General features: G+C 42.2%; 1 protein-coding gene and 1 pseudogene across 1 annotated transcript; one reads left to right on the forward strand and one right to left on the reverse strand.

The window, feature by feature from the left end:
- The first annotated feature begins 8,239 nt into the window (after positions 1 to 8,239).
- LOC134444914 (uncharacterized) lies at positions 8,240 to 10,077 on the forward strand (annotated as a pseudogene).
- A 5,201-nt stretch (positions 10,078 to 15,278) lies between these two features.
- LOC134444915 (verrucotoxin subunit beta-like) lies at positions 15,279 to 57,559 on the reverse strand. Its single transcript, XM_063194093.1, has 2 exons — positions 57,460 to 57,559; positions 15,279 to 18,817 (listed from the first exon to the last, which is right to left on the reverse strand). The coding sequence occupies exons 1-2, from the start codon at positions 57,557 to 57,559 to the stop codon at positions 15,279 to 15,281; spliced, it is 3,639 nt and encodes a 1,212-aa protein (XP_063050163.1).
- Between the last annotated feature and the right edge of the window lie 11,863 nt (positions 57,560 to 69,422).

A 69,422-nucleotide genomic window follows, 5' to 3' on the forward strand; every position in this document is an offset into this window, starting at 1 on the left:
TCACTGAATGATTCTAAATATTACAAAAACAGAAGTAGGCCTATAATGATTACATGTTTGTTGTTTGGGTAGGAAAACTCTCTGATGCACATGTTGGATTAGTTATTTTTAGTCCTCACATTTGCAGGAACTGTGTACAGTTGAGGCTAAAGCAATAGCATTAGCATCTTCCTCGGCAGCCAGTCTTGCATCTACATTTTGTCAGTTGCTGGCAACTCTCCGCAATTGTAGGAAGCTTTGACCAGAGAACTTTCCAGGCCTCACCATCTTTTTGCCACCCCCAGTTGGCAGGGCTTTCAATTTGCATTTTGCACACAGTAGCTCGGCCCCATATACAGGCAGTGGTGGCTCAATGACAATGACTGTAAAGAAACGACAAAACAAAAATAATAATGTAATAATTTATGTAGGCTTAAGTGTACAGTCACTATTTCTGGTGAATTTTAGGCCATCGTCATTCAGCATTTCATATATTTATATATTCATTAATAATGCATTTCTTAAATTAATCGAATCGATGAAGCCAGTGAAACGTTCAGTAGTTCAGTGTTGTTTCTAGTAAATTAGGGACATGACATTACTGCAAAAGCTAGACATTTTGCTTACTGCACAAAGCTACTTTGTCTGCATGTACTATACTGCAATTTCTGGTGATTGTGCCTTGCTAAGATCCTCATTGCCCATGAGATCCAAAGTCCATCTGTCACCATCAGTGAAGCAAGCCATCATAAGGTGGAAAAAAATCAAAACAAACCCATTTGAGAGATGGGGAAACACAAGTCAAGAGTTCAGAATGTTGGGAAAAATAAATACCAGAGCAAAACCAAATTACCTGGCAGACATGGAAGACAAATGCTGTGGATGACAGACAATATTCTGTATCTGGTGAACAAAAACCCATCTCCCAACAGTTGGCCAGATGTAGAACAGTGTCCAGGTGAACGGTGGAGACATGTCCAAGGCAACAATCAAGAAAAAGATCAAGAACATTGAGGAACACTTCACCATAGGAAATACAGAGGGTTCACCAAAAGATGTAAATTATTGATTTCATCAGAAATAGCAATACCAGGTTTGGCTTTGCCAAACAACGTCTTAAAAAGACTGTATAGGTCTTGAGCTACATCCTATGGACAGAGGAGACAAAAATCATCTTGTACAAGGGTAATGGGAAGAAATGAGTATAGAGAAGGGAAGGAACTGCTCATGATTCAAAGCATACCACCCAATCAGTGAATCATGGTGGTGGTAGTGTCATGGTAAGGGCATGCATATCTGTCAATACAATTATCCCCTTGTATTTATTGATGATGAGGACTACCGACAAAAGCCACAGGATGAATTCTGAAGATTTTCAGGCTATATTATCATGTCATATTAAACCTAATGGTTCTGAACTCATTGGACAATGCTTCGCAGTGCAGATGGACAATGACCCAAAGCTTCATCTGAAAGCCACTAAGCCATTTCTACCCCCAAAAAGAGGAATATTATTCAATGGCCCAGTCAGTCACCTCACCTGAGTATGGTTGAGCAAGCATTTCACTTGCTAGAGGCAAAAATGAAGGGAAAATACCCTAAGAATAAGCAGGAACTGAAGACTGTTGTAATAGAGAGCTCACTATAGCATCACCAGGGATAAAACCCAGTGTCTATTGATGTCTATGGATTGCAAATTACAGGCTGTAACTGACTGGAAAGTATTTGCAACCAAATAACTAAAAATTGAAAGTTTGATGTATAAATACTAGACTGTCCAATTACTTTTGGTCCCTTAAAAATGGGGTGGCACTGATAGAAAATGTCATAATTCCTTCACAGTTCACTCGATTTGGACGCAAACACTCCCATATTAAAGCTGAAAGTCTGCTGTTAATGTACACCTCGTTTGTTTCATTTCAAATCCATTGGGATGGTGTACAGCACCAAAAAGATGAAAATTGTGCAAATGTCCAAATATTTATGGCCCTAACTGTATGTGTGGTGCAGGACCTCCTCCTCCGTTCGGCACCGGGCGCGGTCCAAGCAACCGGCCGCACCATGGGCCTGGCCGTAGCGGGAGAGAGGGCCCTCTGGCTCAACCTCTCCGGCCTGGGCGACACACAAAGAGCTGACATCTTAGAAGCCCCGTACGACCCCACCAAAGGCCTGTTCGGGCGAGAAGGGTCCAGCTGCAGTAAAACAGTTCCACCCTTAATGCAAGCACGCCCATGGGCGTTCCCGGCATTTGCCGTATTGGCCAATCGTGAAGGGATACTGCATGATGTCATTTTCAAGGCCATTTCCGGATGAAGGCTCCATGTTTTCAAAGATATCCCGTGCAAATTGTTATCTTCCAGAGAAACGTTTCACTGAACATTCCACTGACATAATATTCTCAACAATTTATGTAAGAAAGTGAGATAAATCACACGTTTTCTTATCCCAATATGTATTTTGCTTTGTCTTCCCGTACCTCGGACATTGTAGCCTACTGTTTAGGACTCGTGTCGCTATGCACACATTTGTCATAACGTATCAGGTCGCCAAAATGCTTTGATTTCAACACGACAACGTTGACACATTGACAGTAAATACTGTATATATTGCCTAAATATATACTGTCAATGCGTTGGCATTACCTTACCTAGCTGTGTGTATCGAGGTCACTGTTAACACTGGGTAGGCTATATGATTAAACCACAGATTTATCCTTTCCAGGATATTAACACACCCCGACAAATAATAATTAAAAAACCCTTTTAGGCGAGGTTGTTCACTTGGTAAGACATGATATAGGCTACTTAGAAAAGTTGTACGATGTACATCAGCAACACATTCCCGACTTTTTGAAGTAGGCCTAATGAGTGTCACCTCACCACAGTTATGTGGCCAGCTTGAAAAGAGCAGATATTAATGAAAAAATATATGAAATAGTATTTGAAATAGCAATAGGCTATTTGTTTGTTTTATTGGAGAAAACAATTTCTTCATTACCATAGGCCTACCATACTCCATGTCTGTCTATGATTTAGGAGTGACCACACCATTGAAGCTTACCTCTTTATCCAGGAGAGGTTCCAGATTGGCCTGTCTTAATTCAAAGGCCATCAGAAAACAGAGAAAATTTTTCCTACCATCATAACCAGTGTTTGTGCATACATAATCAGGGCCGCTGACAGCTTTGGCTTTGCCCAGGACAAAGTCATCTGAAAGGGCCCCCCACTCAATACATAGACTACATACAATGTAATGAGGACCCATTCCTGGACCCCTCGTCTCACTGGGCCCAGGTCAACGGACCCCTTTGTCCCCCCTGTCAGCTTCCCTGTATGTAGGCCACATAGATTGCTGAAAGAAGTGAACGAGACAGGAATGAAATGTGAATTTATTTCTGTTTACTTTTACACTATGAAGTCAACAAGAGGGTTAACACAAAGTTTGAACTTGTGTTTGACCAGTCTCCAATGTGCATTTAACTAATAACTAAAAATAAGGCATTGGCATTAAATACAGGCTGATACATACTATAAATACAGACACCCAAACAGTGTGCAATAATAAGATTAACATACTGATGGACAATAAATACACAAACACAGTGGACACACACACACGGCAGGAGGAGTTCATACAGGTGGTGTGAAGATGCTGTATACAAGGTGCAATGAGTAAAGTGTAAGTGGCATGGTGAAAGAAGTGTTCATGGAATATTCTCCCGTGTCCTTGGTTATTCATGTGGTTTTCTTCAGTGCGTTGAGGAGTCTGATGGCTTGTGGAAAGAAGTCGTTTCCCAGTGTGCTTTTGCAGCACCGCATGCTGGGCTAGCGCTTCCCTGATGGTAGTAGGGAGAACAGGTAGGGGTGATCTTATGAGCTTTTCTGCTGTCCTCACCACTCTCTGTACTGCCTTCTAGTCTTCAGCTTGACGGCTGCCATGCCAGACAGAGAGGCTGCTGGTCAGGATGCTCTCAATGACACCCCTGTAGAAGGTGGTGAGTGCCGTTGTGGGGAGGTCGGCTCTTCTCTCATCCTTCGCAGGAAGTGGAGTAGTGTCTGTGCCTTTTTGAGATGGTGGAGCCATGTGGTGCAGTTGGCAGAGGAGGAGCGGCACAGTGGTTGGTGCTGGGTTGATCAGGTTCAGATCCGAAGTTGCTGGTGTCATCAGCCCTCCCTCTGAAAACTGGCTCTGTGCCTGTCAAAAAAAGGCATGTTAGTGTTATGAATGACAATTAAGACAAATACAACCACCCCCTATCTACCTCCAGAAGGACATGACATGAGCACGTGCATATGCTTGTGCACATGCCCCCCCACACACTGCTACTGTCTTAAAGTTTGGTGCACGTGCATGCATGCACGCCTATTCTCCCCCCTTTGCCTCAAGTCAAGTGTGCATTTTAGAGGTTGTCCTCACCTGCACATGTGTGAAGAGCAGGAAGATTGGAGGTTGAGGATGAAGAGGCAGGGCAGGAGGTTCTCCTTGTGAGCGGCCCTGGTCCTGATGCTGATTGCCCATCACCATGCTGTGGCTCATCAAACCCATTACCGGCATATCAATGCTGAACAGGAACGACTGCTTCCATCTGCACGCATGCACACACACACACACACACACACACACACACACACACACACACACACACACACACACACACACACACACACACACACACACACACACACACGAGAGGGATACATAGAATACACTACATAAAAATCACACCCATCATTTTAATGCAGAACACCAGGCTGAAGAGATACACAGCTTCTGGCCTGTGCAAGGATCACTACAGTGCCAGTGTTTTGTATTATCCTCTATCCACATTTTTTTTTTCAATAAATAAACACAGCACAGAAAGGAATTACTGTATGAAATACTTATTGGTCTAGTGCAGAACAAAACAGATTCAGTGTTTTACTCACCACTGTGTGCAAGTTTCTGTGTTCAGCTCAGGTGGAAGCCTCCATCACAACATGTTGGTACTGACATTAACCATCCTTCAGAAAACTGCCTCTGCCTGTCAGAAATAGCAAAATAATGTTAACACAACAAGGTAGTATCTTAAAAATATCCTTAACCAAAGACAGACAGACACACACTGCCACTGTCTTGGTTCTAGGACACACACACGCCCTTTAAGGGTCACATCACATGTAATGGCCGGGTTCTCACTCACTCACTCACTCACTCACTCCTTTTCTCCTACTTTTGCCTCAGACAATGCAGTGAGTTTTTAAAAATTGGCCTTACCTGCACATGTGTGAAGGACAGGAAGGGAGGTTGAGGATGGAGCTGCCAGTCAGGAGGTCCAGAGCTGTCCTGGTCCATCACCATCATGTGGATCATCAACCCCAACCCCAACTTCTTATATCTGCGTGAACACATTCACAAACACTCACACTCACACACACACACACACACACACACACACACACACACACACACACACACACACACACACACACACACACACAATAGGCGAGATACAGGTTATATGGCACATTAGGAGGCATGGGTATTGTTGCACTCTAGATGTTTAGAAATAAGTAGGTGCGTGGACCCAAAAAGTAGAGTTCAATGTGGGAGTACACTAAATAAGACACTGAGGTCAAGTCACTGCTCTCTGATGGCAGCAACCTGAAACATATGCTCTACTCTGCTCTGAGAAACATAAAACAAAAAACCTGCTTGTGCTTGACCTTAGTGTCTTATGTGTGTGAACCTGCTCCCACATTGAACTATATGGCACATTTAAAATCAGACCCAATGACAAGTCAAGTCAATGCAACGGACATGAACCGACCATTACATTAAAATAACAGACTAAACAGTCTTTGGATGATTGAAGAGGCAGGAGAGATGACGAGGGGCCTCGATCCAGTAGCATTTATTTACTTCCCAATCTGCTCGTTAGCACCTGTTAACTTCATAACGATCGCGGACATTAATGGCGCTAATGTACATACTTTGAGCGAAAATTACAACGAAAATATCAACACAAACGTAACAGAATATCTTCCCATCAAAGATCAATAAAATAACAGAGAAATTAAAGTACAGAAACATCATTAAATAGTTTGTGACACGGAGGAAAAAAAACACAGCTTACCCCTTGCCAATCTTCCCGAAGTGAGGAAGAGTTCCGGGTGCCACACCAATTAACGCCCCATCAGAAACAATAGGTAACGATAAACCCATCCCAAGTGGTATCTACATTATAGCCCATATATTTTGAGAAGTTCACTAAGAGAAAATATAAAGGTTTATTTTTAGCACTACTACATCAAGTCGGTTTTATTTACAATTTCTTTACATGCACTGGTCAAGAATTGAAATTACGTTTAACACCAGGTTGAACAAATATGACACCTCCGACTTTCTGTTCGCACTCCGACCAGTCAAGTCAACCGACAAGTCAACTCGTAAAGTAACCGTTATGTATATTCATGCATTTCATTCGAAATCTTACCGACAGTTGAGTGATCGCTGCAGCGAAATCCATCCAGCGAAATCCATCCAGTCGTTTTAATAAGTCCCGCGCGGCGCTTGTGTTGTCATTCGGCAGCATGTAACTGACTTCAGAAACTTGAACAGCCAAAGGGGCGTTACTGTGAGGGCGGTCTAGTAAGGAGGAATGGGCGTAGCGGTATTAGCTGGACAAGACGCAGCTGGACCATATTGGTTCGGGCCCGCACTGACCAGAATGCGGGAGACGTCCACGCTGAGGAAGCAGGAGGATGAGGCTTTTAACTTGTGCCTGCCGCGCAAGCCAGCCCCTCGCCCCCAGTCATCCCATCAAGCCTTCGCCCCCCAAGCAAGAGGCAGACAGCCCGTGGGACCAACGTCAGAGGTCCAAGGAGCCCAGCCCAGCTCAGTGGCCTAAGCCATCTTTCGCCGCGGCGGCAGCAAAGACCAGGCATCAGCCCCAGCAGGGGGGCAAGAATACCCCCCGGCCCTGACACACCAAGCCCAAGGTCTCCTTCCTCTCCACCAGCACAGAAGAGGAGAAGGATAGGGGAAAGGTTCGAAACCTCTGCTGTTCCCCAGAGAGAAAATATGTGTCGCCAAGCACTTTCTGTTCTAAGCAAATTAAAAGGTCCACAGTCGCATCCAGGCCTAGGGCCGAGGGGGACTGTACCACAAAAAAATGTGTTCCCCCAAAAAAACACGAAAATTGGGTGTATTCCCCCCATAGCCCCACTAGGGGGCAGAACACTCTTTACAATAGGGAGCGCACGCTCAGAGAGACGCGTGACGTCATCTCTACGCGCCTCTAGGCGCTAGCCACGTCATCAAAGAGCGACATGTTAGGCTCATTCAGCGCTCAGAGGGGCCAGTGGCTCACAGTAACAGCCCACCCGTGGGTCTTAAATACTGTTACGAAGGGATACAGACTACAATTCGCCAAGAAACCTCCGAGATTCGGAGGGGTATTAATGTCAGTAGTCTACGGAGAGTCTGCTCGAGTGTTGAACGAAGAGATCTCGTCTCTTCTACACAAGGGAGCGATCAAAATAATACCGGAAGTAGAACGAGACCAGGGTTTCTACTCCAGATATTTTCTCATTCCAAAGAAGGGGAGCGCTTCACTTCGTCCAATACTGGACCTACGCGTGCTAAACAGGTACCTTCGCAAATACACATTCCGTATGTTGACACACAAGGTACTTTGTCAGTGGATTCGCCCCAACGATTGGTTTGTCACGATAGATGCGGCAGACAGGCTACTACCTTGCATAAATGATACTTCCAAAATACGGGATAATTGTCATCCAAACTTCACATAAATGTGAGTAAACAAAAGACAAAATGTATTTGGCCTGCTAAATACATAAAAATAGGGAAGGAGAGAATTGTCCTCATTTTCAACCAGAAGAGAGGAGAGTGCTTCGATACCGCACAATTGCGAATGGTCTGATGACCGAGGTAAACGCAATGATGAATAACGGCTTCTCTAGATGTCTAGGAGACAACAGATTGCACTTCACCATTTTCCCTCAATGTCTGTCATGAGACTGTTATTATAAGATTTAACTGTTTGTGAATGCTTAGGAGAGATAACTGACGTTTTTGTGATCGAAAATCGCGCATGGCCACAAATAGGCGCATTTATGGTTTCATGTTTAAGGACCTCATGGCGGGCCAGAAATTTGCTGCCCGCGGGCCGCAGTTGGCCCGCGGGCCGTTGTTTGGAGACCAGTGCTCTACGCCTTTGCACCCGTCGCCACCTAAACCGCAGAGTCAAAGTGACCAGCGCATGCGAGGTGGCCCTCCGATACTGGAGGGACCCAGCAGTACTGACCACAGGTGTACCCCTGGGGGGGGTGTCGTCGAGAATGACACTGACAACAGATGCCTCCCTACAGGGCTGGGGGCCACATTGGGGGGCAGGACAGTCAACGGCTTGTGGCCTCAACAGTTGAAGACAGAACACATAAACTATCTAGAACTTCTAGCAGTGTTCTGGGCTGTGAAACAATCACGTGTTAATAAAGACAGACAACACAACAGTGGTAGCTTATATCAATCGCCAGGGCGGCACGCGATCACTGAAGCTACACAGGCTAGCGAGACGACTGTTGCTCTGGTGCGGAGCACAGTTCCTGTCAGTTCGCGCAACTCATATACCAGGGGTACTGAACAGGGGCGCCGATCTCTTATCGAGAGGGAACCCCTTATACAGAGATTGGACTCTCCACCCTCAAGTAATAGCCCAGGTGTGGGAGAGGTTTGGACAGGCCACCGTAGATCTCTTCGCCTCGCGAGAAAACGCTCAGTGCCCTCTTTATTTTTCTCTAACAGACGGAAATGCACCGCTGGGTGTGGATGCGCTGGCTCACCAGTGGCCAAACGGCCTGCTATACGCATTCCCTCCCATCAGTCTAATATGCCCCACACTGGCCAGAAACAGGGAACAGGGCCATCCAAACAGTGGGTAGCGGAGATTGTGCAGATGTTGGAGGGCCCTCCGTGGCCCCTACCTCTTCGGAGAGACCTGGTCTCTCAGGCGAGAGGAGAAATTTATCACCCACATCCAGACAGACTGGCACTATGGGCTTGGCCCGTGAGAGGTGGAACTTAGACGCTGTAGGCCTACCCCCAGCTGTTATAGAAACAATACAGGGAGCTAGAGCTTCCTCTACCCAGAATCTATATGGCTGTAAATGGCGAGTGTTTGAGGCATGGTGTGCACAGAAGGACATCTTAGCTTTTCAGTGCTCAGTGGTAGAGCTTCTTAGTTTTCTACAAGACCTGTTGGAGAAGGGTAAGGCCTTCTCCACCATAAAGGTGTACCTAGCAGCTATCTCTGCTTGCCATGTAGGCTTTGGAGAGAAGTCAGCGGGACAGCACCCCTTAGTGTGTCGCTTCATGAGAGGCGCAAGACGCAAACGCCCGGTATCCAGACCGTTGGTCCCGCTGTGGGACTTAGCCTTAGTTCTGGACGCCCTATGCGCCCACCCCTTCGAACCTCTGGAGGAGGTGAGCTTTAAGTTTCTCTCTATCAAGACGGCCCTATTGGTAGCCTTGACCACGGCGAAACGAGTGAGTGAATTGCAGGCCTTCTCAGTGAAGCCCTCATGCTTACAATTTGCCAATGACTTTAAGAAGGTACGCCTTAGACCCAACCCGGGGTTTGTGCCTAAAGTGGTAGACTATGCTTATAAGTGTCAGACAGTGGAGTTGGAGACTTCAGAGGAAGGTCAAGAGCTCAACTGCTTGTGCCCGGTTAGAGCTCTAAGAATTTATATTCGGAGAACAGCTGAATTTAGGAGACACGATCAGCTGTTTATATCTTGGGCAACTCAGCACAGAGGCTTGCCTCTGTCAAAGCAGAGACTGACACATTGGATGGTGGAGTCTATAGCAACAGCCTATCAGAGTAAGGGCTCCTTAACCCCAGATGGCCTGAGAGCTCATTCAACCAGAGGCATGGCCACCTCTTGGGCACTATTCAGAGGTGTGTCAATAGGGGACCTATGTGATGCAGCGAACTGGGCCTCAGGGAACACGTTCGCCTGCTTCTATAGACTGGACGTCTTGGGGCCGTCCCTAGCTCACGCAGTCCTGGGAGTAGACTCAGCTGCGGTGATTTAAGCACCACGCCACGTCAGCGAGGGTATAGTAGACTCTACACTGGTGCGTGCAATACGGGAGTGGGCTATATCTCCCACAGTGAAACACCGAGCGAAGTTAGAAAAAGAACGTTAGGTTATGGCTATAACCCTCGGTTCTTTGATAACAGAGTGAGGTGTTTCACCTGTCTTTCCCTCCTTGCACGAGGTGTGAGGTGGGGAAGAAACCGTGAATGATGGAATTCCGGAGGGTCGACTGGGTATACCCTAGGGGGCGGAGCCCGAACGAGTCGACCTGTCTGTCTCCGACAGACGTAATGTCATAGAGCTTCCGTAAGTTGGTCACGCCCTAAGCGATTCCCATAGTGAAACACCTCACTCTGTTATCAAAGAACCGGGGGTTACGGTCGTAACCTTACGTTTTATACAGACTGGACGACACACTTGTGAAGTGGCGTAGGCGAAGGTTTGCGCTCTACCGAGTGCCCATTCTAGTTTGCGAATGTGTTGGTCGGGGTGTACGGGGTTGATAAGCAGCTCCCTGTAATGGGTTTTTGGAAATGGGGATGTCTGGGAGACGCTATCTTAACGCTGTCTTAACGAATCTCATGGAAAGGATGTCGAGTCGACTTGGGTCTTTTAGCGTTGCCCTCCGCGGGAACAAGTTTCAAATCTTCGCACTTTAAATCCCTTAGCGATCGGCCACACATTGATTCTTATCAAAACTACAGTAGCCGTGCGTAAGTGGAGAGGACAGTGCACACTCAAGGATGTTTAAAACGACAGCATCAGAGGAAGATTGGCGCGACGGTACCACTATTATCATGACTGCACAAACACACACGTCTTCGTTGGACAAAATTAACACCTCAGCACAACACAGCCTCAACGTCAACTGAACAGGACTCTACTGATTGAGCCGTGCCTGCGCCAGGCGCTGCCTGAAGAGACAAACAGGGCAGCAACGCATAGGCCTAATCTTCTATTAAGTTCAAGAAACACTTATTAACAAATACAAATTCATTTCAAACAACAATATTTTTAATGTCCATTTGTCCATGGCTTGTAAATTTCAGCGCAGCTTTCGGCTCTTAGCCTACATTGATTTGGTGCATTAATGTTTCCTCAAGTCGTGTTGCCGTCTTTCGCACGGACAACTTTGTCACAAATAAAGCATCTGGCTCTATTTGCATCCACACGAGCAAAGTTTAACCACACTTTAGATCTCAGCATGTCTATCAGGGCTGCAACTAGCTACAACTGCAACTTCATCTAACTGCAACTAGCTACAACCAAGTTAGACTACAACGTAGCCTCACCAACTGTCAGCTGTTCGAGTAAACGCTAGTACTTTTTGAATGATTGAAATGTCTTGTGCTCGTCCCGCCCACCCAGGCCCATCGGAGCCAATCACAAATGACAACTTCACCTGACCACATGGCTATTGGTTCACAGATTTACTATTGACACAGGGACTGTTGAAACGCACAACAGGTATCGAAATATGGCACCGATTTTTTTGTTTTGTTTTGATATTCGATACTATGTGGCTTTTCGGTCGGTGCCAGGACCAGACCGAAATTCAGTACGCAGCCCTAGACAGGGGGGAACTGAAAACAGATTATACAGACATCAACAACTTATTTGTCACATTTTATCAAAATCTTTATATCAGATAAACCTGCTCCTCAAGATATTAACACATTTCTTTCTACAGTGAAATGTCCAACATTATCACAGGATGAACAAGAACAAATTGGAAATTAAAGGGGCTATTCAGAAACTACAGAGCGGGAAATCTCCAGGGGAAGATAGACTTCCAGCAGAATTTTACAAGGCCTTTTCAGACCTCCTGGCCCCAAGACTACTGAACGTTTACAATAATGCCTTGTCTAGAGGATGTCTCCCAGATAGTATACAGACAGCTATAATAACTCTAATTCATAAAAAGGATAGGAATCCACAACTTTCTGGCAACTATCGCCCAGTGTCATTAATAAATGTTGATGCTAAGCTACTTGCAAAAATCTTAGCTACCAGATTAGAGGGATTATTGCCAAAATGTATCCACCCTGATCAAGTAGGTTTTATTAAGAATAGGACATCATCTGACAATCTTCGCAGGCTTCTTCATTTGATGTGGCAAGCTGGTAGGGAACCAGATGTAACTGTAGCTCTCTCATTAGATGCAGAGAAAGCATTCGACAGGGTGGAGTTTCCATACCTGTTTCAGACGCTGGAGAAATTTGGACTGGGAAATTCCTTCATTAACTGGATTAGGTTACTATATCACAATCCCAAGGCATCTGTTGTGACAAATGGCAGACAGTCTACTGCATTCCAGCTTCATAGAGGGACACGGCAGGGATGTCCCCTATCCCCACTGTTATTTGCCCTGGCCCTGGAACCACTGGCTATTGCCATTAGGCAAAATAACAATATAGTTGGTGTTACGAATGGGAGTGAAGAGCACAAATTGCTTTTGTATGCAGATGATATTTTGCTTCTGTGCAGGCGCCCGTCAACCACAGTATCTCATACTCTCACCTTGATCAACTCTTTTTCATTGATGTCTGGATACAAAATCAACTGGTCGAAGTCTGAGACTATGCCCCTATCTAAAGTTTGCCCCCCAACTGTCAGAAAGGGTTGGCAGTTTTCATGGCAGCCCTCTGGGCTTACATATCTGGGCATACAAATCACCCCACAACTAAATGACATCATGGATGTCAACCTCCTTCCCCTGATTCAGAAAATAGAACTCATACTCCAAAACTGGACTAAATTAGGCTTATCACTTCTGGGTAAGATAAATATTTTGAAGATGATAATAGTTCCTAAAGTTAATTATATAAGTAATATGCTACCATTAAACCTCCCACGTACTACTCTAACAAAATACAATAAAGCGGTGTATGGGTTTCTGTGGGCAGGTAAAAAAAAACATATGTAAACCAAACAAAACTGTATGCGGCCCCAGAAGATGGTGGCCTTGGTCTGCCTCATATAGCCTGGTATCACTATGCATTCTGTCTGAAGCAGTTATCTAAGATGTACATCCCTGCAGATATGGCTCCATCTTGGGTGTCTATTGAAGGGGCCCTTAACTATCCATACCCGGCACAGGCCGTTTTCACACAAACAAGTGGTAAGATTCCTCATGATAATCCATTACTGGCCTTTTCTCAGGAGAATTGGCAAGCTTCTCATGAACTCCTTAGCTTACACCCAAACTTTACTCTTCAAACGTCCATATGGCACAATAAATACCTCAAGATAGGTAAAAGGACATTCTCCTGGCCTGACTGGGTCAAGCTAGGAATTGTCTACATTGGAGATTTATTTGAGGGAGACACTTTCTTTTCCTTTGAACAACTAAGAGCAAAGTATGGTCTTCCAAATAAGGATTTTTGGAAATACCTACAGTTAAGAAGCTGTATTTTGTCACACTTTTGTCACCACTTGCACCTGCTACTGAATTACAAGCCAGAGTGGAACAAGAAAATGCTTTCTCAATTAAATCATCAGGCTTTTACAGGATGTTACGGAAATCCCAACCTCCAGGTTATGGGGGCCTAAAAAAATGCTGGACTTGGGAGAAATGATACCAGATGAAACATGAGGGAAAATAATCAAGTCATGGTACAACGTTTCAAGAGAAATGTAGACATGGTTGATGCGTTATAAAATTATCAATAGGATTTATTGGACCCCATCAAAAATGGCAAGGTTGGGGCTTAGAGACTCAGATGTGTGTTGGAGATGCAACACTGAGTCATGTCCCATGATAGATCCATTATGGTCTGAGATAGTGTCTTTTATCAACAACTTGCTGACCACTGCTCTGGTACGCCATCCTCTACTCTGTCTCTTAGGTGTGGTACCACAGGGGAACGGGTTAAATTCCCACCAATCCTCATGGTGTCGAATAGCTCTAATAACTGGTTGTAGGATAATATTACGCCATTGGAAAACACAAGTAGTTGTATCCATGGTGGAATGGTTTAACGAAATGTCCAAGATTGCCTCTTACGAGAAGCTGTGCTACAGAATGATAAACAAGGAGGATGTCTATGTGAAAATTTGGGGGCCTTATTTAGACATTCTACAGTAAGCCATAGGCCATACTTTTTCAGTTGTTTTTTCCCCTTCTTTCTCTGTCTTTCTTTTTTTTTGGGATATGTTAACATTCAGTGGTATACACAAGTATACAGTTACACTCATTTTCATACAGATATGCTGTACAGTGTTTAGCTTTGTTAGTCTGTGTCTGTCTGTAGTCCTCCCTGTTCACCTGTGGTTGTTCAGTGTGTGTCTTGTTCCATGTATTTGTGGAAAAAATAAAATGTAAATTACAAAAAAAGATAAATAAACAAATTAATGATTTGAATAGTTCAAAATGTGAGCAATGCATCTAGAAGTCATAAAATTTAAACATTATTGATGGAACTATGGAAAAAAAACAAGCTTTTCATGATATTCTAATTACGTATATGGCCAGGACATGTAAATACATGTCTTGAGTGTCAACACTGTAGAGAGATGTGTTCTAAACTCATTTTGGGTATGCATTGTATTGATCAATAAATTATCATTTCTATCACTTTATTAAGTATTGTTCAACAAACGATACACAGTGTTTAGTGTTTCATAATACAGTACATCTGGGTCTTTACCAATTTAGTAACAAGCATATTGTAGCGCCAAGCGGTAGCCACTTCAAAAGGATGACGGGAGGTAGCAGATACAATTTACCGGTTTCTTTATTACCTGCCCTTTCACAGTCTAAACCTGGGCAAAAGGAGGTGTCCACCCAAAAACAATAAACACTACACTTCAGTAATCTCAAAACACTCCCACCCACACTAGCACACGTATATCCTCAATTTAGTTTTCCTCAGCTCTGATTAACAGTTCAAACGTTATCGATCCCTTATCAATAACCCCGCCCCTTATCAATACCCGTCCTATCTAATTCCTTAATTATTCCCGCCCGGACACCTCCCCAAAATCAAAACCCACCCCAAAACTGATTGGCACACACAAAATTCTAGAAGACACATGAGGGAGTGGGGAACAACATTCACGCGCACAGACATTCACTCACCTTCACCATTCCCACATACAGATAGACAGAGAGGGAATCCTATAGGGAAACACACACACACAGTCCACTCCAGGAGGCTCGACGCTACAATATAATGAGAAGCTCTACGTAAAAAGTTACAAGTAATCAATTATCTTGAATGGACATGTTGGCATTACTTCTGTAGTGATTTTCTCTACCACTTGCTGCACGAGAATAGCATCCTCTCTTACATCGTGTAACTCTTGGATGCGCTGGTGAAATCCAGGTTTGGCCTCCTGTTTCTGTGACTCTATTAGCAAGTCAATGTAGTCTGGAGTAGACAAAGGATCTGGCCGGAGTGCAATCTCCTTCAGATCCTGCAAACATTCCGTTATATTTTCCATCACTTCTACCACCTTCCTCTGCACTTGGCGATGTTCCTCTTCCAAATCGGACACAATTTTTTCTGTGTTTTTCATCTCTCTCATTGCTTCTTCATATTTATCTTTCAAGTCCTGGTGTATCCTTTTCTCTTCCTCAAGTGTAATTTCCCATCTGTAATCATTGTTGAAATGAACACTCCACACACATTTCCCTGGACAAACTGTACATTTTCCATTTGCCATCACAGAACAGTTACCTTTGTCTGTATCATGTGATGTGGAGCAGGGGTAGTGGCAAGTAAAGTTGCATGTATGGCAGTTGGTGACGAATTTTCCCGTTTCAGTGGGAACATGTTGAGATTTCTTAATCTCTAGTACAGATTCAAAGTCCTCGTTTTGCTTCATTTGTTTCTTGTGGTTGTCCAGTTCAGTTTGCCTGGCATTCATTTCCTCCATGATTGATGACTCCTTTCCGATGAGTTGCTGTACTTCCTTAAGAACTTCCTCCAAATGGTTACGTTTTTGGAGAACTTGCTTTGTCAGCGTCAGACTCTGGGTTTCCATTGTGCCTAGCTGAGTGAAGAACCTATGCATACTGTCCTGCCCTATTTGCCAGTACATGTAATCAAAGTCTACCTCACCATTGCTGCATCCTGTGTTGTTTGCAAAGAGAACAGAGTTGTTAAACTTGAAATGGACAGGGATCCCATCTGCTTGTGTGGCACATGGAATGTTGGCCTCTTTGATGGCTTCCAGTACAGGCGGATGTTGATTGTCAGCAAAAGTGACCAGAGTGATGATGTTGTTGACAATGTTCTTCCCAAAAACGGAGAGGATGGAGTTGAAGATATATCTCTGTGTTGATGTTAGACGGGCTAAAGCAGCTTGCACTACAAAACACACTGCATCAATTGAATCAATGCTATTACTATGCAAGAAAAACTGTCTTATTCTTTCTTTGATCTCCTCGTCTTGTTTGATTCCTCTGGTGTTCCCAATCCCTGGGGTATCAATGATTGTGATTGAATAAGGAATTTGGAAATCATCTTCATGATGAATCTGATAGGCTGTCACCTCTGAAGTCTGACTGTGTGCTTGTGATTTATGGTTCTCTTCATCTATCAGTTTATATCTCCAGTTGTCTTTCCAGTCAACACCCAGTATGTAGTTGGCCATGGCATTGATGAGGGTCGTTTTGCCAGATCCAGTGACACCAACAAGCATGATGGTTTTGTTTGAAGGGTTGTTGACCTGACCTGGTCCTGTTTTCATCTTTAACAGATATACTGGTGGGGTACCTGGGAGGACAGTAAGCTTATCTTTATGTGGTGTTTGTTTCATCGTTTTAATCTTTATTTCTTGACTAGGTTTGCTCATTACTTCATCAGCATCTGTACACATCCTAATGCAGTATGTGGTATTCGATTTCAGGTTCTTCAAAGTAAATATGTTCACATTCTCTCTGGTGTGATCTTTGTGCCAATCACTGTTTTCCTCCTTATACTCAATGATGTACTGTTTAAGATCTTCATACTGTTCTGGAGATGACCAGGTCAATGTGATGGAGTTTGCCTTCACTTGTGTTACTTTAACGTTGATTGGTGGGCTAAGGGCTTTGGTTACAGCAGTAACAACATCACTGCTGACAGCATAGCCGCGTTTACCGACAGCTGTGACTCTGATCTCATGCTCAGTCTCTGGCTTCAGTCCTGACAAAAGCACTGTTCCATGAATCTCCTGTACAGGGTAAGATGTCCATTCAGTCTCCTGTTTCTTTCTGAACTCGACTCGATACTCTACTGTGGCAGAATCTGGGCCTGATACCCCAACTGATAATCTGTCACATGAACTATCACAAGTAGTTGGAGAGGCAGGTTTGGATGGAGGGGTGAATGGGACAGGCTTGTCACTCCCATCTTCATATAAGAATATGCAGGCTCCAGGATAACGCTCATTGTGTTTGGATGCAACTATGAATTTGGTGTCATCACTGTTGGCCAGCTTCATCAACTTTCCAAACAGTTGTAACTGTTTCTTCATGTTTTGTCTTGTATCAGCATAGAGCCAGTCTGTATTTCTGATTTGTGGAGTATCAGAATCTGGGCTTTGACTCATCATCCCTGCTGGTGAAAGGAAATGTGATTGTTTCATGAGGCTTCTATCAGGCTGTTCTATAGAGGTAAATGTGAAGCTGACAATATTTGTGATGTCTAAATCAGACAAAAGGTCATCCAAGTTGTCCTCAATTTTTGCTCCTAGCTTCTGAAGCTGCTTAAGGAGGGAATTCACTGTGTCTGATTCATTTTCCTTCTGGGTTAGCCACTGATCCAGATCTTTGCTGTTGAAAGGCGATTTCTCATGAGCCTTAAGGATGTCTTCAAGGGCACTCTCCTCTTTCCCACCCCCTCGGATAGAGGGGAGCACTGACCCGAGCTTCTGCACAAACTCCAGCTTGTACTGATGGCAGTTTTGCATAAAAGTCTCAATTTTCTCCTCCATGGCATTGAATGTTGCTGCTGTGTCCTTCAGTAGGTCATTGCATTTCATCTCTGTCTCGTTTAAATGCTCTATTACTTCTGATGAGCGTTCGATGAGACTGGTGCTGATGTCTCTTTGTAGTTTTGCAGCTTTTGAGTCCAGCTTCACCAGAGGGTACAGCCACACCTTGACTGGAACAGCATCCTCTCCATTTTTTCCAATAAGTGTTGGTAGATCTTTGTAATAATCCACAGCCTCCCTTAATGATGATGGGTTACTGGGTAGCTGTACGTCACCATGGAAAGTACAACAAAAATTTTCCACAGCAGATTTCTCTCTTTTGTCCATGTCAAAAGATGCATCTGCATTTATTTTGAGAAATTTCAACTTATCCATCAACAGTTTGGCCTCCCCCTCTACTTGTTTCTTGTCTTCGTTGTTGGAAGATTCTCTGTCAAACATGAAGTAAGCACTGGCCCCGTACAAGATGGCTGTGACAACATGTGTGGCTGTATCATCTTCAAAAACGTTGGGATGGGAGACCTGCCCACGGCCAACATGAGACATTGACAAAGCTTCAAACTTTGTTGTTGTTTTGTACTGGAGAGTGAGCCGCTGTTGTTTATGAGATTTCTTTGTGTCTTGGAAGTATTTAGCTGATCCTGCCACGTCCACCAGCCCTCCAAGGAGACTTAGTTTCAGAGATCCAGATACATTCAATGAATTTGACTTCTCATCAATTGAGTCTGATGCCGTGATATTGAATTCTGTATTTTGTTGTTGGTGTTCCTCAGTATTGTTCTTCAGCTCCTCACGTTTCCACAGTGTTACACCTGTAGATTAATCAATAGTTGGTAATGCTACAACAATTGAACAAATCTCCACACACTTGCATGTCAAAATATTCTGCAAATATTTCTAGGTGTTCCTTAGACATCCAAGAGAAAGCTTTTACCCCTTCGCACAAAGCCTATGTTAAAACCTTAATGTCCCTAAAATTGTAATGACCAAGTACTAACCTGTCAGCAATATCATAGCAATTGTGTTATAATGTATTTGAATATTTTCAGCAATGAGTGAATCGGCCCATCGGTGCAGAGGCTACATGAGGTGGTACCCCTCCGAGTTACAGACAATTTTATCAAGGGAGGGGGTGTCAATTTTGTTAAGCCACCGTTTTTCTGCTAATTTCTCAAGGCCATAGCGTGACAAATATAGAAGGCTTACATGTTGCATACTGTTATACAAATGTTCATGTTTGCACTAGATATTCCCACACCTACACAGAAGTGCCTTTAAGTGTAACTTGCAGGTTAAACACCACTAAATCTCATTTTAAGAACCTCAATACAATAATTTGAATGTGAGATGTTAAAAAAAAATTGAGGAAACATTGTAAAAAATAACTGCAGCTTCTTTTAAACACAATTAGAACCTGACGCTGATAGAGGGAGTCCCTGCGCTCTAGAGACAAGTGAAGATCTAAGCACTGCAGAGAATAGGTCAGATTCTAATAATACCTTTCTAGACCTACAATTTCAACAAGTTAAATGGCCTTATACAGTGACAGTATCCACCAGATATCCCCTTGTCCGTTTTATCATTAAAAAAGCGCTTAAGTGCCTGTGAACATTTCGTCCATGTCAATACGCCGCAGCACCACCAGAGGGTGTGCCAGACGATTTTGGGTGGCACTTCATTTGGCTATAGAATAACATTGTTAACCTAATAGAATGTCTGATTGATATAAACTCTAAATATTATTTGTGCATATAGCATATTTAATATTATATTTTCGTTTTTCCCCCCTCATTGTGGAGATTATCGGTCGCAGCCAGACTTGTGGTTTGGGTAGGAGGTGTAACCAAAAAAAAATCACCCTCCCCATCACAGAGCCTATAGGCTATTCATCACACTGTCAACAAGCCTTTTTATTGCCCCAAATCCCTCACATTTCGTTTGCACAGTATGTCAAGATTGTCATTGATCCACGTCGTGTCAATTAGGCTATTAGCCTACTGTACTTCTTCTGGAGTTTATTCCCCTGCACACTGCTGTGCTGTAGCCCAGAAGCTTTGGACTTTATGTTGCTTCACTTTTGCTTCACTTTTGTTGAATTATATATACATATGGTGCATTCCCCAGGGTTGGGAGATGGGATGTTTCTGACCTCCTACTTGCTGAAATGCATTGGAACGCCTGTTGAAGCGGAATGTTCAAGTCGCGAGCTGGGGCAAAAGCGAAGCAAACCGACTTCGTCCCATTGACAACGTGATGTCATCACAGCAATGGCAGCGCACGGGAATAGTTTATGTTGCACATTACTCAGCAATCATCATTCTATGGACAAATAGAGTTTATTTGGACAGGTTGCAAAACCACCCGTTAACTTTTCTAAGGTATAGTTATATTGGCATTGCCTCTTTCAAAGATGAAATGCTGCTAAATGAAAAAAACGCATGGTGCTGTTTACACCTCATTGTTTACATTGCTGACGTCTTTGAGAAGTGGATATGTATTTTTGTCCCTCCATGTTTGTAGTTTGGTTAGCTTGCTGGTTGGCTCCTTGTTGCCTATTGGGAAGGTCCTACCTCTGGGGAATGCACCATTAAACCGTACCTGTGCCTATAGGCCAGGGGTCCCTAAACTAAGGCCAGGGGGCCGGATGCGGCCCGCCAAACCCCTTTCACTGGCCATACACCTCTCTGCACTTCACCATGTGAACTGTTCCAAAGAAGCAATTCAAATATATTTTTTAAACATTTTATTCTATTTATCAACAGCCCTTCCAACAGTTCAATTTTCACTAACCTAGTGTGAATTACCAGAAGTTTCTCATCTCACTGTAATATCAACAGGCCTACCATTTCTATTGTATCAGTCATAAACTGTCAATCAACATATTTTTCTAATCTTTCCTTGCTATTTTACATGGTTAATAGAAATTAAAAGGAATACCTGTGGTATTTCAAATTGAAAAACATGTTAAGTACTGTAAGAACCCAAAACGTAATAACTGCCCATAACGTAATAACTGCACGTAATAATTTGGGCCAATTTGAAACGTAATAAAACCCATAATGTAATAACTTGCCCATAACGTAATAACACTTCCCTTCCCATAATGTAATAACGTTCTGCCCATAACGTAATAAGTTATTACGTTATGGGCAGGTTATTACATTATGGGCCTTACTCTAAAAAAAAGCGTTGATAATGTAATAACGGTGCCCATAACGTAATAACTGCCAGTAATGTAATCATTTGGGCCCATTTGAAACATAAAAAAGCCAATAACGTTAAATAGCAACAATGTTAAATGTGTAGCCAAGTGTTTTAAATTAACATTAGCTAAGGTTGGTTGACAGGTATTGCTAACCATGCTAATAATACTAAATTGTTAACTATCTAAATTTTATTCAGTAAATAAAATGTAACTAGAAGCACTCAGAGAGCGCAGACTTTCGCCAAGGATGCTGCTTGATCCATTTGACAATGTTACAACCTAAGTCTTTCTGCCTTGTTTTTGTGGAGTCCCCGCAATTTCTGGTCACTACGGGGCGTCAAGATAGTGACGAATCTTTTGAAAAGTCCTGCTTCCAGTTTGCGATCCGGTCCAGAATTGAATCACTTGTTCCTTGGGTCATTACTAACAACTCCACAAGGTTTCGTCAAATTAGTTTATTCGTTTTTGAGCTATCCTGCAGACAGAATCTTTAAAGAAGTCCTGGTTCCGGTTTGTGATCCGGATCACCCCCAGAATTTAATCACTTGTTCCTTGGGTCATTATCAACAAACCCACAAAGTTTTGTCCAAAAATGTTTAGTTTTTGAGTTATGCTGCTGACAAACAGACAGACAAACCAACGCGACCGAAAACATTACCTCCTTGGTGGAGGTAAATAGCTAATGTTGTTTTTATGCCCTGATGGAAAAGAGATATAGGGACTGTGACAATGTAGTTTAATGATGATATTAAACTACCAATTATGGTAATATTGCTTATTATGTTATGTTAATGTGATATAATTAAATATATATGTCTAAACTGAAGCAGGTTAGCTGATATGATTACTATACAAACTATCTTAAAAATGCTAATTATGGTACAAAATGAACTGATTAAGTACAAATTTAGTCTTACTCAACAAAAGTAGGTTAACAAACATACTAATAAGGTTAATTATTTTAAGATGTTTTATTGGACTGTCTGTTAGGCTATTTCACTGTTTTCCATGTTATATGCAGTAGCTCAGAGTAGATGGTTTATGCTAAATATGCTAGCACTCAGCACACACAGCATTTTTATCATTTTCTGTGGGAATGCAGTCTAGTTATAACTTGGGAAATTCCATGCTGCCTTGTCCAATCTTTCCAATGTGAAAGACCTCATGGAAACACTATACTTGTGTGCAGTTTGTACCATTTTACCAAATTAAATTAACTCATGACAACATCTGAACATCAAATATTATCTTATTGCGATGCATTGTCAAATACATTTCCTGTAGATTTATTTGAAATAGGCCTATATTTTACATTTGAGATTGAAGTTGATTAAGAGAATAGATTCATTAGAATCGAGGGGGCTGTTTTCCAGCAGGGGCCATTTTACTATTTTGCTTGAAAATAAAAATAGAACACACTGAAAAGAGTCCTCACAGGAAGCACAAGAGTCCTCATAGGAAGCACAAGTCCCTTTTCAGTTTTTGTGGGTATATCAAACACATACCTGCCAACCTTTAAAAAAAAAAATTGAGTAGCAACTTATGGCAATTCACGGCGCAACAACTTGGCATGGCAAAGCAACGGGGTCGCCGGCGGGCCCATCTGAGAGGCTACTTTGTTTTGCATAGTCTGCCCTACACCTAGGGTTGCCAAATGTCAACAGGGAAGATATGAGACACTTCATTCAGGCAGGGGGGTCCTCCCCCAGAAAAAAATGCTTTTCTTAGATGCAATTTCCTGCATTTTAATGCATTTTAGCATAACATCCCGTGTATCTGGTAAATAGTTTATCTTGCTCTTCACAGTACTTTGAACTACCATAATGTATTAAACTTTCATGAAAGATTTTTTTTTTTTCACACCATACCACCAATAAAATGCTATGATATAGTGTGCTGGAGGCCTCTAAATTAACTTTACTGATCACCAGCCAATATGGCTGTTAATCTTACTAGTCAAACATACCACCAGTCTGGCTAGTAGGCCTAAGTGGCTATTAAGTTATCCTATGTACCAGCCAAACAGAGCATTTGGTCACTTGGGGGGTGTTGGAGCTGGAATTGAGTATGAAATTGAAGCATTTGCTGATTATTTTTTTGGCTAGGTACATGTAGGAAAATTTATAATTTGATTATAAAATACAGAGGCATTTCAGTGATTTTTATGAACAAAAAGTTGAATTTAATGATTCTTACATCATCTCCCCCAATATTAATAAATGGTGATGTTGTCACCTACTGTGAAGAAGCATCAGCAGTAGAGAAAAAGATAAAGACAAGTGTTATCTAAGCTAGGATAATATCAGGTTAATATTATTACGTTGGGGGCTAACATCAAAATCAAACTTTCTGCATTCATTCAGTACAAAATGCGTCATGTAGTGGCTCTACTGAGGGACGGGGGCTAATGGCCAATGCTCTTGGAACTACGTGATTACGGATAGTAGTCGTGGAGTGATGCATATTTGGTATGACGCACGACCTGTGTTACACCTGTTCACAGAATGGGCCATGACTCAGGGGGGAACAGTATCCCTATACGGTGTCATGGTAGGTTACGGATGTAGACCTACTCCGAGCACAACCGTTAGAACTATCGCTTTATGCTCCCGAGTAAAATGATCCGGCGCAAAGGGAAACCGAATTTAGTTTGCTGCTAATCTGCTAATTTATAGCGCGGTCATCGACACATTTTCTCATTCGGAAGTAATCTCGTGTCGGTCCAATATCAAAACAAGCAACAACATATTGCCGTCAAATACGGCGAAACATTGGGTGAATCATTACGACAGACCTCGGCCTTTATTTATTTTCATAAGTTTAGGGATTTAGCAACTGGACGCAATTCACTATTCCCCTACAGGCTACCTTTCTCAAAGTCCATTTACCTTTGAAGCGGTGATTTTGACGGTGCTCACTTGTAAAACTACAGCGACAGTACCAAGATGGATAATACATGACGACAGGAGGAGGACACTTGTTTCAGAGATTATAGGAGTACATTAACCAGTCTCTCTGCTTGTGTGATTAGATTTCGAAGCAAACTTTCTGTCGGCAGCTGATGCCTCGACTCGAGAGGAGCGCAGCATAACAAATGAAGACATCCAAAACTAGTTCTAGCGCTCTGATTGGTCAATATTCCCCCCACACGTTGCTGGCCAATGGAAAGGCCAGCGCGAGACAATTGCAAGCAGAGCCATGTCTACGGCTCTGTCTGGTTGCAAGTCTACAGAGCAATTTATAAGGGCCCATGAACACACTTTGCTATTGGTTTTTCGCGTATTTTGAAGTGACAGCGCCGTAGTTTGATGTCAAAATCCGTATCTGCTACACAAAATGCGTAATGGTCGGCAGGTATGCAAACAGTTCGGTCCGGTCCGACGTATTCAGACCTAAAGGTCTTGTCCGGGGTTCCTGTCACTGTGATTGTTATTATTATTACCTTCGCCAGAAGGTTATGTTTTGACCGCTGTGTATTTATTACCTTCGCCAGAAGGTTATGTTTTGCCCGCCGTGTATTTATTTGTGAATATGTCTGTTTGTCTGTTTGTTTGTACTTCGTCTAACTCAGTCAAAACTGAGCCGATTTTTATGAAATTTTGTGGGATGATTGGTCATGACCCAAGGAAGAAACGATTAGTTTTTGGGGCTGATCGGGTCAAAGGTCAAGGTCAAAATGTTTGTTTGTACTTTGTATAACTCAGACAGAACTGAGCCGATTTTTATGAAATTTAGTGGGATGATTGGTCATGACCCAAGGAACAATTGATTACTTTTTGGGACTGATTGGGTCAAAGGTCAAAGGTCAAGGTCATGAAAAGGTCAAAAACGTGCATTGAGCCGATTTTTATGAAATTTAGTGGGATGATTGGTCATGACCCAAGGAACAATCGATTACTTTTTGGGAGTGATTGGGTCAAAGGTCAAAGGTCCAGGTCAAGGTCAAGAAAAGGTCAAAAACGTAAATTGAGCCGATTTTTATGAAATTTAGTGGGATGATTGGTCATGACCCAAGGAACAATCGATTACTTTTTGGGAGTGATTGGGTCAAAGGTCAAAGGTCCAGGTCAAGGTCACGAAAAGGTCAAAAACGTAAATTGAGCCGATTTTTATGAAATTTAGTGGGATGATTGGTCATGACCCAAGGAACAATCGATTACTTTTTGGGAGTGGTTGGGTCAAAGGTCATGGTCAGGTCATGGTCACGAAAAGGTCAAAAACGTAAATTGAGCCGATTTTTATGAAATTTAGTGGGATGATTGGTCATGACCCAAGGAACAATCAATTACTTTTTGGGAGTGATTGGGTCAAAGGTCAAGGTCACGAAAAGGTCAAAACGTAAATTGAGCCGATTTTTATGACATTTAGTGGGATGATTGGTCATGACCCAAGGAACAACCGATTACTTTTTGGGAGTGATTGGGTCAAAGGTCAAAGGTCACAAAAAGGTCAAAAACGTTTTTCTTTGCCAAGCACTATATGCCAGAAGAACGTGTGCATGCTGAATTGAATAAGAGGTCAAGACTGGGCCAAAAATGTAATATTACGATATTCTGGTCCGATTTCAATGAAACTAACACCAAAATTTGGAGAATGTTATGCCCCACACTTTGAAGATGGCCAGAACAAAATAAGTGGCGTAGGCGAAGGTTTGCGCTCTACCGAGTGCCCATTCTAGTTTGTGAATATGTTTGTCTGTTTGTTTGTTTGTTTGTACTTCGTATAACTCACGATTGTCCTGGTGGGACTGCCATTGTGAATGCTGCCAGCAAGGGGACAGACATTAACACCTCTGGATCACCCTACACACCTACCACTGACTTCACTCCCAGCACAGCACCCCCTCCTCCATCACACTTTGACCCTGCCATGAGCTCTCCTCACCCCCACACAACCTCTGAATGCTCAACAGCAACGACCCCACCCCCTGTGAACTCGCCTCCCCCCTTGATGAATCATCAGCCGGAAGAACTCTCACCATTCTACCCTCCCCCAAATCTCACCTCTGAACCAGCCCCCACCAGCACAGTATCACCTGGAGAAGACAGAACACACTCAATACACACACCCCCACCCCTGCAAAACCAGCAACCCCCCAATGTCACAGCTGAACAGGTCACAATCACACTTAAGAGGCTCAAAGTTAAGGCATCTGGCCCTGATGGTGTCTGTGCCAAATTACTGAAAACCTGTGCTGAGGAGCTAGGCCGGCCACTACAGTTCATTTTCAACAGAAGCCTAGAGGAGGGAAAAGTCCCTACACAGTGGAAGACATCCTGTCTCATCCCAGTTCCCAAAAAGCCACATCCCAAAGAGCTGAACGATTTCAGACCAGTTGCCCTCACCTCACACATAATGAAGACTTTTGAACGTGTGCTGTTGACCAACTTACTGAAGCCCCAGGTCCAACATGCTCTTGATCCCCTGCAGTTTGCCTATCAGGAGAGTGTGGGAGTTGAGGATGCTATCCTGTATCTGCTACACAGGGTGCATTCTCACCTGGACAAGAGAGACATGGCTGTGAGAATCATGTTCTTTGATTTCTCAAGTGCCTTTAACACCATCCAGCCACTCATGCTGAAGGACAAACTGCTGCGAATGGGAGTGGAAACAGGACTGGTGACATGGATAACTGACTACCTCACTGGGAGGCCCCAGTTCGTCAGGCTCGGCGACCATACATCCCAGACTGTAGTCAGTAACACGGGCGCGCCACAAGGGACGGTGCTCTCTCCCCTGTTTTGTTCACCCTGTACACCTCCGACTTCAGCTACAACACAGAGACCTGTCACATGCAGAAGTTCTCTGATGACACTGCTATTGTGGAGTGCATCAAGGATGGACAGGAAGGAGAGTACAGGGAACTGGTGGAGAACTTTGTCAGATGGTGCCAGGATAATCAGCTACAGCTGAATGCCACCAAAACAAAGGAGATGGTGGTCGACTTCAGAAGGACCTCCCCGCCACTGGTGCCTGTCTCTATTGAGGGAGAGACAGTGGAGACAGTTGACACCTACAAGTACCTAGGTGTACACCTGGACAACAAACTGGACTGGGCTGCCAATTCAGATGCTCTGTACAAGAAAGGACAGAGCAGGCTTTACTTCCTAAGGAAGCTCAGATCCTTCAACGTCTGCAACAGGCTCCTGCTGATGTTTTACCAGTCTGTCATGGCAAGTGTCCTTACCTATGCTATCGCCTGTTGGGGAGGTAGTATTAGGAAGAGGGACGCGGGGCGCCTTGACAGGCTGGTGAGGAAAGCTAGGTCTGTGGTGGGCATGGAATTGGAGGACCTCACTACAACAGCCGAAAACAGGACACTGAGCAGACTGGACTCCATACTGGAAAATGACAGACACCCCCTGCACCCGCTTCTGGCCAACCAGAGGAGCGTGTTCAGCTACAGACTCCGGGCCTTCCCCTGCCGTACAGACAGACTACGGAAGTCATTTGTTCCTAGGGCCATCCAGCTCTTCAACACCACACAGAAAGACACAATGAAAGAGATTGTCATTGGTGACTGGACTGCCTAAACCACCCCCACCCCCTCCCGATTTTTTATCTCTACTGAACAGCTACACTTCACCCAACAACCCCACCCCACCCCCATGGAGCAAGCGCCTGCACTACCTTGGACACTTTAAGGGACTGCTCAACACAGGACAATAAACTCACCACACCCCACCTCAGCTACCTCACCTATCCCCTGGGATAGCATCTGTGAACTTTTTAATTCTGCAATTTTATTCTTACTGGACTATCTCAACCACTGGAAAAGCTACTGTGAACTGCCTTATTTTCATTTTTTATTATTTTTATTTTTTAACTGAGGGACTTCTACAATGCACAATCATTAGAACTACTTTGGCTCTTTTATGTGTACTGAACACTTTTATCTTGACTTTTTGTGTATATGTATGCAACATGATGCCCTACAAGGACCTTGTGTGTGTGTGTGTGTGTGTGTGTGTGTGTGTGTGTGTGTGTGTGTGTGTGTGTGTGTGTGTGTGTGTGTGTGTGTGACAATGTGTGTGTGTTGGGGGGGGGAGAGGATGTGTGTGTGTGAGAGAGGGGGGGAGAGGGAAGGAGGGAGGGAGGGAGAGAGAGAGAGTGTGTGTGGCGATATACTTTTACTGTAATGTGCATTTATGTGTATATGTTCTTTGTGTATGTTTGGATTTGTGTATTTATGTAAGCTGACAGACACCTTAATTTCCTTCGGGATCAATAAAAGTACTCTACTCTACTCTACTCTACTCTAACTCAGACAGAACTGAGACGATTTTTATGAAATTTAGTGGGATGATTGGTCATGACCCAAGGAAGAATCGATTAGTTTTTGGGAGTGATTGGGTCAAAGGTCAAAGGTCAAGGTCAAAATGTTTGTTTGTACTTCGTATAACTCAGACAAAACTGAGCCGATTTTTATTAAATTTAGTGGGATGATTGGTCATGACTCAAGGAACAGTCGATTAGTTTTTGGGAGTGATTGGGTGAAAGGTCAAGGGCACGAAAAGGTCAAAAACGGAAATTGAGCCGATTTTTTATGAAATTTAGTGGGATGATTGGTCATGACCCAAGGAACAATTGATTACTTTTTGGGAGTGATTGGGTCAAAGGTCAAGGTCACGAAAAGGTCAAAAACGTAAATTGAGCCGATTTTTATGAAATTTACTGGGATGATTGGTCATGACCCAAGGAACAACCGATTACTTTTTGGGAGTGATTGGGTCAAAGGTCAAGGTCACGAAAAGGTCAAAAAACTTTTTTCTTTGCCAAACACTATATGCCAGAAGAACGTGTGCATGCTGAATTGAATAAGAGGTCAAGACTGGGCCAAAAATGTAATATTACGATATTCCGGTCCGATTTCAATGAAACTAACACCAAAATTTGGAGAATGTTATGCCCCACACTTTGAAGATGGCCAGAAAAAAATAAGTGGCATAGGCGAAGGTTTGCGCTCTACCGAGTGCCCATTCTAGTTTGTGAATATGTTTGTTTGTTTGTTTGTACTTTGCATAACTCAGTCAGAACTGAGCCGATTTGGATTAAATTTAGTGGGATGATTGGTCATGACCCAAGGAACAATCGATTAGTTTTTGGGAGTGATTGGGTCATAGGTCAAAGGTCAAGGTCAAAATGTTTGTTTGTACTTCGTATAACTCAGACAGAACTGAGCCGATTTTTATGAAATTTAGTGGGATGATTGGTCATGATCCAAGGAACAATAGATTCGTTTTTGGAAGTGATTGGGTCAAAGGTCAAAGTCAAGGTCACGAAAAGGTCAAAAACGTAAATTGAGCCGATTTTTATGAAATTTAGTGGGATGATTGGTCATGACCCAAGGAACAATCGATTACTTTTTGGGAGTGATTGGGTCAAAGGTCAAGGTCATGAAAAGGTCAAAAACGTAAATTGAGCCGATTTTTATGAAATTTACTGGGATGATTGGTCATGACCCAAGGAACAATCGATTACTTTTTGAGAGTGATTGGGTCAAAGGTCAAGGTCAAGGTCACAAAAAGGTCAAAAACATTTTTCTTTGCCAAGCACTATATGCCAGAACAACGTGTGCATATTGAATTGAATAGGAGGTCAAGACTGGGCCAAAAATGTAATATTACGATATTCCGGTCCGATTTAAATGAAACTAACACCAACATTTGGAGAATGTTTTTTCTGAAGATGGCCAGACAAAAATAAGTGGCATAGGCGAAGGTTTGTGCTNTACCGAGTGCCCATTCNAGTTCTCATTGTTTTTGAAATGAGTGTTTCCTATTTTACCATTTGTCCAAGCTGATGGATAAAGAATGTTGATGCAGGTATTTTTTATGTACTGTATTACTGCTTTATCATTGCGTCATTGCGTCTGGATATAGTGGCTGATCTATCTGTTCATCCATTACATATGAATTGGAAGGGGCACATCTCTCTGAGTTTATTGAGAAGACCTGGGAGGGATACCTACTGAGAATGGCACAAAACGGCACATATGGGGATCACTTAACTCTCCAGAGAGAATCCCAATTGTTTAATGTTAAATTTGTTATAGTGTTGAGTCTTGGTTTAGATGCCACCTCTGTAATATCACCGTCTGGTATTTCTGTGAAGACTTTCCCAGTTTAACTCTTGGACATTTTGCTGAGGGGCAGAGTGATCATTATGTCAGTTTAGATGGTAGTATTCACCCTTATTCAGTCCTTCAGGACACAGAAATGCAGACTGTATGGTCAGCTGCCTTAAGGGCCGTACACACACGTCGCTACTAGTTACTCGCTCAGCGAATGAAGTCAATAGAATGTGTTCCAGCGAGACTCGCTCGATGTGGGCGGAAAAAATATTTGATCTTCGAGCGAGGCGAGTAAGCGAGTAACCAATTGGAATGCAAAGTTCGGTACTTCTCGTCTGTTCATTGGCAGTTAAAGCGCGGTGACCCTGCCTCTGCCCCTGATTGTGACCCTGCGCCTGACCCGGATGTTGATCCTGCCTCTGTTCCTGATGGTGACCCTGCCTCTGTCCCTGATGGTGACCCTGTCTCTGTCTCTGATGTTGATGATGCCTCTGCCCCTGGTGCTGAAAAACCCATGTGCCATGGCGCTCCTATTAAAGGGACAGTTTGGTCAATTTCAACATGCAGTTGTATTGCTCACGCTACCCTTGACTTGTCAGTACCTGGTGATGCCACATTTTTCGGCTCAGCCCTTTCCGAGATATGAGCAATTCTAATGGGGGCAGCGTTTGTTTACATTTTAAAAAAATGAAACATAGGCCAACTCCAAATATTTTCCCAAAAGGTACTGCTGTTTGCTAGTTGTCTGCTGATGTTTTATAACCTTTTGGATATTTTTGGGAATAAATAAAAATGTTTTTTTGAAATGTAAACAAAGAGCTGCCCCCATTACAATGACCAGGATCTCGGAAACGGCTGAAGAAGAAGAAAAAAAAATCTCAGGCACTGACAAGTCCAGGGTAGTGTGAGCATTACAACTGCATGTTGAAATTGACCAAACTGTCCCTTTAACCTTCAGAGGTTTTACAGAAAAGTATTGGTTTTGTCCTTGAACAAGATATGGCCATGCTTGGGGCATTTAAAGTGGTAGTTCGCTATTTTAGACATTAAGCCCTGTTTGTGTGACTTCTGGGGTGAAGTAGAGATGTTCTCATCACAATTTTGACATTTGGTGCTGAACGGAGCATTTGGGTATTCAAGACTGCAGCCCCCCCACCTTTACATTGACTCCAATGAAGCACTCAAGCAATCGATCATAAAATGGCATTAAACTCACGGAGTGGTCAGAGGTGGGCAGTAATACGTTGGCTCGAAAATCACTGTGAAATATGCTTCCAGAGAAGACATATTATCATTATTGTCTGTCTTCATTGATTGTATTGGTTTGACTAGTATTACTCCGCGCGATCGGAAATGGCGGTGTGTTTGTTTACGTTACTATCTATGGTTTGTATGCAAGCTGTAGTTTTTGTAGCCAGTCCCGCTCAAAGATATCCGTTCTACCTCGTTCCTTGATGTCTACATAAACAACACACTATCGCTACCTACTGGCTGGATGTCTACTGCTATTCAACGGCGTCTGGGGAAAAATAGGTCCGCCAAATGCTAAACAACAGTTAGAAGGCATATTTCGCTGCAATTTTCGGGTCAATTTATCGCTGTCTACCACTGACCACACGGTGAGTTCCATGTCTTCTAAAACAAAAGTTGAATGCCATTTTATAATCGATTGCTTGAGTGCTCTATTGGAGTCAATGTAAATGTGGGGGGGCTGCAGTCTTGGATACCCAAATGCTCCGTTCAGCACCAAATGTCAAAATTGTGATGAGAACATCTCTACTTCACCCCAGAAGTCACACAAACAGGGCTTAATGTCTAAAATAGCGAACTACCACTTTAAAGCGATGGTTCGGAGTAGTTTTCTGCCATGGTGCTGAAGCTGCCTCCTTGTCTGATGGTGATTCAGTCTATGTCCCTGATGTTCATCCTGCATCTGCCCCTGATGGCGAAGCTTTAGCAGGACACAGAATCTATTCAGCTTGAGTTGATAATAATAAACTCCTGCACTATTTCCAAACTTCCAAATGTTCAGTTTGGTGAATAGACACCATTTCTGAGGTAAGTTTGGAGATCTACAAACCCCAACTCCGATGAAGTTGGGACGTTTGGTAAAATCAAAATGCTATCATTTTCAAAACATTCAATCTATTCATTAGATGGAGAACAGTGAAAAGACAACATATTAAGTGTTAAAACCGAGAAAAAATATTGTTTTGGGGGACATATGTACTCATTTCTATTTGATAAATGCAACACGTCTCAAAAGAGTTGGGACGGCGACAATAAAAGGCAGCAAATGTCGAGGAAGACTGAAAACAAAACAAAAGACAACCCTTTAAAGTTAATTACATTAACCAATGAGATTATTTTATATAAAAAACAGTGTTAATTCCTATCTTGGCCATGATTTCACCATCTTAAATGGTGGGTGTATTCCTCATCATGCTTTGCAATGTTTTCCTTTCAGTAGTGCTTACAGTGTGACAGTTCTTGACCAAAAGCCCACCATTTTATCGCCTGCTGGTCCTTATGATGGAGCCAAACTGTTAAAACATAGTAGAGAATGCAATTTGACCTTACTATGTGGCAGTAATCGAAGATCTCCCTTCAAAATATAATGCATGAGTGGCTTTTCATGCTGTTTCAAACCCATTTATACCATTCAGCACTGTATTTAACTCTACAGATGAGTGAGAACATCTTAACCAATGCACTACTGCACCCGCATGCCATCATGGAGGCTGACTTTTGAAGTTAGCACTAACACAAGTTGGATGGTCCATTTTCACTGTAGCACAGGATGTGCAATGCTCTATTATTGTCAAAAAGAATGGACTTCTACAACTTCTGCTGACTTCTGTAAGCAAAGGACAGTTTCCCGTGTCTTCTGGGTCTATTTCAAGTGAGCTCAGGTGCTTAGGAGAATGTTACACCCCTGTATCATTTGCACGCATTAAGCATTCTTAATATGGTCAATTTTCATGTATGTAATAACTATGGTAATTATTCCAGGGTTTCCGCCACATTCATTTCACCGCGGCGGGCCGCCACGCCTTCGCTATGCCACGCCACCCCTCGGAAAAATTCGGAGTCCTGTCAGGGTTCTAACAAGCGCAAACTTGCGTTGGGCTACGGCCCGTTACACTATGATTTAGAACCGCTTACAGAGTAACGGCGTCCTGTCTGTATTTATTTGTACAAGAAAGCCAGATCGATGTCAGTCAATGTCAATGTCAATGTCAGCGCTATACAGGGTCGGAAATTGCACCTTGGGTGGCACGCGATGGCATGAGATATGTCCAAAAGTAGCCTATAATTTGTGTTTGCTAAAAGCCATCACGGTAAAACTAGTTCACAATTAAAAGCAAAGAACTGCTTGATTTCCTCCATATACTTAAGACCTGATGTAAAGCAGGAGGAATGTTCTACCAAAGACAGGAAATATGCCGCTTTTTAGCCATTGAGGTACTAAGTAAAGTTCTGTGATCTTCCATCATGTTACGTGCGCTAAGAAACGTCATCCAAGTCTGACCGAGAGAACTGTTAACCATTCGTGCCCACTTCGGATAGTTGTTTCAAATGTCGAAATTGTTATAAGCCTAAGCTCTCTGCGTGGCTAAGCATTATTAGTTATTAAAAGGGGAGAACCGCAACAAACGGCACATTGCGTTCAAAGTTTAAAGAAAGAAAAATCAGCGTGCTGCCACAGCGTTTAGGCTACGTTAAATGTTAAATGATGTCCATATGCTACATCGTCTTTGAAAATAACCGTTCAGTAAAAGGTGTTCACTCGTTCCGACTGTCCTGCTTAATTCTGTTATAGCTTCTGCAGTGCAGATCATCCAAAAATCCTATTATTCCCCCTTGTGTCCGTGCACAAAGCAAAACGCTGTGTCTCTCATGTGTCTGTTCATTTAACATAAAATAACGGTATCCTTGCACGTCCTTCCATCGGTCTAGTAAAGTTTTTGACTTTCGGCGTCCCTCTCGCTGTTATCCACATGCGTTTTAAATTAACCCTTGAAGCGCCGCGGCAACAGGGACTGTAGGCTTCAGTAGCTATTGAATTGGGCTTTTGGGCTGAACATCTACCATTGAAAACACTGAAATATGAGAGTTGTAATACATTTTCATAGTCAACATGCAACATTTAAATGTAGGCCTGAAATAACTGGCTATGGTGTGTTTTTGATTAGGCTAGCCTATGTTAAATATCCAAATAGCCTATCCATTCATATTTTTCATTCATCTTATTTTGTGCCTTTTTGTTTCATTAAACATCATTTGTAGGCCTCCTTAAAACTGTTGTAGGCCTACTGCAATATAAAGAAACCTGCTGTTTCAGTGCAGTAGCATATGCCTACATTATAGGCCAGTAGGCTATTAGTGTGTTTTTGTAGGTGTGAATGCAGTTATTTACAGGAAACTGTGATACGGTTACACTCCTGGGGGAAAATGTTTTTGCAGAAGACAGTCTTTGCATCTCTGGTTAAGAGAGTTTGGGTCCTTGGCAGCAGCCAGATCAACTGTAAGACTATTATAACACATTGGTGTGATACATCATTGGTTTCCAGCCTGGGGGCCGGGCCCCCAGGGGGTCTCCTTGGTTGGCGGGGTCCTGCCACCGCACCTTCAAGAAAATCCTGGGGGAAACCCTGTATTCCCTTTGCATCTTTAATTCTGAGCGACTCAGCCTCTCTGTGTTGATCTTATACCTGGACACCTATATTGTCCATCAGTACAATTCATGTTGAAATGTTCTTCTTTGTTGTTTTATCTTATTTGGATGTTTACTAAATTACACTGATTCCCGTCCCAACTTATTTGAGACGTGTTGGATTTATCAAATTAGAAATGAGTACATATGTCCCCCCCCAAAAAAAAAATTCTCGGTTTTAACACTTAATATGTTGTCTTTTCACTATTCTCCATCTAATGAATAGATTGAATGTTTTGAAAATGATCGCATTTTGATTTTATTCACTGTTTACCAAACGTCCCAACTTCACCGGAGTTGGGGTTTGTATGTGAATGCCCAATAGCACTTAGACCAGGGATGTCAAACTCAAATTGACTGAGGGCCAAAATCAAAATCTGGAACAAAGTCGCGGGCCGAACTCAACAATTATTTTTACAAATGGACTAAAATTGTGCATGCATGCACTTCATACTCGTAGTTAAATTGTGCATACAGTCTTTCCCATCATATTTGTTAGTTAAAATGTATCTTCACATCCTGTGACACAGCAAATTCCATGTTCAAGTGCTGTTACGCTATACATTAATGGTGTATGTGGGCCAATTGTAATACACATTTGAAATGATCTGGCGGGCCAAATAAAATGGTTCCGCGGGCCAAATTTGGCCCCCGGGCCTGAGTTTGACATCCCTGACTTAAGCCAAACTATTCGGAATAGCCATACAATAACTCGGTAACTCTGCTAATTAGAGATGATATAAAACCCGGAGGATCCGGTTGGAGAGCCGGATAAAGACCTCATCCGAACAGACCGGATGGCTGTCGTGCATTGATCCGCCAAAGGCGGGTCAGACGGCATTTCATTAATATGTCAACAAAATGGCAGTTGCAGCGCGAGAAATTGTGAAACCGGAATACATCCTCTTTAGTTGACTACAACAGCCATTCTCTAATCTCCCTAGTATGCTGTTCAGTCACGAACACTCACTGAGTAAAACTGAACCAACTCCCGCCTCGTCATTCATCCAGCCTGTTAGATCCGTCCAGCCTGTTGTGGCCAATTGAGTCGCGGATCCCCGTGTGTGTGCTTCTGACTCTGTTGAGGTCTACATTCCTAAATGTTAACAGTGCTCTGCCAACTCTTTAACATCCCAGTCTGTAGGCTACTCTTAGGGAAATTATAGTCTACAGACGTGACTCTACTATCACTCACTGCGTTACAGCATACAGTCTTTAAAGCCACTGCTGTCACTCCCCTCGTCCGAGTCACTCAGCAGCGGCGCCCTCGGCGACTCGGTGAGACGAATCCTGACTGAGTTGTTGGTAGCAGCGAATCCCCTACGGATCGGGTCAACGCTTAAGTTTCGTTTTTGCCACGAGTGTGCGAGTCGCAAGGCAACTCGGCAGCGGAAGCGAGTGGTCATCTGCTGCTCGCCTCCTGACTGTCCCTGCTTAACTAGACTTCTGCTCCCAAATATTTTACTTTTAGTCTTCTTAAATACAAACACACACATTATTTACTGCAAAATCAGGAACATGCCGTTTCACTGCTGCCAAAGGCTGTTCGAGTTGTGGTTGCATGTTTAGTGAGGAGACCCAGGTGGGTCGGCTCGCAGCATGAGTTTAGGAACTGTGACATTCATAAAGTGAGTTTTGTTGATCAAACTGTCTTACTCTTTGATTTATCCACATGAATTGATAAATGGAACAACAAAGGCGAGGCGCATAGCTACTTAACGGCAGAAACGTTTTAAAAAATACATTATTATTATTTATTTTTATTTATTTTAAATAAGTGATCCGAATGATCCGAGTGATCCGTCTAATCCGGGTACCCTCCTTGGAATGATCCAATCAATCCGGACGCCTCAAAGATTCGAGTTAAGCACCTCTACTGCTAATGTTTGCTCAAGCCAGAAAACACTTTGGGTGGACTACTAGATGGATGTCACGGTTCAAATGGCATTAGGGTGAATCTATTCCGAACAATCACTTTAATAGAGTGTCACACCTGATCCGTCCGTTTAATCAAAAAATATATATGAGATGCTCTTGTGGAGAGCCTTGAAGGCGACAGTGGAGGTGACATATCAATAAGCATCATGAAGCTGTACAAGGCTGCTGGACGCAGCAGCGGTCTCAGCACACGACTGAAAGGCTTATTATGTGAGAACAGCCAATGGATGAAAGCGTGGATACAGTATATCACGAAAGTGAATACACCCCTCACAGTTTTGCAGATTTTTGAGTATATCTTTTCATAGGAAAGCATTACAGAAATGTAACTTTGACACAATGATTATTGACCTTTTAACAACATATTTAACCGCTTAAATTTCTTGTTCACTCAGAAAAAAACAAAATACAGCCATTAATGTTTGAACATGTACTCACAAAAGTGAGTACACCCCAGATTAAAATCCTGTAGAGAAGGGGCTGTGTTGGCTCGAATGGTCTCGAAATGAAACGAAATGAAAAGGGATGACAAGGGAGGTCATCAGTGTGTGTTTCAACTTTTCTTTGCATTGAATTTTTACATTTTGAGTCTGCATCTGGCTTAAATAGATTGGTGTGAGATTTGAATGCAATCCTATGGAGAATAGCATGATCTGCTTCAGTAGTCACAGTGCATGTTGACATGCATGTTTCTTTTAGGTGTATTTCAGATTGCCAATGTTGACAGCATTCATGCATCCCCAAACCATGTCAGTCCCACTACCATGCTTGGCTTATGAGAGGATACAACTTTTTTGTAAAACTCACTTGTTTACCACCACACATGCTTGACACCATCTAAAGCAAATTTGTTTATCTTGGTCTCTTCAGATCACACGACATGGTTCCAGTGATCCATATCCTTGGTCTGTTCATCTCTCTTGAGACCAAGTTAAACAAATTTGCTTTAGATGGTGTCAAGCATGTGTGGTGGTAAACAAGTGAGTTTTACAAAAAAGTTGTATCCTCTCATAAGCCAAGCATGGTAGTGGGACTGACATGGTTTGGGGATGCATGAATGCTGTCAACATTGGCAATCTGAAATACACCTAAAAGAAACATACATGTCAACATGCACTGTGACTCCTGAAGCAGATCATGATATTCTCCATAGGATTGCATTCAAATCTCACACCAATCTATTTAAGCAAGATGCAGACTCAAAATGTAAAAGTTCAATGCAAAGAAAGGTTGAAACGCACACTGATGACCTCCCTTGTCATCCCTTTTCATTTCGTTTCATTTCGAGACGATTCCAGCCAACATAGCCCCTTCTCTACCGGATTTTAATCTGGGGTGTACTCACTTTTGCGAGTACATGTTCAAACATTAATGGCTGTATTTTGTTTTTTTCTGAGTGAACAAGAAATTTAAGCGGTTAAATATGTTGTTAAAAGGTCACTAATCATTGTGTCAAAGTGAAATTTCTGTAATGCTTTCCTATGAAAAGATATACTCAAAAATCTGCAAAACTGTGAGGGGTGTATTCACTTTCGTGATATACTGTACTTCTTAGTCATGTAGGCTACGGAATTTACAAGATCAAGGACATTTACTGGAAAAAGTAACGTCAGTATTACAGTATGTGGATGTTATTCTACCTTATGTTTATGTTGAGTATGCATATTTTGTTTGTTTACATTTTTTACATTTAAAAGTTTGAGTCATAACAAAGCAAGATAAGCAAGATCACAGCACACTCCAACACCACAGCCATGATATTTATAGGAAATAATGCCAATTTTATGTTGAACTCATTTTACCTAATGTTTATGTTGAGGATGCGGATGCTACAGTATGTGTGTGTGTTTTACATTTCAATATGATGAAAAGTATTCTGGTAAAATAGAATTTTATACAGAATAGCAGTCTGTCATTTTAATTAATATTATTTTTTGTATAACAAACAAAAGACATTTCATTTCACTATTCGTGTAGTTCATGTATGAAATTTGCAGTTCAAATGTTTGCATTAAAGGAATTGAAATTGTGAATACTGTAGGCTATGTGTTTGTCATTATTATAATAACTAAAAACTTCGTAGTCAGACAATTTGATTGAACATGTAGGAAATGCAGAGGATAACAGATTAAAATATCCAGTCACTTTTATTTGCTGCAACAATAGAGGTCAGACGAAATATGAACAGTACAATAGTAAAGTGCATTGCAAATACTGAAGTCATCTGTGCGTTACTGGCAGTTATTACGTTATGGGCATCGTTATTACATTATCAAAGCTTTTTTTTAGTGTAAGGCCCATAGCGTAATAACATGCCCATAACGTAATAAGTTATTACGTTATGGGCAGGGAATTTTTATTACGTTATGGGCAAGTTATTACGTTATAGGTTTTATTAAATTTCAAATGGCCTAAATTATTACGTTATGGGCAGTTATTACGTTATGGGCAGTTATTACGTTTTGGGTTCTTACAAGTACTCACTTCTTTTACAAATCACTTGTAACGATTAACTATTTTGTACTAGAAATTATGGCTATAACTTGCAGTGGCCTACTATACAGCCCACATGATTGATCCCGGCCTGTGATCACAGTCAGGAACGATGTGTCCCCCAGAGAAAAAAATTTGGGGACCCCTGCTATAGGCCAACGCATTGACTAAGCAGTGATATCTTTCTCGTTGATGTGCTCTCCCAGCGTTGCAAGCTTCGTCGCCACTCCCTCAAAACCCTGCCCGCTTTGATTCAAAACAAATCTCTGCGCTGTGATTGGTTTGCCAGATTCAGGGCAATGCGTTCAAAATGTTTGACCGATCCGAGGCCAGACCCACTCGCAGCAGGCATAAAAAATTGCCGTCCAGCGGGTGGCGCTGGTTTACTAGGCGAGCATGCTGATGCAAACACGACAGTGAAACAAGACGCATACAAATAAGAAGAACGGCCACCCGAGTACTTTGCTCGTAAATGTGCGTTACGCCCCTTTATAGGGGAAATCAAACCGAATATCTCATTAATTTACATGCTACTCAGGCAAGCCTAAATTAACACAGTCCATGCTTCAGCCACGGTGGTTTGGCTATATTATTTGAACAGCCGGAAACACAACACGTTTTCGGCATGTTGCGCGTGAACAACGCTAGTCTAGAGGTCCGTATCTGTCGTTTATTAAACCCCAACATCACCAATTGACTTGCATTGGCTGTTTTCCCCCACAAATGGGCGTAACGCACATGGAAAACGTCACGCCGTTCATGAGTATTGATCTACAGGGGTTGGACAAAATAATGGAAACACCTGTCATTTTAGTGTGGGATTCTTCATGGCTCAAGTGGACCAGCCTGTTGGCCAATCTTCATTTATTGCACATTGCACCAGTAAGGTGAAGTGTGAAGGTTCAATTAGCAAGGTAAAAACAGTTCTGCTCAACATTTTGCAATGTACACAACATAATGGGTGACATGTCAGAGTTGAAAAAGGAGAAATTCTTGGTGCACTGTAAGTGTGGCATCTTTGACGTTCTGATGTATCAAGAGCAACAGTATCAAAGGTATTGGCTGCATAGCACCAAGAAGGATGAACCACATCCAATAGGATTAACTGTGGCTGCAAGAGGAACCTGTCTGAAAGGGATGTTTGGGTGACCGGCCGTGTATAGTGACCCTGTGGAGCTCTCGGTGGACCGGTCTGGTGGGAAAGGGAGAGTTGAGTTGAAGTGCACATTTAATTCTACCGTGATTAGGACAGCTGTGGTTTTATGTTTTTTAAAAAAAAATAAAGTCCGGGTTAGCACCCAACCATCCCTTTCAGAGAGTTCAGACAGATTCCTCTTGCATCCACAGTTAATCCTGTTGGATGTGGTTCATCCTTCTTGCTGGTATGCAGACATTACCTTGGACACAATCGCTCTTGACACATCACAAAGACTTGCTGTCTCGGTCAAAGATGCAACAGTTACACGCGCACCAACAATTCCTCCTTTTTCAACTCCCATAATGTTGTGTGCATTACAAATTTTGAGCAGAACTGTGATCTAACCCTGCCAATTAAACTTTAACACTCCACCTTACTGGTGCAATGTGCAATTAGTGAAGATTGGCCAACAGGCTGGTCCACTTGAGCCATGAAACTTCCCATTCTAAAATGACAGGTGTTTCCATTATTTTGTCCGACCCCTGTAGTTCTGCTTCCTCAAGCATACTTCCGCTAAAGACATCTCCCAACCTCAACGATGAAGTGCTGCTAGTGCACATTACGCCTAGCCGCCATGACGTAGGAAACCAATCCCCCTGCTCTCTGCAGCAATCTCCGCGACCAGTTGCAACTTTGGTTGTGTGCACGCAAGTGTGTCTGTGTTTGTTTGCTCCATACAGCTTATCAAAGAAGTGCCAACTTTGGTCAAGCCATTAAAATACGTGAGTTAGACTATCTTCTCACAGTGGGCTATCTGCTTGTGTTTTAGGACTTAGCTCATGCAGCCGAAATTGTTGGCAGAGAGAATTGAGAGTATGCTGTTGTGCACAGCTGTTATATAGTAATAGAAAGATCTTTCTATAATATACAGCTGCTTTAGGGAGAGAAATAAATTTTAATTTGACATAGACTACCACGGCAAGTTTTGGGTCGCAGGTGGACGTTTATTCAGTGGAATTATGTGTGACTATCAGCTAGATCCATCAATGCAGCACAATTCAGTTACTTTCACGTGAGGTTCAAACTAACATACTCGACAAAATTGCAATTCTGAGTGCCAACATCTGAAGAACAACATATACACTGCGGATAGGAGGGTATTACCACCCAGATTTTGTTCTTATAGTCTATGCAACCCGAAGGACAAAATCAAATACTGCATTTCTGCGGAGTCCGGTATCCGGTCCGTGTATCTCGTCGCCATTCGATTTCCTTTTCCAAATCGGGAAATGGAAAACAAAAAATAACTCGTTATACGATTTTTGTTTTGGAAATCGGGAAATGCAAATCGGAAAACGAACCAATTTTCAATATCTGTTTCATTCTCTTAAATGCGGGCAGGCTTGTAATTCAAAATTAAATTATGGCTTCGTTTTCCCATCTCCTATTTTTTAATTACTTGAACCGGAAGACGTTGGTTGAGCGCCTGTCCGTCAGCTGTCAAAGATGCGGTGTGAGCACAGACCTAGGTCTGTGGGTGCGAGTGACATTCCCAACATCTGGCCAACATTCCTTTGAATTGTTATGCAGTCTTACCATGGCCAAGTCGGTTTGGGTTATTGTTAGGTCTACAATGGTATAAATACCCCTGCACGTTTAATTAAGTTTGCAGAGTATGACGAAAGTTTTTGACTGCCCTCTTCGTAACTCTAGCACTCAAGTAGGCTAGCTGGCATGATGCCACCCACAGCCCAAACTAGTATCTAGCTGTCCAAGTAGCAACAACCTATTCCCTCTCGAGCTGATAGCAGACATCCAAGTTCCAAAAACTTATTTCAGGGAGAAGCTTATCGACCCTCGACACCCCCAACAATCAAAACGACATTAGTGTTAAAACACATGTATATTCATGTCCTTTATATCGTCCAGTCTGCATAGAACATCTGCCTACTATTTTGACTTTTGTAGGGCGTCCTACTTGTATGCTCGCGCAAAACTATTCCACACATGCCGCACGAGTCATCTTTCTCTGTCACGCATTGCCAATTGGGGAAAAAAACCGCTAACTTGCATAGTAGTTTAAAATCAGGGAGATTTTATCTGACTCGCAGGCATCGAGGAGCCGCTACCATACTCCCTTCATGGGAGGTGGACCTCACGGTAGGGACACATAGGAGGCGAAGCGAAGAGAGGCGAAATCCAACCGTCATCAGATCGTCGCGACGAATCAAATGGAATGGAAAAGTTATGTTATTGATTTGATTGGGCCGCGGTAGGCGGCATTAAACTTTCTTTAATAATTTCGCTTCGCTTCGCTCCTGTTTGCTTGCTTTCGCTTGCCTTCGCCTCTCTCATAGGAATGAATGGCAAAGTTCGCTATTTCGTGTGTATGTGTCCCTACCGTCAAGCATGCACTTCGAAGCGAAGTGATCGTTGCTCTGGGAAATATAAATTAGTCCCTACATTTAAATGAGGACATGTGTTTAAAAACTTGTAAAATAGTAGAGGTGCTTAACTCGAATCTTTGAGGCGTCCGGATTGATTGGATCATTCCAAGGAGGGTATCCGGATTAGACAGATCACTCGGATCACACGGATCACTTATTTAAAATAAATAAAAATAAATAATAATAATGTATTTTTTAAAACGTTTCTGCCGTTAAGTAGCTATGCGCCTCGCCTTTGTTGTTCCATTTATCAATTCACGTTGATAAATCAAAGAGTAAGACAGTTTGATCAACAAAACTCACTTTATGAATGTCACAGTTCCTAAACTCATGCTGAGAGCCAACCCACCTGGGTGTCCTCACTAAACATGCACCCACAACTCGAACAGCCTTTGGCAGCAGTGAAACGGCATGTTCCTTATTTTGCAATAAATAATGTGTGTGTTTGTATTTAAGAAGACTAAAAGTCGAATATTTGGGAGACGAGCAGCAGATGACCACTCGCTTCCGCTGCCAAGTTGCCTTGCGACTCGCACACTCGTGGCAAGCACGAAACTTAAGCGTTGATCCGATCCGTAGGCTATTCGCTGCTACCAACAACTCAGTCAGGATTCGTCTCACCGTGTCGCCGAGAGTGCCGCTGCTGAGTGACTCGGACAAGGGGAGTGACAGCAGTGGCTTTAAAGACTGTACGCTGTAACGCAGTGAGTGATAGTAGTCACGTCTGTAGACTAATTTCCCTAAGAGTAGCCTACAGACTGAGATGATTAAAGGGACACTGTGTGATATTTTTTGTTGTTTATTTCCAGAATTCATGCTGTCCATTCACTAATGTTACCTTTTTCATGAATACTTACCATCACCATCAAATTCTAAGTATTCATTATGACTGGAAAAATTGCACTTTTCATACATGAAAAGGGGGATCTTCTCCATGGTCCGCCATTTTGAATTTCCAAAAATAGCCATTTATAGCTGCAAAAATTACTCTACTTGGACCATACTAGAAAATATTTGTTTATTACTTAGTAAACTTTCATGTAAAGATCAAATTTGGCAATAGGCAACCCAGTTTCAATGAGCAGCATAGTTGCAGTACCTTTTTTTAAAAACCATTTCCTGCACAGTGTCCCTTAAAAGCGTTGGCAGAGCACTGTTAACACATTGAATACCGGCGGTGCTCACGGAATTATGTCGTAGAATACCAGCGTTCTAAGCCCTTTTTTGACGTTTTTTTGTAGACTCACAGCTTATTATGTGATAGGGCCACTGAAATATGTTATGACTCGTTCGAAAGTGGAGACGCTGCCCTCTTAGTAGGTGAAAACTGTGTGTCTCTACGAGCTTTTATTGCCGAGTAAACACACGCTAAACCGAAGCGGGTATCCATGGAATTCAGCTACAATCGGAGATATTGAGGTTTTTGTGAAGGGTGCGCTTCTTCAGAATGTGACGAGTTTGAAAGGGGATGAGTTGGTTTTAATCACAATTTGGTGCAAGGTTAGCTCTGACACACATCTTCCTGCTCGTCAAGACACACCTCCTGCTCTAAACCACTACGACACCGGCAATCAATGCCCTTCGAAATCCACGTTTTTCACACAGACTGAACACAAGCTCTTTGCACACATGCAGAAGGTCGGACATTTGCTAAAATAGTTCCCGATGACTCCCGAAATAATAGCCCAACATTGACAACAAATGCCAATGATATGATGCTTAGATGTAGCCCATCCGATCCATATGTAGCCATCTATGCTAGCTTCTGGCTTTTCACATACAGGAAGACAGTTCAACATGGGGGTGAATAATCAAATAAACTTATCTGGTTGGCGATCAAACTTCCAAATCGGAGCGCATTACTCCAATTACAATTCGGGTGCCATTTTGATCCAAGGATCTGGTAAAGGTCTAGGTAGCAAGCCCAGAAAGTTCAAGATACTCCTGGCATGATATACAATGGTCTCTGTGTTTACCTATTGCGTGAAGTCAGATACAATACACGCTACCGATCGTAGGCTACTAGGGGAAACAACAACATAGCACGATTCACAAATACGGCAGCACACCTCCTGCTCTGTCACACTACGACACCAGCAATCGATGCCCTTTGAAATCCCCGTTTTTCACGTGGACTGAACACAAACTCTTTGCACACATGCAGAGGGTGAGACATTTGCTAAAATAGCTCCCGATGACTCCCGAAATAATAGCCCAACATTGACAACAAATCCAAATGATATGATGCTTAGATGTAGCCTAGCCCATCCGATCCGAATCATATGCGGTGGCAGATGGACACTCCCAACTGAGATCGCTCCCGGACGTGTAGTCCCAGGTGTTTCTATCACTCCCGGACGTGTAGTCCCACCCGATTATATTTCACGTATTATCATACACTGCCACATACAAGCAATTTAAGGTTAGGGTTAGGTTTAGGGTTAGAAACAAAAAACTAACATCAAAAAGATAACTAGCTCCGTTATATGGCGGTGGGATCGATAGTCTGGCTAGTGGGGGCGAGCCGACATGGGAGCGTCCTGCGTTGGGAGCGACAATCAGGGAATCATGATATGTAGCCATGCTAGCTTCTGGCTTCTCACATACAGGAAGACACAGAAACTTATCTTTTTGGCGATCAAACGTCCAAATCGGAGCGCATTACTCCAATCACATATCGGGGGCCATTTGGATCCAAGGATCTGGTAGTCCAGCAGTTAACTGTCAAAATAGCCCACAATAGTTCACTTTGGTATGCAAGCATGAAAATTGGCACAGATGTTCATTAGAATGTACTCTATCAGCTCAGGGCGTTGGCCACGCAAAAATCCAAGATGGCCGCCATTTTTCAAGATGGCCACCTTCTCCACTTCTAAATAAGTCTAAGAATAGTTAAATTAGTGATGCAAGCATGTCATTTGGCAAAATTGTTCATTTGAATGTACTTTTTCAAAATATGGTGTTGGCCACGCAAAATCCAAGATGGCCACCATTTTTCAAGATGGCAACCCTCGCCACTCGCAAATAAGTCTAAGAATAGTTAAATTAGTGATGCAATCATGTAATTTGGCAGAAATGTGTCTTTGTATGCACTTTTTAAAAAAAATGGTGTTGGATACACAAAATTCAAGATGGCCGCCAGAGAGACAGGCTGCCTGAGAGAGAGCACTTTCGCTCATGAACCCCAAACAATTGGTGCCTTCTTGGCAGCCTCCAGAGCTGGTCTGTGAATGTGAGAATGAGTATGTGCTCTACAAAGGCAAAGCGCAGAAGGTATTACTAGTGGAGTCTGTAAGGGTTTTACCATTACGGAAGTGATAAAAGCACCAAACTTTGTATGGTGTGTCTTTAGGGTATTAAGCTGTAATTCTAGCCTAGGAGCCATCGAAAAAAATAATTCTACCATGTCATATACAATGTCATGCTGTGTAATGCATTACATTGTTAGTACATGACATTATACTTAGCTGACAATGTTAATATAGTCCCAAACCCAGCAGAGATGAAGCAATGGCAGTTGTAGCCTGCTTGACAGATTGATGAAACTACAAAAATGTACATAGTGTGAAAGTATGTGTGATAGTGTGCATACTGTGCTTACATGCTTGGCAGCAAATGTAACATTGTGAACGATTTGAGAAGATTCTTGGTTTGAATTAAAATGAGTATTTCCCACACTAAAACTATGGTAAGAATAGACTGCTACCAATGCTCACTCAGCAGCATCTGAATGGGGAAGTGTCAGTGCAAGATGATGTCCAAGGTAGCAGGTTCTCCATCCTCTAATTTCCTTAACAGATATTTTGTATTTGTATGAGAGAGGGTAAAGGACAGGATCTCTCCATATGTATGAAGAACCCATAAGATCACCTAATTCAACATTTTCACAAGTAGCATTGTGCACTTCAATCATCTTTAGAATGGTATTACAGATTACTCAATATACATGTAGGCCACAGTATGTCTTCAGTTCAAATTAAATGGAAATCATTTCTAAGTAGGTGTTGAGTAAGTAGGCAGAGGTAAATTGTTTTTTTCAAGTCCTCACCTAGTACTTGTGTCACAAGTTGTATTACAGTTAGCTCAATAATCATTGAGTACTTCAATTGCTACTTCACAACTGACAGCTGATGGACAACATGTACCATAGGTCTTTGCCACCCTTACCCATAGGAGAAATATCTATATAAAACAACAGTTCTCATATGGTATATACTATAAAGTAAATCATTACTGGTACTCATTACTCATTTTCTTGATATGCAAGGCACACAAATAGTCTGGGAGGAAGGATAGTCTACCATAGATTGTGAGTGGTAATAGTAACACAACTCATTCCCACTACACCATTTTGCATCATATTGTACATGACCTCAGAAGGCTCCACATGTTTCAGTTCTACTATGTAGTTGTACAGTACAGTGCAGTGCAGTGCAGTACAGTACAGTACAGTACAGTACAGTACAGTACAGTACAGTACAGTACAGTACAGTACAGTGGCATACAGTACGGTGCAGAATAGTTAAGTAAGCTTACAGTACAGTGCATGTACAGTCGCATGCAGTATGGTGCAGTACAGTACAATAGCATACAGTACGGTGCAGTACAGTACAGTTTGGTATATCACATTACAGTACAGTTCAGTACAGTACAGTACAGTACGGTGCAGTACAGTACAGTATGGTGTATCACAGTACAGTACAGTAGCATACAGTACGCTACAGTAGAGTACAGTAGGCCTACAGTACAGTATGGTATATCACATACAGTACAGTACAGTACAGTACATCACAGTACAGTACAGTACAGTACAGTACAGTACAGTAGCATACAGTACGGTGCAGTAGAGTACAGTACCGTACAGTATATAACATTACAGTACAGTACAGTACAGTATAGCAGAGTACACTACACCACAGTACAGTAGAGTACAGTATCTTGATGACGTTTGGGCTAATTTGACAGGTGTATCCCTCCAAAGTCAATGGGATTTCCACATGTTGTTGTTTAAAGTTTTTGAAAGACTTTTTGAGTGTGTGAGAGAAGTAAGCCAGGCTGACATGTTTTAAACAAAGGACCACACCCACAAATAAAAAATAATGAGCAATCAATAAATCAAGTGGTTAGGTAGCCAACATATCATCTAGGTTAAAGGCCAAAGTAGAACATAAAATATGTCATATGTCAATATACTGTATATATGGTGTATTGTATATTTATTATTCATAATTTCCTAAGCATCACTCCATAGTACACTAGGACACAACCAGCATACATTTTAATTTGTAATGACCTTATAGAGGTAGATAATCCAAGCTGTCACTGACACTTGATATGCACATGTATTCACTTGATTGATATGAAAATTGAATATTTCAGTTGGGCTCCTAGGCTTAAATCATTGATCAAAAATTGATCATTGATCAGAAATGCTTTCTGGTGAACATTTGTGCCAAATTGCATGATTCTATCCCTAATTTAACTCTTCTTGGCCTTATTTACAAGTTGAGAGGTAGCCATCTTGAAAAATGGCAGCCATCTTGGATTTTGAGTGGCCAATGCTCTTTTGTGAAAGAGTGCATTCTAATGAACATCTGTGCCTAATTGTATGATTGTATCATTAATTTAACTATTCTTAGCCTTATTTACAAGTGAACAGGGTGGCCATCTTGAAAAATGGCGGCCATCTTGGATTTTGAGTGGCCAATGCTCTTTTGTGAAAGAGTGCATTCTAATGAACATTTGTGCCTAATTGTATGATTGTATCATTAATTTAACTATTCTTAGCCTTATTTACAAGTGAACAGGGTGGCCATCTTGAAAAATGGCCGCCATTTTGGATTTTTGCGTGGCCAACGCCCTTAGCTGAAAGAGTACATTCTAATGAACCTCTGTGCCAATTTCTATGCTTGCATACCAAAGTGAACTATTTTTGGTCTTATTTGCTCCGCTATGGTAAAGGTCTAGCAAGTCCAGAAAGTTCAAGATACTCCAGGCACGATACACAATGGTGTTTACCTATTGCGTGAAGTCAGAGACAACACATCATACAGTGACCGTACTAGGGAAATCAATTCAGGCAGCGCAATAGGCGACATGTGTTGGCATCCAGACATCTTGGTAAGTTAAATTAAAATATCCAAATCATAACACTCAAACATCATAACAATCAAACAACTTTGGACTGCAAATGTTGTCATTTATGTCCATCACAGAGCTACCAAAATCACATATATTGTCCATTGAAGGGTGTAGATTCAAAATATGATATACTTAAAGTGTACCTCCGGGATTTTGGACACTAGGCCTCATTTCCGAGTCAGCCAGGGTGTAAACAATGTGTCCAGAACGTTTTTTTCACATTCCATGCAGTCCTTGTGAATTCTCATATCCATGTTGCTAAGCTAGCGCAAGTGGACGGGGGGGGGCAATCACCATTCAGACACACCGCCATTCCGACAGTAGGCTAACAAGATTGCAACACCTGATGTCCCCGCACCTTGTATGCCTTCCTTGTGCTAGGTATTGTTTAAGGTTAGAAGCCCCCTTTAGCTTGTTTTGTTAGCAAACACTCAAACATCACCTTTCATGTCTTTTTGACATTGTTGCAAGTGTTTACAAGCGCAAAGAAGTGGAGACAATGAGTGCAGCAACTGGTGCAGACTCATCGGCTACATGCCCGTTTTCCCCCCCTGAAATGGCCCAAAATGCAATAAGAAATCAATGTCGGAATGGCGGTGTGTCGGAATGGCGGAGTGTAACCGTGGACGGGAATGGTAGTAGCCTGCCCCCAAAAATAGTCTTATCGAGTTGCAACAGCATTCAAAACAACCCCATTATTATGCCAGACAGCAAGTGTAAATACTTGTCTTGATAGAATGAAGTTTGAAATTAAACCAACATTGCAATCATGTTTGATCACCATCAGCAATTTGTGTTCCGGTTTGAAAGCTTGACAGCCGCGGAGTGATATTCCTAGTACAAATCCTAGCTTCGTTTGACACATCCATAACTTTTCCATAGAGCGAACTCCAACATCTTTGAAGTTTGTAAAACTGAACGGTTTTCCCCTCTCCCTGACCTCGCTCGCAAACATCAAGAGTAATGCTTTCTGTCCGACTTTGTAAACCTTTCGTAACATTGAAACATATGCCATAACAATGTTACTAGATGACCCGTGTGTCTACACAGCATGTTGGCGAACAGAACGCACACTCTTCTCCCTTTCATCCTCCCATTCCATCTCGTCTCAAAAAAACATTCCATGTAATAATAACTAGAGGCAGCTACGAGTGACATATTTCACAATGTCAAGCCAGATCACATAGCGTTGCGTAACGTATGAGTCCATACGGCAATTCTAATGCCATTTGTTATAGCAATTACACTAAATAACAGTAAAGCAGTACAACATGCAAATCCAAAAAGTTTGCAAAAGTGAACGCTATTCCCCTCTTCCTGACCTCGCTCGCAAACACCAAGAGTAATGCTTTCTGTCCGACTTTGCCAACCTTTCGTAACATTGAATATGCCATGACAATGTTTAGTTGTTACTAGATGACCCGTGTGTCTACAGAGCATTAGATGTTGGCGAACAGAACAGTGCACCCATCTCTTCTAAATCCCTTTCATCCTTCCATTCCATCTCTTCACAAAAAACATTCCCTATAATAACTAGAGTTACGAGTGACATATTCCACAATGTCAAGCCAGATCACATAGCGTTGCGTAACTTATGAATCCATAGGAATACGGCAAGTCATGTCTAATGCCATTTGTCACAGCAATTACACAAAATAACAGTAAAGCATTACAACATGCCAATCCAAAAGGGTAACTTCTAGCCCAAGTTTTGGCTAACGTAGGCGAAGCCATTATACCACTGGGCTACCATCATAGAAGCAGAAAGCATAACACACCTGTTCTTCGGAGACTGTTGGTGCGCGCCACAAAATGTAGATCTGGGAATGCGGTTGGCACTGCGGACACTTTTAGAGTTTTCCGTGTAGGTATTAGACTTCGAGAAGGACTTTGTGAAGTCGTCGGGACTGAAATGGTCACTGCAAAGCACAGGGGTAGCTTACGGAGCGTCTCCATCGGTTTGTTGATGTAGCCCTGCAGCCAGGAGCCAGAGTTTGGTTCTTTCAACATCTTTCACGGAAACCAATGGAAACTTGCCGATACCCATCTGTGGGCTTTATTATTGCAGTTGGTATATACACATTGATGTACCATGGTGCGATGTCGTTGGGTTTTAATCCACTATTCAATCCGAAAGCAGTTGTAGAACTAGCCTTGATTTGCAATGTCTCTTGCGGGTCCCTGCAGTGGGTGGGTGGGCTACATCACAACTGAAGAGAGCAAAGTAAAATTCCGCCGACCCCGAGAAAATAGTCTCTCAACATGGCAAAATCCACGCAGTGCAAGGTTGGTTTAATTTCAAACTTCATTCTACTAAGGCAAACATTTACACTTGCAGTATGGTATAATAACGGTTTTGTTTTGAATGTTGTTTAAACGGGATAAGACTATATTTGGGGGCAGGCTACTACCATTCCCGTCCACTTGCGCTAGCTTAGCAACATGGATATGAGAATTCACAAGGACTGCATGGAATGTGAAAAAAAAACTTTCTGGACACATTGTTTTCACCCTGGCTGACTCAGAAATGAGGCCTGGTGTCCAAAATCCCGGAGGTACACTTTAAATGCAAAAACGTATTTTTACGTTTTGGTATACAACGCATGGGCGTGAAAAACGCATTATTACGTCGTCGGTACTCAATGTGTTAACATTTAGAAATGTAGAGCTCAACAGAGTCAGACGCACACACATAGGGAGCGGGGATCCGCGACTCATTTGGCCACAACAGGCTGGACGGATCAAACAGGCTCGATGAATGACGAGGCGGGAGTTGGTTCAGTTTTACTCAGTGAGTGTTCGTGACTGAACAGCATACTAGGGAGATTAGAGAATGGCTGTTGTAGTCCAGTGTTAATTTCGTCAAGGAGACTAAGACGAAATTTTCAAGCCATGGACGAATGGACATTAAAAATATAACTATTTATAATTAATTTGCAATTTGTAGGCTAATTGTAAGGCCAAGTGTCTTGAACTTCATAGGTGATTGCGCGCTCACGGTGTGTTGCCTCGCTTGTCTCTGCTGGCAGCCAGTGCATGGTGCAGCTCAGTCAGTAGATCTGTAGCCTATAGTTCAGTGAGTCCATTTAAGTTGAGTTTAGGTCCTAAAACATTCCCAGAGAAAGAGAAAAAAATAGCCGACGTTGAGGGAAGTGTTAATTTTGAAAAATGTTCAACAACCCTCTTGTCCATGACGAAGACATGTGTTTCTGCAATAATGACAGTCCTGCCAATCCTCCTCTGATACTGTCATTCTAAACCTCCTCGAGCTTCCACTATTCTCCTTTTCACTTAGGCTGTCTTAGCCCGGCGGTCGTTGTCTGTTCTTTTTTTGTAATGTTTGCTATATTTGTTGTTTAGGCCTAATCATATGAGTAGGCAGTTCGCAAGCAAATCATGAAGGTCGGATTTGTGAATTGATTTAAATCGGTCACCGCGGGAGCGCGCGCCAGCAGGGGGAAAGTTGACCTGTCTAAACAGAGGCACGGCTACTAGTTTTGAAAATAATCAATGGATGGGCGATCGCTGAGGAGTTTAAAACTGTTGAGATTTGAAACATGTTCTCGTCGAGAGCATCGCTAAAAGACGTCTTCCTAAGTTCCAAAATCTCTTTTCAGGGTCATGCGTATGTCGACAGTCGACACCCCCGACAAACAAAACAGCATTAGTGTTTAAATATTTGTATATGCATGTCCTTTCTATCGTCCAGTCTGCCTAACTATTTTCTTTCTATACCCCTGCCTAACTATTCTATCGTCCAGTCTGCCTAACTATTTTCTTTCTATACCCCTTCCTAACTATTTTTCCTGGGACTTTTGCATGGCATACGAAGTGTGCTCGCACAATCTATTTAAGCCTATTCCACCCATGCCGCACGAGTCATTATTGTTCTCTGCTCGCATTGCCAATTGAAAACAAAAAACGCTAACTTGCATAGTCTAACATCAGCAATATTTTATCTGACTCGTGGTCATCGGGAAGCCACTATCAGGGAGACTCCTTGAACTTCATGCAGACTTGGGATGTCTGGTCTTCCCACTGCCGGCAATCTGCAGGCTTTAAGTCACGCGGTCAGGTGAAGAAGAGCATGTAGCTTCCTCCGCGATCAAACTCAAAATCAAATAATATGCTGCAGCTTCTAATGCACGAGAGAGAGAGAGAGAGAGAGAGAGAGAGAGAGAGAGAGATAGGCCTGCACCTGGAAGTGTGTGTGTGTGTGAGATGCTCTTTTGCTCTATGATGTTGAAATGACTGATTTGGGTTTTGGTGGAAAATGTCCAAGTAACAAGGTGAATATTTGCTGCAATAGGCTATATGAGTAATGGTTTGTGAAATAACAATGGCCATTGTATGTTATTTATTTTACACCACAATATTGACTAAAATGACTAAAATTTGAAATGTTGATTACAATGACTAATATTTGACTGTGACTAAAATTTATTTTTGTCATTTATTTTGACTAAGACTAAGACTGAATTGGGAAGGCAATGACTAAAGAGGACTGAGACTAACATTGATTTTCGTCATTGTGACGAAGGCTAAGACTAAATAAAAAAAAAAGCTGACGAAATTAACACTGTTGTAGTCAACTAAAGATGGATATAATCCTGTTTCATAATTTCTTGCGCTGTAACTGCCATTTTGTTGACATATTAATGAAATGCCGTCTGACCCGCCTTCGGCGGATCAATGCACGACAGCCATCCGGTCTGTTAGGATGAGGTCTTGATCCGGCTCTCCAACCGGATCCTCCGAGTTTTAGATCAGCGCTATAAAATATAGGCTAGACTAGTAGGCCTAAACACCTCTGATGTGGCTAAGTCAACTCTTTACCCTGACACATTAGGACAGTTTCCGGGTCAAAAAAAAACTTTATGAGCAAAATAAGAAATGGGAAAACGGGCCGTCTCTCTAATTCTGATTCCCATATAAAAGCGATGAAAAGAAAATCAGAAAATGACTCGATTCTCGTTTTTCGTTTTCTGGTTTCCAAACGGGAAACAAAATACGAATGGGGTCCGTGTACCATTCGTTCTTTTGTTTTTTGATTCAGAACCAAATAACAAAAAAACGAAAAAACGGCTGGTTATTTCATTATTTTGTTTTAGTGACAAACGAAAAAACTAATTTTGATCTGTATTTCCAAATTTTATTTTCTACTTCATTTCAAAATAACGGCAATTAAAAAAGCCGACGTGCTATTTTTTTGTATATATATATTTTAATTTCTCGGCCTTATGTGCCCCGGATGTACAGTAGGCCTACTAGATTAGCTGTTGCTCCTGCCGTTGGCGATGTTGCGAAAGACAGGACGATGTTGCGCCGCACCGCGTTTCTCGCGGCTCTCATTTCACAGCGCGCACGACTGAGTTTTAAATGTCGTAGGCCTAGGCTACCTGAAGACTCCAGGTTTTATTAACAGTTTTGTAATTAACAACGACCACCGAACACTGGTGTGGACTTACTACAGCTATTAGCTAGGCTTATCAGCGAAGCTATCTTCTGGACCAATGTGGAGACATAGTTATAGCCTAGGCTAATGGGATCTGGATTTTTTTTTTTGATCTGTTTTCTATGAACCGAAAGGAGCTGGCTTTTGGTGGCAGGTCGCGTCCACCATGACATTTTGATATTGTGTTGTTGTTGGACTCTCGGAAAGAATTGCCCTCTGACACGTTTCCCCACATCAGTAGCCATCAGATCTAAAGCATTCTTTTGTCATGAACCCTAGAAAGTCTCTAGTTTGCCAAATACAATCTGTCTTCCTGGCGAATTGTCATTGTCCCTCTTTTCCTGTTAGTAATTTTGACCTGGATATGTTTATCACTGTAATTTGTCTAAACCTACACAATGCGTGCGCGCAGCACTTAACACAGCAGGCATCTATCAAAGGAACGCACCGCGTGTGTGAGCTGCATTCTCCTTATCCCTCATGGAATGGCAAGCCATGTTGAGAGACTTTAATTAAATTCAATGTACAGTACTCACAGTTTTGTAGAGATATTAGGCTACAGTAAAATATCAGCACTACATCAATGTTAGTTTGGCAAATTTAATGTTGGTATGCTGATGCAAGCACAACGGTGAAACAAGACGAATAGGCTTACAAATAGGCAAGCATAGGCTACTGAAAATGGCCATTGCCACTGTGTTCAACGTGTTTTACACATTCAATTACTGTACTCCCACTAAAGGCATCTCACAAACTCAACGATGAGTGCTGCCAGTGCACATTTCACCTATACCACACACGTGGACAGCTCGCAGTGCAATGCAAGGGCTGCCGCTGCACCAGCTGCAAATGCAGGAGAGAATGATCGCACCTAGATCTACTCAGAAATGTAACCTACTGTACTGATGATAGGGGGCGAAGTTTTAGCCCATATTTAATTTTCCAGTGTAAAACTGATGCTATTGTTTTTGTGGTAATTACCTCAATTTATTTTACTTTAAACCAGCATTTTGGATGGCCATTTGTGCCATGGCTCGCATTTTTGTTGAAGTTCTGTAACGTGGATTATCTTCAACGTGTATACTTTTTTTTAGTTTGGTATAATTACGGACAATGCACATTACTGATTTTTGTGACATCAAAATAGTCCCGCCGCGTGGATTATTGTTTTGTGACGTGCATGTGGGAGCCTTATGTCGGCAAAGGGTACAACAGTATTGTTTGGTTGTAGCCTTTTGTTTGGTCTCCCCTCATGAAACTGTAACGTGCTTCACACATAAGAGTAGTGCCGCCAGAGACGTTAGAACTAAAAGAATCTTTGGTGCCGCGATTTCAGCACCATGGACAGAGGGCACCAGTCCATGCAGGCCCTGGCGCAGACCCTGGCGCGTACAGGCTAGGTAGACGGATATGAAAGCTTTCAGCTGATAGCCTTCGTTTTCATAAAAATATTGCAGTTTGGATTTGTTATAGACTGTAAATTTCACATATATGTTACAAAACACCTCTTCAGACAACATCCATTATGGATTTAGTTATGATTTTAACCTATTTAATCAAGGTCAGCTTTGAATTCGGGGGCACGTACGGCCGAGAAATGAAAATATCAAAAATTAAAAATAGCACGTCAAGCTTTTTTTTCTTTGCCGTTATTTTGAAATTAAGTAGAAAATAAAATTTGGAAATACAGATCAAAATTAGTTTTTTTGTTTGTCACTAAAACGAAATAATGAAATAACCAGCCGTTTTTTCGATTTTTGTATTTGGTTCTGAATCAAAAAACAAAAGAACGAATGGTACACGGACCGAATGGTTTCTCATTTATTGTTTACTTAAAAATTGGGAAATCGGTCATTTTTCGTGGTCCGTTTTCCGATTTGAAAATGAAAATCGAATGGCCAAGAGATACACGGACCCTTTGAGTCACTTATTTTTTGGGAATCCTGGGAAATGGCTTGTCTTTTCCTGGGATTTGATTCATGTCGTTATGGGGGGGAAAACGTAGTCGCTATTTCTAAGTAGCCTTTGTGATGGTCTACAATGACACAGTTTTAGATATAAGATGTCACCCTCCTGTGAAAGCATAGGAGAAAAGCCCCCTATGTCCACAAGCGAGAGCTGAGCCAGAAATTTAAGCCGGGCATACACTGTGCGATATTTTCACTCGTGGGTCTTAAGCTTCTGCTCACACTGCACGATGGGATTTCACGTCCTCACACTACACGAGCCGACAGTCGGATGCGAGCAAAATGCTTCCACCGTACGACGTGATAGGCATGTTTCCCCGATCTGCAGAGGAGGGAACATGCACACCTGAGGTGGAGATGAGGCCGCGCTCAACAGCAAGTTGCATGGCCCTATCGATTTGTGCATGTGAAGTGTCCAATCGGGATGTAGCGCTGTTTTAACTTTGCGATTTACGCACGAGCCACGACCAGAATTTCAAACCGTTTTGATTTTCTTGCGACCCTGCGATTGCACGATCGTAAGGCGTAATCGCTTGTCGTTACCCCATGTACACTGCACGATGCCAGACTCACGATTGACCTGCGATGGAGCAAGAAATCGGCCCGACTCTCAAAAAGTCGTGCGAGTGTCAAATCGGGGCAAAAGTCGCAGTGTAAGCCCAGCTTTAGTTGGACTCCCTCTATCATAGAACGCCCTGCCAGCGAGAAGCCCAATATTTCAGAAGTAGCTTTCAACTGACACATTTTCATAAAAAAATATTGCAGATTGGCTTTGCTATAGACTGTGAATACATATATGTTTAAAAAATACCTCTTTTGACAACATCCAGCATATATTTACTGTAACTTTAACCTGAGCATTTCACTTTAAAGAACTCACCTGGAATAAGGGCATCCTTTCGGCAATCGTACAGCATCCCAAGACGGAATGGTCTCCCAAGGGCAGCAGTCTCTATGGTGTCCTCAGCAAATGATGCCATGTCTTCTGTCTTATGATATTGAGTAAAGGGAAGATAAGACAAAGGATCTGTCAAATATGTTGGAAGCATTTTTAAACAAAAAAAGTACCACAGCTGAAAATTATTTATTTTAACAACAACGGAGTAATTCCCTATGCTTCTGTGTTCTCATCTGTGCCTCAATGGGAGATGGACAAAAGTTCTTAAACTGAAGAGAATAAGCTGAAGCACACATGCAATTCTTTTCTGTTTTTAACTTAGGTGCACATCATAAGGACTAATGTCTATACAGTAGTAGGGGGACCATCTGTACCCTTATGAAAATGGACCATGGTATTACTATGAGAACCGAACCATAGTTATTTACGATTTTTTGAGCATGGTTTGTGACCATGGTTTAACCATTGATTTACTATACAGTAGTTCAACCATGGTTTAACTATGATTCAACCATGGTTTGACTATGATTTGCCCATTGTTTAACTATGCAAAAATTAACCATGGTTTTACTATGACAACTAACCATGGTTAATAGTTATTCATTACATTACAGTGAACTGACACTGCTTTTATCCGAAGCGACTGACAGGCTATTGGTTACAGTCCCTGGATCAATGTTTGGTGCCTTGCTTAAGGGCACTTCAGCCATGGATGGAAATCTACGGAATGGTGAGGGAAGGATTCGAACCTGCAATCCTGTGATCAAGAGTCCTACTCCCTAGCCATTACACCACGGCTACTCACATGTGAGTGATTCTCTAATTCGGCTACACTTTTAAGTCTGTGGATTTTATTTGGCAATTCCACAAACTATTAACTGCATCCAATGATGTTTTGGACATTAGAAAACATTTATCTTTCATATAATACAGAAAGTGTAGACATAGCATTATTTCCCTCAGCAAGAATGAATATTTAATACTGGTTTTGGGCATTCCAAATGTCAGATTCAGTCTTCATATTAGCATGTAAAGAAACTTGTTTTGCCCAAGACGATTGTAAATGTTGATTCACAGTAATCATCACAATATGACAAAACTGTCAGAAAGACCACTGTCCTTTCCATTATACATGAAATTTGCCATTTTGTGTGTGTCCACGAAAACTGTGTTAACCGTGTCACGGTCTGAAACCTCCTCCATAAATCAGTAATGGTTTGGTTTTAGGCCATACGAATAACATCACGTGATGTCATAACCTCTTTGGCAGGATACGGGAAGACTTTTTGGTAAATTTTGAGCTCCATCCTTCCATAATTTAATCCATTCTTTTTCATGTTCTCATAGCGGGAAAATTGCCTGTCAACTGTGTTATCAACATATTCATAAGAATCTGAATTAGAAATCACATGTAGAAAAACACAGATAAAGCATACAGATACATTAATTGATTAAGGTGTTGTGGTGGAACTTCTGAGGTCCTCAGTTAGCACAACACCATAAAAATGGCTGAAATGTCAGCGGTATTACCGTCAATGGTGTTACAATTAAGTATGACAGTCAGGGTTGCCAGATGAGGCTGATGATTTCCAGCCCAAAAAATGTTCAAAATCCGCCCTAAAAACCCGCCCAATTCTATTGATTTATATGGCAGTGGGCAGGTTTTTCTGATAGATGCCATTTTTACCCGCACACGGCCATCCTAAGCAGCCCAATTTGGCGGGAACCAGCCCAATCTGGCAACACTGATGACAGTTGAGGAGGAGTATGTTTTTGCCAATTTATGTGTATATTGATAGAGACAAACAAAAACCATTTGTGTTTAAGGGAGATTGGTTTCTCGGCTCTGTTTTTTCTCCTAAAAAAGTGCAGACTTGTTCCCCTGCACTGTTGACCGTAACACAGTTGCGTAACACGGTTGACTGTTTTGAAACTGTTTTTGCGATATTGATCCCTTATGTGTTGGAAAAATCCTATGAACATACACTAGGGATTATCTCTGGAGAAGGAAGTCTTGTGTAAGGAGGGTGACTATATTCAAATCAGACGTTACAGGGATTTATGATGAAAAATGTGTCAGTCTGTATCACAGTGACTCATAAAATCCTACTTATGAAGCTCAACAATCACATTTTCTTTATCAGTTGCACAGATTAATGACAACATTACTGCTAAGGGACATGAGCACTTTCAAACACATATTGTTTCAACTCTGTAGTATTTTTATATATGTTTGAAATGACATAGTATTTGTCCTTAACACTGTTGACAAAATAATTAAGCAAATGTTCGCTTTCATTACAGTATTTATCAAATGATTTAAGATTAAGCTTGGCAATTTGTTTGTTTGGAAACTTAAATATATACACTATGTAAACATCTAGGTCATTTAGTTGAAAAAAAAATACTGATAATTGACATTTTGCTTTTGCCAAAAGCGTAGGGGAATCGTAGAATCACTCATGTAGTTATTCAAGGGTTTCGTTTTTTCGTGGGTAACCAAGCAAACCTTGGTTGGTGACTATGGTTTAACCATGCATCCCTTACCCCCATCATGATTTTTAAAAGCATGTTTTTTTTTTTAATTGCTTTTGGGTTCGGCGACCATGGTTTAGCAAAAACATGGTTTGGGATAACCATTGTTTATGGCAGAGTATTCTAGGGTTATACCGTGAAACCATAGTTACGAACCATAGTTGTCATGGTTATACTAAAAACCATAATAACTATAATCCATGGTAAATCTATGGTAAAACCATGGTTAGTTTTCATAGTAGGTTAATCTTTGTGAGAACTACTACTATGACAGCTACTGTACTACAACTATGGTTTGTTGATAGTACATAGAATCACCATGAAATGTAGTGGTAAAACCATGGTTACTGCAATGCAACCATCGTCGATTTCCGTAAGGGTAGAGTAATCATGACATACCATGGTAGAACCATGTACCTACATAAAAATCACAGTAATACCATAATAAGCCATAGTACAATTATATTAGGTTCAGAGTTAGAGTGACCAGTTAGCAGAACCATGATAATCATAGTAATACCATAATAAACCATGGTCCATTTTCGTAAGGGTAGATTGTCAAATCATCTTTGTCAGACTCCATGAATACTGTAATATGGAAAAAAGATCTTAATTGTCTGAAAACCCTGGTTACAGACTGGTGTACAAGTCATCAGAGGTGGAAGAAGTACTGAAGTTTTTTACTTGATGAAAAGTAGGGGTACCCTGCACAATATTTACTCAAGTAAAAGTAGTACACCAAAAAAGTAAAAGTACTATTAAATGTACTTTTAAGTACAAAAGTACAAGTACTTGCGCAATGGGCTGTCTTTCTCCATGCCTGACTACTTGATCCAATAGGAAACAATCTCTGCAACTGGTTTCGGTTCCAGCTGATTTAACATGACTATGAACTCTATTAATGTTTAAATGTTCTTTTCTGTCTGGGTGTCAGTTTGGGAGAAGGGCAAAACATGTCCTTCCAGTTAAATCTTTAACTGAAAGAGCCAAGACTGAGGTAAGCAGATGTCCCAATTGTAGCCTCTCATTGAAATGGCATTGACAATATGTACATTCCCAGAACTGACCAAGAATGACTTGAGAAACAAAGAGAATATTTGGGCGTTTATTAGACAAGCACGTTGTCGTTTAAAAACAAAACAAGAAACCCCAGACATTTGACTACTTTAACTGTAGCCTACCTCATCTTGTACATCCCAAACCTCTTATACTACCTCCATGTCCCAAACACAGGCACCTCGCATGCAGCAATTTGCAGAGACGCATGTGACACACATTGCGTGTTGTGCAACGCCCCACCCCACACTCTTCAGAGAACATTAGCCTAATTGAAAAGATTTGTTGGTTTAAGTTCACAACTTGCATATTAAGAATGCAAAACTAAATGAGAGTTAGAGAGGGAGACAAACTAACCAGTTTCCGCGAGGCATTAAAATGTACATTTGTTCTGGAGACTCGCAAATGGTGTTTCACTGTTGCATCTGGTCGCCGGATCTGTGCCGCATCTGGCCCGTGGGCCGCCAATTCAATAGCTCTGTAATAGACTGTTATGTGAAGTTGGTTGTTTTGATCTGTAGTTTAGTCTGGTCGTCTGAGGAGCTGGAGAGTGTGAGGGAGTGTGTCGTCTTTTATAGCACAAGAAGGAAAGTGAAAGTGACTGCATTGCTGACTCAAAGGCTGATTATGGTTCTCTGACAACTCACATTGATTGTGACAGAAATCTTGTCGCAAATGAGTCTTGCATTTTTTTTGTTAGTTTTATTCGCCTCCATTTGCCTTTTTTGACGCCACTGACGGAGGTTTTTCAAGACAGGTTCTCTTTGCTTTGAAGACACTTGTCGAAAAGTTGGAAGACATCTGTGACATTTGTCATATCAAATCTGAGGGGAAAATGTGAGAATGTGTATGAAACCATGTCAAGAAATGGCACTGCCTGAAGTTATTGGATGGGTAGTACCGTATGCTGTTTTTTTGCTTTTGAGTACAATATATGAGAAAGAGAACGAGACTCTGTTACCATCTTCACAGTCTCCTTTATATTCTACCTTCTACAGCTTATAAAGATGGTGTGATCTGTGCCTTGGTGTATACTGTATGCATATACCCTTGCCATTTTATGATTTGTATGTGTGGGTGTGCATACAGTAAATATGTTGCCATGCTATCACACTAAATTACACTTTGCAGACGCTTTTATCCTAAGCGACCTACAGATTTTCACAAGGCCATGGTGTAACGCCGCATTATGTAATAATCTTGTAATAAATTATTACAAAATGCGAAATTTATTACGGAATGCGGCCGCAACTTTTTTTTTTGATGGAAATGTAATAACATGGTGCATTATGTAATAATCTATATGGATATGTTTTTTCTGCACTTGGATTCAGTAGGCACAGCACACACATAGCCTAGTCTCAGTGACATGGTAGTCACTGCCCTCTCTCTCTCTCATTCTTCTCAGTTCTCAAACTGCTCGAGAGTCGCGAATGATGCGGTTAAAACCGTTAAGAAATCATTTCACAACTTGTTGCGTGCAACGAGTCCAAAGAATGTCTCACACGTTCTGCTACATTACACCAATTTACAGCAACATTAGGCCTAAATAGGCCAGGTCTAAACACTTCACGAGTGTTTAATAGGCCTACTGAACACTTCACGAGTGTTTAATAGGCCTACTGAACAGTGGACTGAAATTGAAAATAGGACATAAGTACCTATGTAATTTTTAACAAGAGTGGCATTTTTCTCGGGTGCTATGACTTCTTGCTTTGGAAGAAGAAAGTCTCCTTACTCCACGGGCAAAAAGCACCGTGGTCAGACCCTGGCGCGCAAGGTCATGTAGGCAGACATGAAAGACTCACTACTCCACGGGCAAATATCGGGAAAAAATAAGCACCACCAGCATGGACAGCTCCCCACGAGTCACTTATAATGGTTGGTCTTTTCCTGGGATTTGATTCATGTCGTTTGGGGGAAAATATTAAAATAGCCTTTGTAATGGTAAGAATATTTCCAAAGAGCCAAGATGGGGCTTAAGATCAATATGGGCCAGGTTTGTCTCCGTGCGTACACACACACACACACACACACACACACACACACACACACACACACACACACACACACACACACACACACACCAAAACACAACAACACGCAGGCCTGTGTGAGTGCTGCCTGTCTGAATTACAGTAAAAGTAGATCACATGTTACTTTGATCAAAGCCCCTTATCATAGTACTGTAGGTATAGCTTCAGCTGTGGCTTTGATTGTCTGTGACTGCCACCCAGTGGAGGGTTGCAGTAATGATGCACATACTATATCAGTCCACTGTGACACAGGGAGCTTAGGGAAACACTGTCAAGTTACAGTTTACATGTATTTCTGATGACAAATTATTCTGAAAACATATCTCTTAAGACTATTGGCTATTTTTGCAAAATTGCTAAACAAAAGTACCAAAAATCCCATGAAATTAAAGTTACACTGTCATAAAAACACAATTTTCACTGAGAAAACGTTGTCAGTACGGTTCCCAACTGTGAATGTAAAAATTATGGTACACTTAATCGTGGCGGGGTCCTTATGTAGCATTTCTTAGATGTAATATCTTGCATTTTAACATCTCATGTCCCATTTCAGCTCAATACGGAACCTGTACTTGTATCTTTAAATACGGGATGATTCCAGGACACGTCACACAAGTTAAAAGAGAAATTCACACTGACTATTAAGGGACCAATGAAGTTCTAGGCGGGTACATATATATAGGGTTTAACAGGCAAAAAATTCAACAAAAGATTTTTTTCATGGATTGTATTAGTATTAGACCTGCTAAATACTAAAAATCTAGTAAAATCTGACGTTTGGAAATTAGTTATTTTCAACATGGCTGCCAGAGGCTTATAATAAGGGTCTAGAGCAGGGTTGTCAATCCGGCTCGCCAGAGGGTTTCATCCGGCCTGGATGTAGAGAAAGAAAAATAGGGGTTCTAAACAGGTTCACTATCCCACCTGAGGGTTCTAATGTACATTATGGTTCTAAACAGGTTCGTTATCTCACCTGATGGTTCTGAACAGGGCTGTTATCTTTCCGTCCTCTGCACCTCTCATGGGCTTCATGCGCTTTTCCTCCAGCGCTGAAAACCTAAACACATTACAAACAAACACAGGCACACAGGCACGCACAAGTGGGCAAACACGCACACAAATACACACACCCTTGTATAAAACTGTATGAGACGGACACACATACAGCACAGTAATTCACCATGGTATGAAAGGTGTAGAATTCTCTCTCTCTCTCTCTCTCTCTCTCTCTCTCTCTCTCTCTCGCGCGCGCGCTCGCTCTCTCATGCATTGCACACACACACACACACACACACACACACACACACACACACACACACACACACACATCTCTGGAGATCATCAGTTTTTCTCAGTTTACTCAGTGGCTGGAGTGTGTGCGTGTGCGTGTGAGCTTGCGTGTGTGTCTGTATGTGTGTGTCAGGGGTTATTACTCCTGACTTCTAATTCAGGTTCTTATGAATATGTTGAGAACAGAGTTGATGGGAAATGTTCCCCTTCTAAGACCATAAAAAAGAATGTATTAAATTATGGAAGAGATTAACTCAAAACTTATCAAATGGTCCTCACATTACCACCCAAAGAGGTAATGACATTTTATTTTGTTGGTAATAGGACTTAGGACCAAAATATTGCCGATTTATGGAGGGGGTTTCAGTTTGTGACACGGTTGACCAAGTGTTCTGGGACACACACAAAATCTCCAATTTAATATATAATTTAATTAATATTTTTTTAACTGTGTTGTCATGTTGTGATAATTACTCTGAATCAGCACTTGCAATCATCCTGGACAAAACATAATTAGTTGCAGTTAATAGTTAAGGATTGGCAAAGTAGGAATTGATAAGGAAGGTTACTCGAATTATAGAATACCCCATCTGTAATTATGTCACAATTTATGTCGAGCGATGCTTTGTGGATTAAGCCTCAGAAACCTACAGTGCCTTACATTGACTGAACATTGAACTTTATTCAAATTACATATCCCAACACCACACCGTCTGCTTTACATATCTTATCTATACCATTTCACTCTTTATTTAGAAGCCACAGTGAACCATTGTAAATGTAATTATTTCATATGTAATATTTTCCCCAACTCTAATATGTGTAGTGACAGAAATGTGAGGTTTCTCTCTTTCTTAAATGCATTTAGATTTTGATCTAGATTAAGGAGCTGTTTCCACATAGCAGTATATTTTTTAATGAGGATATTTTTATCTCCTGGTTACATTGGTTTTGGCCTACCGTTTCCACGTAGCAGATTTTTAAAATACAGATGGCTTTAAAATACCCTATTTAGGGAGTTATAACACATTTGTTACAATAGAGTATTTTTCTTTTATCCACTTATTCTGCGTTTACACCTAAACAGGAGAAAACAATAGCAGGCTTTAAAAATTGCAGGCTACGTGGAAACAGCACCTACTAAGAAGTATTGAATTATGATGTAAGACACACAGACACACACACATACACTTTCAAATGCTCTTATCTGACCGCATGATGAATCCCATCCTGAGCACACTCTCTAAACCCATTACACACACGCGCACGTGCACACACACACACACACACACACAAACACAATCAAGCGCATGTCCATTACCCCTCACTAAATTATCGATTGCCCCCGCCCCCCCCTCCAGCTCACACACACACACACACACCACACACGCACGCACAGCACACACATACACTCAGCCACTCCTCTCTTCTCTCTGCTCCACTCCGAGTACAGGCTTTCTTTCTTTCCAACTGGCTCATTCAGGTTGGTGTGCATGCTTTTGGTTTTTAAATCTGTACAATAACATTCATTATCATTTTCATCACACCATTATAGAATATCAATTTCAACAACTGTAGTGGTGGAAGACTCTGGTCTCTCACTGCATTCAGCACAACTGGTTACATGTGATATGAGCTATGCAAGATGCAGGCTATTAGAACTAATTAACTAAGTAATTAGGAGTAATAATAATAATAATAATAAATAATTATATTTAAATATTATTCATATTATTCATATTATTATTATCATCATCATTTGGGATATGTGGTACTGACTGGATTGTAAACAGGTTAATGCTGGTTTGCATTAGCTTGTACATTTACTGGAAGCAGCGCATGGACACGCCCTGACTACTGTGCTGATGTCTTTTCTCTTTGTGGCAAGACATGAAGTCTGATACATCAGTTGGTTTCATTTCACTAAAGTTGAAACGGAAGGGTTTGCCAGCTGGCAGACTCGGCAGAAGAGGAGAGAGGGGATGTTGCGGGTGCGGGGGGATATTATAGTGATGTCATGAAGAGGAGAGGGGATGAGGGGGTGGGGTTGGGTGCTATTATGATTTGCAGAGGAGGAGACGGGATGGGCGTGGATGGGGGTGGGGGTGCTATAAGACTGATATCATGAAAAGGACGGGGGTGGGGTGGAGAGGAGAGGAGAGGGGAGTGGGTTGGTTCACTCACTGTTTAGCCAATCAGCAAACAATTGAGAGTGGTGAATCAGAACTCAACCGTTAAAGGGGCATTCCACCGGTGGAGGCATGAATATGTATTGAAAGTGGGTCTTATATGTAGTAGAATAGTAGCATAAATGTCTAATTTGGTGCCTTTTTGGCCAAGAAAAGGCAGAAAATTACTTTTTAGTGATTGTGGATTAGTGACTACAATCCCCATAATGCATTGCAATGCTCAAGTTCCACAGGCCACATCCAGGGAGCTCTGGCAGTGACTTACTGGAGGCTCAATGACAGTGATTTCAAAAGCACTGGCACACTGATCTGTGATAGGTAGAGCCAGAGCCATCTAATAACAGAGTTGCGCAAACCGGGGAACAGGAAGTCGGTTGGTGATGTGATTCGCGTAGATTAAAATGTTTCTTAACAGTAAACTTCTGTTCGTTGGAAACTAACACAGAACCATCACATACCAAACAAAGATTAAGTACAAACAAATTACATTACCTTGACCACATTTTCTGTGTTCTACGGCCACCTCCTGGAACTAAGTAACTTCTAATAGAACTAAAGTCAATGGGGATTTCCATGTTAACGCTCCGTGAGGCTCCATGAGAGCCGCCATTGCTGTGGAAAGATTGGTCCATAGAGGTCTATGGGAGTGGCGTAACTCTGATATTAGATGGCTCTGGGTAGGTCTGTTAGCGCATTAGGTCCAATCCCCTATGGGCGGCGTTGAAAGGGTGGGAAAAAGGATTCTAGTCTGAACAGAAATTCACCTCTCTTACACTTCCTCCTACAATGATGCAAAATGATACATCATTGTAGGAGGAAGTCCCTTTGGGTTATGTGCTTGTATGGGGGGCTAATGTGCTCGTTTGAGGGGGCAGTGAGGGGGGGTGATATGCTGTATGGGGGGCAGTGCAGGGGGGTGGGGGTTGATGTGCTTGTTTGGGGTGCAGTGAGGGGAGATGTGCTCGTATTGGGGGGGGGGGGGGGGGGGGGGGGGATGGGGTAATGTGGTCGTATCAGGGGCAGTGATGAGGGGGTGATATCACTGCCCCTGATACGACCACATTACCCCCCCCCCCCCCCCCCATACGAGCATATCATCCCTCACTGCCCCCCAAACAAGCACTTCACCCCCCCCCCCCCCCCCCTTTGACAAGTAAAACATTTTTAATTTTTTTGGGCTAAAATATTAACAAATATTTATTCAAAGCAGTTATTATTGTATACATTAAATTGTATTTTTTATGTGCTAAGGGAGTTTTTGGTCCTAAGTCATATGACTCATATGACATTATAAAATGTCATTAGCTCTTTGAATGGTAATGTGGCAGAAATGCCCAACTGTGTTATTGTCAACTGTGTAAAAACTAGTGGTGGGCCGTTATCGGCGTTAACGTGCTGCGCTAAAGTGAGACTCTTATCGCGCGACAAAGAAAATATCGCACGTTAATCTATTCTCAAAATATGGATTTGGGGTTTGGGGATGCGCTTCACAATAGCGTTCGATTGACAGACGCTTTCAGACTGCCCTCCAGTCACTTTGCCTCTGTTGTGCAATTCTACTGTATTCCATTCTACTCTAGTGTACTCTATTGTGTTCTATTGTAAAGGGCGTGAGCTGGGGACCAATGCCAGATGAGAAGAAAAGAACAGAAGGAGAGCAGGAGAAAAAGAAGAAGGGAGAAGCAAAGGATGGACAGAAGAAGAAAGAGAAGAAAGGGCTCGTCAAATGGAAAGAGATGTGGAGAGGAGCAGCAAACAAAGAGAAGAGAGAGAGGAGGAGCGAGGGATTAGAGTTGAAGAGAGGAGAGGACGAAGGAGAAAAGAAGACAGGGAAGGAGATTGCAGGAGAGACGAGAAAGAAAGTAGAGGAGGAAAGAGAGAAGAGGAAGAGAGAAAAGGAGGATGGAGAGAGGAGGAGAGCCGAGGAAGATGAAGAGAGGAGGAAAAGAGGACAGAGAGATGAAGAGAGGAGGAAAAGAGGAGAGAAGGACACATCGACAGAAATCAACAGTCCAGACTCCGGTCAGTTCACACATTCTGTTGGTGTTAGGTGAGCATGTGCGTGTGTGTGTGTGTGTGTGTGTGTGTGTGTGTGTGTGTGTGTGTGTGTGTGTGTGTGTGTGTGTGTGTGTGTGTGTGTGTGTGTGTGTGTGTGTGTGTGTGTGTGTGTGTACGTGTGTGTACGTGTGTGTACGTGCATGCGTGTGTGTCTGTGTGTGTGTGTGTCACGCTGTGTCCTTGTTTCTGTAGAGTGTGTGCAGCATGAGGACTGGGACCAGGCGTCTCTGATGGTTCTGCATCAGCTGCTGATGGACAGGAGTGTAGTGGAGGCCGACAGAAAGCAACAGGACACCCTAGAGGGCTGGAGAGGCATGAACGCTGTAGGGGGGCAGCAGGGAGCCGTTTACCCCCCCTCCTGGATAAAGGAGCTCCAGCAGACGGTGCAGGAGGCCGCCAGACGCCACTTCCCCCCCCTGCCACCAGAGGGCTCCCCTAAGCAGGAGCTGCACAGATACCTCCAGTAAGGGATAGATCACGTGGGGCACCTAAGTCTCCACCCCTTCCGGGCGGCTCAAGAGGCTGGGAACGCAAAAACTTTTGACTGGGCTGTAATGGACTGACCAAAGCTATTTTCCGATCCACCTCACATTTCCCCGTCGATCACACATATGCTGTGCCTCAGAATTAATAACAACCAATGGTGCAGCCACTTAAAGTGATACTGTCCCATTTTCGGAAGTAAGCTTACTTTACACCTCCCCTTGAGTTAAATAATAGGGTTTTACCGTTCTCCTGTACTTTCAACCGTTCTCGGGGTATGGCAGTACAGATTTTACCT

Source organism: Engraulis encrasicolus, unplaced genomic scaffold, assembly GCF_034702125.1.
Source record: "Engraulis encrasicolus isolate BLACKSEA-1 unplaced genomic scaffold, IST_EnEncr_1.0 scaffold_84_np1212, whole genome shotgun sequence".
Classification (NCBI taxonomy): Eukaryota; Metazoa; Chordata; class Actinopteri; order Clupeiformes; family Engraulidae; genus Engraulis; species Engraulis encrasicolus.

Coding starts and splice junctions, on each gene's coding strand:
- LOC134444915 (XM_063194093.1), bottom strand. CDS start 57,559: ATGGCATCATTTGCTGAGGACACCATAGAGACTGCTGCCCTTGGGAGA. Junction 18,818..57,459: donor AAAGGATGCCCTTATTCCAG/GTGAGTTCTTTA, acceptor ATTAATCTACAG/GTGTAACACTGTGGAAACGT.